This window comes from Bidens hawaiensis, unplaced genomic scaffold, assembly GCF_021521415.1.
Source record: "Bidens hawaiensis isolate Kalapana, Puna unplaced genomic scaffold, B.hawaiensis_p1.1 tig00020220_1, whole genome shotgun sequence".
Classification (NCBI taxonomy): domain Eukaryota; kingdom Viridiplantae; phylum Streptophyta; class Magnoliopsida; order Asterales; family Asteraceae; genus Bidens; species Bidens hawaiensis.
The window spans coordinates 232,926-292,297 of record NW_027493074.1 but is presented as its reverse complement, the minus strand read 5'-3'; the positions used below and the strand labels follow the sequence as shown (position 1 = coordinate 292,297).

General features: G+C 35.9%; 2 protein-coding genes and 2 pseudogenes across 3 annotated transcripts in view; 1 reads left to right on the top strand and 3 right to left on the bottom strand.

The window, feature by feature from the left end:
* LOC143560100 (26S proteasome non-ATPase regulatory subunit 14 homolog) overlaps window positions 1–2,241 on the bottom strand; it is a 2,915-nt gene extending 674 nt beyond the window's left edge. The window contains exons 1-4 of the mRNA XM_077048482.1: window positions 1,975–2,241; window positions 1,700–1,877; window positions 308–389; window positions 51–227 (exon numbers count right to left, since the gene is read on the bottom strand). Of these exons, the coding sequence (XP_076904597.1) occupies window positions 51–227; window positions 308–389; window positions 1,700–1,877; window positions 1,975–2,116 (579 nt within the window). The 5' untranslated portion in view covers window positions 2,117–2,241. The remainder of the gene's footprint in view (window positions 1–50; window positions 228–307; window positions 390–1,699; window positions 1,878–1,974) is intronic.
* A 21,446-nt stretch (window positions 2,242–23,687) lies between these two features.
* On the bottom strand, window positions 23,688–27,853 carry LOC143560089 (uncharacterized; annotated as a pseudogene).
* Window positions 27,854–36,657: 8,804 nt separating this feature from the next.
* On the bottom strand, window positions 36,658–41,354 carry LOC143560088 (uncharacterized; annotated as a pseudogene). Its single transcript, XR_013140052.1, has 13 exons — window positions 41,100–41,354; window positions 40,776–41,001; window positions 39,936–40,178; window positions 39,773–39,861; window positions 39,598–39,696; window positions 39,348–39,435; window positions 38,719–38,948; window positions 38,454–38,638; window positions 37,901–38,404; window positions 37,700–37,830; window positions 37,343–37,640; window positions 36,907–37,055; window positions 36,658–36,834 (listed from the first exon to the last, which is right to left on the bottom strand). The product of XR_013140052.1 is annotated as an uncharacterized LOC143560088 (transcript).
* A 5,856-nt stretch (window positions 41,355–47,210) lies between these two features.
* Window positions 47,211–50,451, top strand: LOC143560099 (polyadenylate-binding protein RBP47C'-like). The gene is made up of 5 exons (XM_077048481.1): window positions 47,211–47,698; window positions 48,463–48,954; window positions 49,041–49,171; window positions 49,908–50,004; window positions 50,094–50,451. Exons 1-5 carry the CDS (start codon window positions 47,444–47,446, stop codon window positions 50,262–50,264), a joined length of 1,146 nt encoding a protein of 381 aa, XP_076904596.1. The 5' UTR covers window positions 47,211–47,443; the 3' UTR covers window positions 50,265–50,451.
* The last annotated feature ends 8,921 nt before the right edge of the window (window positions 50,452–59,372 follow it).

Here is a 59,372-nt window from a genome sequence, read left to right as displayed (position 1 = left end):
TAATAATAATAATAATAATCCCAATGATTTGAGATATGGCAATGACTTACTTGAATTGATGGTTTATTAAGATGGCCAAGATTTGATGTTGTTTGGCGTGGCTCTTGACCCAGCATCATGGTTTGCGGGTTAATAAGGCGGAACGCATCAATCACAACCTTCCCTTTAACACTCTGAATAGGATCAACCACCACTGCAACAGCTCTTTGATTCAGAGCTTCAAAACTCTGCAATATGGTTCAACAATAAAGTCACATTTTTAACTTCCAACAAGAGTTTAATAAATGACAGGAAGCTTATGACGTACCTGTTGTGTGTTGATGTCGACTCCAGATAACCAACAACCAAATCCAGGATGTGAATGGTACCAGCCGACCACCATCTCTGGTCTGTGGCGACAAACAAAGGTAACAGTCAACCAGTGGAAATAATTAACACTGTGAAATACAGCATAAACTAGTAGAAACAAAACTGCAATGTGCAACTAATGCTTTCTAGTAGAGTGCTAACAGCCTGTGCAGCTGACAAAATGTTTACAACGGGAAGGTTTAACCACAGTTTAAAACTTTCTGTACTGAAACATTCATAAAGTGCAGACACGTGGTAAGTGCATACATGCCTACACGTTGACGATTATAAAAGTTATAAACGCGCAAGGAAAGTGCTACCAAAAAATGATCATGTTAACATGTAAATAACTCTTCTGGTTTTGTCAAAATAAACTATACCAACTCATATGCACTCAAGAAAGTTTCAGAATAATGGTAAATGAAATGTGTCAATATAATAAAATGATCACTCTAGAATCTAAAGCTAATTAATATAAGCACACATCTGTTGCAATCCATCCTGATGGATCGTAAAACAACTCAAATTTCATAAATGTAAACACCCATATCCAAAAGCCATAGAGACACTGACAAAGATCAATATTCCTCCACAGTTGCAAAATTTCAAATCTTCATAAAAGACTAAAAACAACTCTTAGCAACAAACTAAAATGCCAAAGAAACAAGACATTACCAAATTTGCAGAGAACAGAAGCATCTTTATAGTTCATAGCATTTACACAAGTTTCCTGTTATAATCAAGCATAGTTATCAAATGCGCTAGACGCATAGGCCTCGTCTAGGGCCTAGGAACAAGGCGCAAAAAAAACGAGGGCCTAAAGAAAAAAAGGCGCACTTAAATAAAAAATTTAAAATATATTATATACATGAAAAATAATACTATTCTTCAAATAAAATATAATCTAATCACTTAAATCAGTACCAAAAGTTCTAAAATAGTCAAGATTCAAATGCAATTCCATAACTTGAATAACAAAATGTATCAATATAATGCCTTTGACCTCTCCTAGATCTAAGTTTTAATAGCACTCCTCGCATTTCTTTTGCTCGGATTTTATCTTCTGATGTTCTTGGCATAGACAATGTTGTAGCGCTCACCTAGAAGCTAGAAGCGCATATATTGAGCCTCGCCTGAAAAATAGGCCTAGGCGCAAAAGGCTAGGGCTTTTAATTACTATCTAATCAAGAGCAGTCTATGTAAGGATCCCCATTCATATATCTTGCGTTATCCCAAAAAATGTTCCAGCTTTCAATTATAAAACAAAACCAATAGTTCAATCTAACGAGATTATACGATTAAAAGCCTACTTACACAAACAATCAAATGCAAAAAGAGTTCACAAACCTACCTCCCAGTTTGCTTAAGCATATCAAGCATATTAGTCTGGAAAACATGATCAACAGCCTCAACACTAACACCAGTACCACTCTGCGGCATAGCGAAAACATCGACCACGCGGACGGTATACTCATCGACAAACTCCCCGAGCATCAATCCCATAACTTCCATAGGCACTCCCGCTCTCCCTAAACAATAATAATAATCAATCAATTATTCAACAAACCCTAACTAATTCTAATTAGGTAAATAAACAAACAATTGGCTAAGTAAGTAATTAATTACCGTGTTTAAGCATCTTGAGAAGAGCTAGAGAAGAGATGTAGACTTGTTCGGATGTGTCGAGTGTCGGTGAGTCCACCGGCGGGTGGCCTAACGCGCCACCGGCTCCGCCGAACATCCGCTGTAGCCGTTCCATACCTGACATTACCTTCCGATAGATAGATCAACAGGTGGTTTGAATTTCTTTGGTAACAAGAAACAAGATCTCCCCAAAAAGGAACAAGGGGGTGTTTAATGTAAAAGAAAGAGAAGAGGGGTGTAAACACGACATTCGGCTCGTTAAAAGCTTGAACTGAACTATAACTTAAATGAGTTTAGATGTACTCGTGTCCGAACTAAAGCCTTAAAGTAAGTTTATTTAATAAACAAGATCGGGCTTTATAAGTCGAGCTCAAGCTACCTATTATTTATATACATGTTATTTAACTCATGAAGTATATTTATAAAATATAAAATAATATTTATTAGATATAAAATTATGATGAATATATTAAATAACATATATTAAGTTACAAATAAGTTTGAAATTATAAAGATATAAGGCGAGCTCAAGCTTGAAAAAAATGACTAATGAAGTCACAAGTTGAGCTCTAATGCTCGTGAGTCAAAACGAGTTGTGATTGAGTTCAACTCACTTCATTTGTGCCCCTAATAATACATACCGAAACTATGACCAATAACGCTTCAAACTTTCATATTTATTGCTTAGGATAATTACACTCACATAATTATCACATATTTACACTTTATTTCTACTTGATTTTGTTGGTGATTTTAGTGCCATTAAGGTCACTATAAGCAATTGAAATTTGTTTAATACCAAATGAGAAGTTGGAATATACATTGACTTGAGTTTGGAGGTGTGAATTACGCAGTCAACCAAGACTATTCTAACTACTGTATTGTTAAGTTTATTAAGAGGGTGCAGGGCCGGCTCAACGAATGTGGATGCCTAAATCAAAACAAGATTTTGGGGCCTTTGCATAACAATTGTTAAGAAATAAAATTGATTATTACAAGTTTTGAACTCATAACTTATACTTATAGTAACAACCAAGCATACCACCGTACCAATAGATTTCTTTGAGTTTACTATACCCATTATAATATATCTATATATAAATTTATTTTTTTTTGGATTTGAAGGCCTTAACTAAGTGTGGGTCTAAAGCCCTAACTTGTTTTCGTTGTCGTCCAACGGGCAAAATCGATGGTTGGGGTTAAAATATATTGTTAGCTTAAAAAGTTGTTTAAAATTTATTGAATTTGATCTTTAGAATTAAGTATATTTTTTTAACCAAAAGTGGTCTTGATAATAGATTTGGTATTCAGAACCATAACTGATCACAAAATTAACTTTGGTCTCTCAAAACCAAAGTTGGTGACCATAACTAACTTTTTTTATTTAGTACTAACTTCGGTCTTTAAAACCAAATACGTTCATCATAATCAACTCTGTTCTTCAGTACTATAGATGTTGTAGTTGCAATGGTGTTTCGGTCAAAAATTGACAAAGCAACTTTGTGATCAAATTAGTGCGTGAGGTGAAGTGCTTATCGATAATAAGGTTGAACATAAAGATATGATTACGAGGAAAAAACCCTTGATTATGATAATCTTCCTTTCGGTCAAGAGTTTACAACTTAATCTTTAGTCGAATACCTTCGGTTAAAGATTATGAGCTTAACTTTTGGTCGAATTACGCTTGATTATTATGATCTCCGGCACAAAAAACCCCCCGGACGGTGAAAATTATCACCGTCGAGTTTATTAATATCGAAAACAAGTGATTACAAAGGTTGGAGCTAATATAATATCGAAAGCTAAGTGTTACAGTGATTGCTAGTAAGCTAGATCGTGAAAATGTGTGTGACCTATTGATATTATCAGCTCAATATATAATAAGAAGATTACAATTGTTATTCCGATTATTCTGGAAACCCTAGACTACTTCTTCAACAAATCGTTACTGCCCACGTTGTTATAAGTTGACGAAGTTCAAATAGCATTCCGTTGTACTCCACGTTCTTATAAACATATTTAACACGTGATCTTATCTGCAAAACAGTTAGATAATATAGGAAAATTGAATTAGTCAACGTACCTTCCTCAGAATAACCGCTTGAGTCAACATCCTTAAGTTAAGCTCAATTCCGAGGATAAAAATCCACACCCAACAATTGCCCCTAATTTTTACTGCGTGACAGCTGTAAAATTTTTAATTTCAAAAGCAATAATATCTCTGATATGTGAAATGACGTGCGCGGGAATCGAGGAGACTCTACAACCGTCCCTCTAGGTTATAATTAAAGCATTTTCCTTCTTCTACACCACAATCCTCTTCCACCGATTCACAACCAGGTTAGTTCTCATCTTTCATCTTCTTAATTTCTTGAAGTTTTTCTTTCGATCCATACTGAAGATGAGGAAAAGAACCCCTCGTGCACACAATCCTTTCTGTTTCGCAACCTCAGACGATTTCGTTGACCAAGGTCTCATTCCGGCGACCGATGAAGATCAATGCCTTTTCAAATATTTAGATTTTAAGTTTCTGAAAGAATCGGGTTTATTACTTGCCGAAACCGTCATTAGGCCATACGATCCCAAAGTCAAGGCCGACTTTTCTTCTAAAACCTGGACCTGCTTCTTTTATTATCCCTTTTCGATTGGCCTTTCATATCCGTTTCCCCCGCTTATACAAGAGTTCTTTGACGTGACCGGATTCTCGTACTCACAAGTTATGCCAATGGTGTGGAGGGTTTTGGCAACAGTAGACCGTCTGAACAAAATTCATGGACTATCCATTGGTGTGCCTAAGATCGCCGCAACTTATAACCTTCGAACCCACGGATCCTTTCACTATTGCTTTCAATGTAAGTCCAGTCGTCTTTACATGATTCCCAAGGTGTCTGGTAGCGACCCTGATTGAAAAAAACACTTCTTTTTCATTCGTCGGGATTCTATTCTTGATAGGATGAGCTTGCCTACTAAATGGGTTCATAAGGGTAGGAGATTTGTAGGATAAAGTATCTTTTTGCAAACGATTCATTTTGATATGGTTTGTTTTTTGACAGTTGTGTTTGAGGATTTGATAAAGCTTAGGAAGGATACGAAGAAAAGGCTCAAGGCATTGTTCAAGATTCCAGCAGAAGAAAGGGAGTTTTGGTTAGAGGAAGAAACGGGAGAGACAAGTGTGATTACCGCAAAACCTGCTGAAAGCATGAATTCCGTTAAGTGTTTTGGGGATTTTAGGTTTTCTAGGAATTTTGTTATCTTGAAAATAACTTGATGAATCATTGTGTAGGGATGCCGAAGCCAAAGTCTTTTAGCTTGGTGGATTTGGATGATCTTATTGAGGATAGACCAGTGGTGAAACAAGAACATTCGAAGACACTTTCCCCTTCGGTGAAAATTCCAACGACCCACCAGAAAAGTGCTGCACAGAAGAAGAGGAAAGCTACTACTTCAGCTGAGACCGAGCCTTTTGCTGATATGACCACTACTGATGCTGTGGAGAAGCTTCAAGGTCTTGCTAACTTTATCAGAACAGTAAATACTTTTTTGCTTATCCTGAAAATAATAATCTGCAGAAAAACTAATATTAATTTGGGAATAACAGAAAACCGAAAGTTACCGTCAGATATCCCAAGATGATGAATTGTCCAAGAAGGAGGCCGAAGCCAAGCTCGCCGATCTTCTACAGGCTGTTAACATCAAGGACAAGCTGCTCAAAAAGAAGGATAAAGAGATTTCGGATCTCAAAGCCTCATTTGAGTCAGAGAAGATTGAGTTTCTTGAGGATGCTAAGAAGTGTGCAGCCGCCAGCATTCTGGAGTCGATGATCAATATGTCCGAGGAAGTACAAGCAAAGGGTCATGTGATGGAGTCTTGGAATTCTGGAGCTTGGAAGAAAAAGCTCAAGGTGCTAAGGGGGAGAAGATTGAAGAGGGTGAGACGGCTGGGACTTCCGAGGTGATCAAGGATGTTGGAGCTGGTGAGGATGTGAAGGAGACTAAGGCTGGGGAGATGACAGATTTGGAGAAGAAGGAAGGTGATGATGCTGAGGGTGGAAAGGTCTAAACCTAGTTTCCAGGTGGTTTTTATGTGTTTTGAATGGTTGTTTTAAACAATTTCTATTTTGGTTATGTATGGATAATGTAGTATGCTTAGGATAATGGTTTGGGTGGAGGGATCCTGGTTCAGGACGAAGCCCAAACTGTCTTTTACTTTCTGCACTTAGAACAATTATGATAGTTCGGGTGGATGGGCTCCGTTTTGAGTGAAACCCGGACTATCTTTTTCTGCATTATAATATTTGCACAACTTTTTATGACTTATATTGGCATGCTTTCACTTTTTCTGCTTTTAGAAAAATCTAAATTTCATGAAAAATCTTTTAGTAAAAAGTTTAAGTTTTACCAATAAACCAATACCAAGTCATCAATTTTATATAATATGAAAGATAAAATACTTGCAAATAGTAAATCATACCAGAACCGTGTATCAATTAACCTGGAAATTGTCCAGACCGTCTTATCCTTGTAATAAGAGCATTGTTTAGAATATTCCTCTAATCCTGGGAATATAGAATCATGACATTAGCATTAACCTGAAAATATTTTTAGAATTCTGACGACAAGGCCTTTTAGAAGAGATGAAAAATCTCTTAAACCATTAGAAACGAACTTGCGACTAGGCCTTTTAGAAGAGATGTAAATCTCTTAACCCTTAAGAATGGACTGGCGACAAGGCCCTTTAGAAGAGATGTAAATCTCTTTAACCTTAGATTATGGTACGTCTACCATAAACTTATGATTCAAACCAATAGCCGAGGATAACGAGGTAACAAGTCACTATATTTCATGTGCTGGCCCCACCTCTCAAACTAAGGCCGAATAAATCATGCGCTACAAGCGTCTTAAGAAGAGATGAAGATCCCTTAAACCTCAAGATCCACACCATTATCCGGGGATAACGAGGTAACAAGTCACTATATTTCATGTGTTGGCCCCGCCTCTCAAACTAAGGCTGAATAATCGTGCTCTACAGGCGACTTAAGAAGAGATGAAGATCCCTTAAACCTTAGAAGATGTGAAAACCCCTTATACCTTAAGGATAAGCTGGCGACAAAGCCCTTAGAAACTGGCGACGAAGGCCCAAGTTGACTATATTTCCTCATATCTACAAAACAGTTAACTCTAAGTGAGGGGTGGGTGTTAGCATTGCTAACACCCCTCCGATGCTTAAGTCAGTACCTTGTTTGAAGAATAATAATAATGAAAATGAATAAAAGTTTAAGTTTGAATACATACCTTGACTGTTTAGTATAATAGTTATCCTCGGGATAGAAGTCTTACATGATTTATATTTTGAGATGTATAGCATTCCAAGCCCTTGGTAGTAAGTCACCATCCAAAGTATATAATTTGTATGCCCCCTTTCCTGCTTCCGAGTCAATCAGGTAAGGACCTTCCCACTTTGGTGCGAGCTTCCCATCCGTAGGATTGGTAGTATTTTGAAAAGCTTTTCGGAGAACTAAATCCCCTTCTTGAAACCTTCGAACTCTAATATTCTTGTTGTAGGACTTTGCTATCTTCTGTTGATAAGAAGCCATTCTGATCTTTGCCAAATCCCGGAGTTCTTCTACCTCATCTAGATCTTCAAGTAGGCTTCGAGTGTTATCTTTGGGATTTTGATGAGTGACTCTGGCTATTGGGATAACCATCTCTGTGGGGATAACTGCTTCAGCTCCAAACACTAATGAGAAAGGAGTCTGACCAGTAGCATTCTTCGAAGTGGTTCTATCTGCCCAAAGAACGAAAGGAAGTTCCTCGGCCCATTTTCCTTTTTAGACCCCAACTTTTTCTTCAGGTTATTGATGATGATTTTGTTGCTTGATTCAGCCTGTCCATTAGCCTGAGGGTGGACAGGTGTTGATGTGATCATCTTGATTCCCCAGCTGGCATAAAAGTTGGTTGTTCTCTTGCCGATGAATTGTGAGCCATTGTCACACACTATCTCTGCTGGAATCCCAAATTTGGTCAGGATATTGCGCTTGATGAATGAGATGACTTCTTTTTCTCTGACTTGAACAAAGGCTTCCGCTTCGATCCACTTCCAGAAATAATCTTTCATAGCCAGCATAAAGACTTTTCCTCCTGGAGCTCTTGGTAGTTTCCCCACGATATCTATTCCCTACTTCATGAAAGGCCAAGGGGATATAATGTGATATAATGGTTCTGCTGGCTGGTGTAGAATGTTGCTATGTCTCTGGCATGCATCACATTTCTGAGAATAATTCATAGCATCCCTCTTCATCGTTGGCCAGAAATACCCCGTCCTCAGGATTTTGGAGAATAGAGCTCTGCCTCAATTGTGGTTTCCACAATCTCCATCATGGATATCTTGAAGAACTTCTTGAGCTTCTGCCTTCTCCAAGCACCTAAGATATGGTCCTGCAAGAGATTTTCTGTATAATATATCATTCATTATAGTGTATGGGATTACCTTTGTGCGAAAAGCTCTTGGGTTTTCATCTTTGGGGATAACCCCATCCTTAATATATTCTTTGATTGGGATAATCCAGGAGTTTTCACTATTCTCAGGATTCTTGGCTCCCATATCTTCGCCATCTTTTGATATTTCATTGACACCTTGCTCTTCTATTGCTGGGCTCAGGATATGTACGATAGGGATCTTGACACCTTCTGGTATCCTGAAGGATGAAGCTAAATATGCTAGGGCGTCTGCTTCAACATTCTCTTCCCTAGGTACCTGCGAAATATCAAACATTTCGAAACACTTTGCTAGTTTTTTAACTAGCTCTAGATATTTCATTAGTCTTTCTCCTCTAACAGCGTAAGAACCATTAAAATTATTAGTTAATAATAATGAATCAACATGTACTTGAATAAACCTGATTTTCATGTCGATTGCTAGTTGTAATCCTGCTATCAAAGCTTCGTATTCTGCCTCATTATTTGTGGCATGAAATCCGCAGGATATGGATTGAGGTATAATGTTCCCCTGTGGCGATTTCAGCAGAATCCCGAGACCTGTTCCTCTAACATTTGAAGCAGCATTAGTGTACAGAGTCCACTTATCTTTGATTTCTTCAAGTTGTTGGACTTCAAAGTCTGCCTTTTCTTTAAGTTCACTGGTGAAATCAGCCACAAAGTCTGCTAATGCTTGGGATTTGATAGCAGTCATAGGTTCATATGTTATATCATATGCACTTAGCTTTACTGCCCATTTTGCCATCCTACCTGACATTTCTGGTTTTCTCAAAACAGACTTAATAGGATAGTTAGTTATAACACATATAGGGTGAATTTCAAAATAATGTCTAAGTTTAGTAGACGCCATAATAAGTGCTAAAATTAATTTATCAGGATAAGAATACCTGGTCTCAGCATCCAAAAGGATTTTACTTACATAATATATAGGATGTTGTTGTCCTTCGAGATCCTTAGCCAAGACTGCACTTATAGCATTATTTGATACAACAAAATATAGAGATAAAGATTCACCTTCCTCGGGTTTTACCAGTAGAGGAGCAGAAGAAAGATAAGCTTTTAAGGATGCTAAAGCTTCCTCATGCTTACTGGTCCATTCGAACCTTTTGTTTTTCTTCAGGATATCGTAAAATTCTTTGCACTTTTCTGAGGATTTGGATATGAATCTGTTGAGCGCCGCTATCCTGCCGGTTAGCCTTTGAACATCTTTGAATGACTCTGGGGATTTCAGATTTAGGATAGCTTGTATCTGCTCTGGACTCGCCTCTATCCCCCTTTTGGTGACCATATATCCCAAAAATTTGCCAGCCTTTACTCCGAAATGGCATTTCGAAGGATTCAGCTTCATGTTGTATTTGTCGAGGATATCAAACGCTGTCTTGAGATCTTGAAGGTGATCTTCGGCTTTCTTGGACTTCACCGCCATATCATCAATATAGACCTCCATTGTGTCCCCCAATTGCTCTTTAAACATCATGTTAACTAACCTCTGATAGGTTGCACCTGCATTTCTAAGTCCAAAGGGCATAGAAATATAACAATAAATACATGTGGGAGTCATGAAGGCCGTATCTTCTTGATCTGAGGGATCCATCTGGATTTGCTGAAATCCTGAGGGTGCGTCCATAAATGTCAGCATCTCGTGGCCGGCTGTAGCATCCACCATTGAATCGATGTGTGGTAAAAGGAATGGATCTTTAGGACAAGCCTTATTCAAGTCTGTGAAATCTACACAAACTCTCCATTTGCCATTCTTCTTCTGTACAACCACCACATTTGCTAACCATCGGGGATATTGGACTTCCCTAATCATTTTTGCCTTCAAGAGTCTTTCTACTTCTTCTTGAATAATTATGTTTCTTTCAGGTGCAAATTTTCTTCTTTTTTGATGGATTGGCCTGAAAGAATTATCAATTCCAATTTTATGTGTTATAATATCTTTGGAAATACCTGTCATATCTTCATGTTTCCATGCAAAGGTTGACAGCCTTGATTTGAGGAAATCGAGCAATTTTGACTCAATATCCTCAGGAATGCTAGTTCCTATCAGCACTTTGACTTCAGGATCCTCGAGATAAAGAGGTACTTCTTTAATTTCTTTTTCCCTGGCTTCCATTATGCCTCGTGCTGGCTTCTGTAATTGCTACGCCTGCTGGGGTTTGGCAGTACACTTCATGGAAGAGGTGTAGCAATTCTTTGCGTCTTGTCGGTCACTGATGATTTTGATAACTCCCCACGGACTTGGGAGTTTCACACATTGGTGATAAGTGGAGGGAACTGCTTTCATCTCGTGTATCCAGGGCCTACGTAATATAATATTGCAACAAGATAAACAGTCAATAACACAAAATTTTTGCATTTTATTACCCCTTCGACATATATTGGGAGCTTAATTTCCCAAATAGTGTTCTTAGTTTCTCCACTGAATCCAACCAATACTGAGGAACTGGGGACGATCTCATCCTCAGGAATATTCATCTTTTTCAGCACATCTAATTGAATAATATTGACAGAGCTTCCGCCATCTATGAGGATCCTGCGAACATAATGGTTAGCCACATATAAAGTTATTACCAAACTATCATGATGAGTATCCTGAAAGTCGATCCTATCACTTTCATCGAAGGATATAATCCTTTCTTTAGTGAGAATAGATGTCTTTGTTGGCCTGTCAGCCACTTCTAACTTTCTTTGGTCAGCATTTCTTTTTGCAGCAGAATAAGAGGTTCCACAGATGTCGGATCCTCCCGATATGAACATGATTGTTCTTGCATCTGTTGGTGGAGGAGTCGGCTTTTCAGGAATTTTCTCGGGATCCTGCTCTCTTCCCTTCTTCTTGCCAAGTAGCTCTTTCAAGTGGCCCTTGCTGAGAAGATAGCTGATCTCCCTTCTAAGTGCAATGCAATCATCGGTCAAGTGCCCAAAGTCTTCGTGGAAAGTGCACCATTTTGATTTGTCTTTCCAGGCTCCTGGTCTCTCCGTTTTCCTTGGCCACCTGGCTTTCTCACCTAAATCCTGCATGGCACACATTAATCCACCAATATCAACAGAAAAACAATATTCAGAGATCTTAGGATATTCTTCATCATTTTCCTCATCTACTACATTAATCCTGGGGTTATCAGGCTTGTACTAAGGCTTCGCTCGATACGATTTTCCCGGGGACTCGGATTTCATGTTCGTCTGGTTGTACTTCGGGATATCGACTTTGGAGTTTTTCTTGTCGTCTTCTAGTCTGATAAAACTCAGAGCTCTGCTTCTTGCTTCGTCTAATGACCTGCATGGAGTCATAACGAGATCATCATAGAAAGAGGAGCCCTTTTCTAATCCCAACTGGAGAGCTTCCACTGCTGAAGCTGGGTTTAGATTCGGGATTTCCAGCGACTCCTTACTAAACCTGGTAATAAAATCTCTCAAGATTCCCCAGGATTCTGGGTAACCCTATAAAGATCACCTGTCATCTTCTCAAAAGTTCTACTGCAAGAAAACTGGTTATTAAACAGGTTAACTAAATGAGAAAAAGAATTGATAGTGTTAGGAGGAATACTCAGTAGCCATTTCATGGCTGCTCCGGTCAAGGTAGATCCGAACCCTTTGTAAGGACATGTCTCTTTGATTTCCATAGGGATGGGATTGATCTCCATACGTTCTCTGTATTGTGCGACGTGTTCCTCAGGATCCGTTGAGCCATCATACAGCTTCATATTTGGAGTTTGAAACCGTTTTGGGATCTGTACGTCGCTAACCGATGGCACAAACCGGGATCTGTACATTTTGGGATCAAGTCTATAGTGTATTTGTACTTTTGTACTTTTTGTGATCATGTTTATAGACTTATAAGGATTTGCTCTTTGGCTTTATTTTAAATATCCACAACCCCACTTAGGAATTGTGAATACCCAGATGAATAGATTACATACAGACCCATGGTCTCCGGACCCGAAGCATCCCATCAATACATGATTTAAGGTTATAAAACCATACGCCAATAAGGTGTAAAACACTAAACTAGCAGTTTAAGATTTATATCACAGGCTACACGGCATACTCTAACGTTATACCTACCCAAGCATCATATGATAACGTATTTAAATGTTTTTAAAACTCATGATATTTCCACTTTTTCATACCAAAATTTGAGGCTTGAGTATGGCCCGACCTTTCATTGCTTATTTTCCACGGACAAAACGCTTTACCCACAAAAGATTTCCGTTTAACCGTTTTATCAAATTTGCCCTTTCATTTTCAAGGCTGAGCCTACCGACACATCCCAAGTTAAGTGTGTTTTCTTTTATTTATCTCATATTATTAGTAGTTTGAAAAACCTATTTTCGATAAATATCATCATCTCCCACTTTAATGCAAAAGAAACTAAAAACAAGGGACATTTTTTTTAAACACAAACAACTTACGAAAACGAAAAACAAGTGAAAACTTCTTATTATTTTTTTTATTTTTTTTTCTACAACTAAGTAAAATAAATTCCCATCCCACACTTAGAACGAAATCGTCCTCGATGAGAACAAGGAAAATAAATAAAATAAAATTAAAACTGAAAAATAAAATTAAAACTTAAAGCAAAAAAGTAAAACAGAGAACGGGTTACTCCCCTGGTTTAGATGCAGATTCTTCATCAGCTGTGTATGAATCGAACGACCGTATAGCATTTCATTCGCGGCCGCAACCTCGGGTGAACCAGTTCAAAAATGCCATCAAAGCTACCATGCGCATAATAATACCTACAATAACTCAAACTCGCTCGCATGTAGCGGCGTACAAAACAGAAAACAAAAACATAAGAAATAAACATATTTTTGTGTTTTTGTATTTTTTTAATTTTTTTTTATTTTGATTTTTATGATTTTTAAAATTTTTTAATTAACAAAAATAAAAGAAACAAAACTCTAAATCTCGGGCTGCCTCCAGAGAGCGCTTAGTTTAACGGGTCCTTAGCCTGACCCCAAATCTCAATTTCAATCAGGTGGCTTCTTCTTTATCCGTTTCCCACTCGACCCGTTTCGTTTTATTCGTTAACTATTAGTTGGGAAAAACTTACCAGAAAAATTTAAAGAGATATTGAAAAACTGAAACGGGTCGGACCACCAAGACATATACTTACCCGGACCAAACTTTATACGAGTCGTGTAATGAAGGAGGATGTCATATTTGTTGTGTGTCAACTTTTTATGTTGTTTCGTATGTCTAATCCTCACCTTCAAGTTCGTTTGATCCAAGTATACACGTTCCCTTTTCTGTGGTGTCTCTCTGAGAATTAATCTTTCTATTCCTTCAATGTCACCACCCGGGTCAAATTGCACATCATCTACTTCCATAGAGGTACCCTCCACAAGCTCTTCATGACAACCCCCAATATCCAAGACAACCACATTCGCCTCTTTAATCAGTTCAGACTTTTGGTGTTCTCCTTCTAAATCCTCAATCATATCATTCTCACAAGACAGGTGTGATGCATCAAGTGGGTCTGTTTCATGGCCGGGTGGATTCTCACCTTCTTCATCACATGAATACAAATGCTCCTCCTCTATCTCTTCCCCTACTCTTGAATCCTCAATATCATTTAGGGGTTCGATAAGTGTTTGACTCGGAGGTGGAACATATGCCGAGTCATTCACAATAGCATGCAGTACATCGTTCATTATTGCCTCCAATTCCGGGGTGGGCTCTAATATATTTCCCAATGAATCTCTATACCCTAATAAGTTCCCCATCAGATCATATGCGAAACGGTATGGAGGTTCCACCCAAAGTGATTAGAAGTCAGCCTTTTGTGCCTCGGTTTCTATCCTCCTTCGCTCATAAGCATCATGTACCCAGTGATCTCCGCCACACACTTTGCACCATGGCGTTCCAACATTTCGTCCGAACATATTTCCTTTAAAGAACACTCAAAAGAAAAGGGATCACGAGCACCAGATAAAAATAGAATAAAATACTTAAAATAAAATTAAACTAAAACTAAACTAATTAAAATAACTAATCTAATCTAAATATACGAAAATACAATAGGAAAATCCTAACTCGGGTCGTTCTCAATACGCCTCAAACCGTGTCCCCGACAACGGCCCCAAAAACTTGGTGTGTGTTTAACGATGCTCTCACAACTAAGCTTTAAATTTATTAAACGAAAATCCTAACGAATCCACACACAACCGGCAAGTGTACCGATCACTAATAATATAGCACTAAGGAAATCCAAGTGTCGAACACAAGGACACGTGAACACGTATCTAATACTTAACCCTAAATAAGACTCACCTAATATATTTTAAATGATTTTTATATTATTAAATGTTTAACCTAACTTACTTTAACTTAAAAGACTTAATTTAAGAAGACTAAACGAAACTGTGAAAATACGCTTTATCAATGGGAAAAACATCTACCTAGGTAAGAATCCTATTGAAGGTATAGTAAGCTATTAGGTTGTAGAATCTCAAGACACCGGCTCTTAAGGAATGACACAACTAAGGTTCACTCAGGAAGCTAGATTACCTCTCGGTCTCACTAACAAGCCCTAACCTACACTTAGTTGATTTTAAGAACAAACCGGGTGACGAATTGTTAACGTGCTCTAATGCCGACTCTCCTCTCGGTCTCACCGACACACTACCCTAATGGAGACGAATACTACGCAACCAAGGATAGATGAACAATTCAGTTTAACTTAAACTAGGTCAACTAATCGCTCACAAACCCAAACCCGACAAGAACCGAACCCGCTCTCGCGCGATCCTAATCCTAACAAGTAAAAGCTATGAGACGAGTTTACTTCCTATCACCTCTTGGTCTCAAGGAAGGTGTCTACCCGCTGATTTTAACTAATTAATATACCCAAACTTACCCTACGGTTGTACACCCCGCAAACAATCTCTAAACACAAAGTAAAGAGTTCAAACAAGCTAAAATCAACTAAAACCGATTCAATCAATCAAAGCAAGAGGTAATTGAGTATTATTAATCAAAACACAGCCACTAAACACAACCTAATTCAATGTTAAACCAAACTTTACATTAACAAATCAAGTCATGATCATCAACAATCCAAACTACTTACTAAAACCTAACAACAATCATCTAACCTAGGTAGAACTAACTAGTTTAGCCTAACATTGATTTTTGACAGCAGCATATAGTTAAGATAAACATCAAATAACTCAACCAAAACATAATAAGACTCATTCAATGATCAAGAACAATCAAACACAAGTCAAACTTTAAATTACTTGCAAAACAATCCAACAAAAAGCTTAAACTTAACAAGTTAGGGTTCTTGAACAAAGGACAAAGTTTATGGATGATTACTTAGGGTTATATGGCTGAGATAATGAATGTATATGACCCGTAGCTGCTGTCCACAACTGTCCTTAGCCCCCTTCTTCTTCCCTTGGCTCAAGAATTGCAAAAAACGAATTTTTCCTCTTGAATGGGAGCTTTTAGGGTTATTTTTTTTACTAGTTGGGGGCTGATTTCGGGATTGATGGGTTGTTAGGGTTCTTTTTTCTTTTGTTTAATTAATATATTATGCATGTAAGGCTTCTAACTTGTGGGCTTGGGTCAGGCCTTGAGTTGTAGTCTTCAAAGTTGCTCAAATAAGCCCTTAGAGTCTTCAAACTTGCCACTTTTATTCATTAAAACTCATAACCTACAAGTAAACATCAATCTTTGTAAAATTAAGCAAAAACAAGCTAAACCTCTTAATAATTAAACTAAAAAGCAATTAAATCATGATAAAACGATAAGGAAAGTAAGTATGTTTTACAACACATCAACAGGTATCCTTGAGATCCGGATAAGTGCAATCCCACAGACCCCAAATGCTGGAAAGATGGGGGTCCAGAGTTGTACGCCGTGGTTGGCTCTGGATGCACCAATCCTGAGGATCCTGGAGGAGTGAAGTCCAGAGATCTCGGGATTAGTGGTGTGAATTCTTCCGCCGGCTTCTTGGCTTTCTTGAAATCTTCTAGTTCCCTCACGAGCATCTGGTTGGTCTTGTTCTGGCGATCCATCTGTTCCTGTAGCCGTCTGTACAGAGACAGAAGGTCGTTGTTGGACACCATGATGAGATCCTGGGAAGATGGTTTGGATCCCGAGAACACAGGAGTAGCAGTCTTCTTTTGGACGTTATCAGGCTTCTTCGGGATACCACCAGCAGGAGGAGGCATGGGCGGCCTCGCTGAGGATTCTGAGGCTGCGGCAGAAGATGAAACAATCTTGGGTTGTGAAGACATGTTGTGGATATTGAGAGTAGGGTTTCATTTGAGAATGAATAACTATCAAAGCACGGTGGGCGCCAAATTATTTCGGTCAAAAATTGACAAAGCAACTTTTGATCAAATTAGTGCGTGAGGTGAAGTGCTTATCGATAATAAGGTTGAACACAAAGATATGATTACGAGGGAAAAAACCCTTGATTATGATAATCTTGGTTTCGGTCAAGAGTTTACAACTTAATCTTTAGTCGAATACCTTCGGTTAAAGATTATGAGCTTAACTTTTGGTCGAATTACGCTTGATTATTATGATCTCCGGCACAAAAAACCCCCCAGACGGTGAAAACTATCACCGTCGAGTTTATTAATATCGAAAGCAAGTGATTACAAAGGTTGGAGTTGATAGAATATCGAAAGCTAAGTGTTACAGTGATTGCTAGTAAGCTAGATCGTGAATATGTGTGTGACCTATTGATATTATCAGCTCAATATATAATAAGAAGATTACAACTGTTATTCTGATTATTCCGGAAACCCTAGACTACTTCTTCAACAAGCCGTTACTGCCCACGTTGTTAGTTGACGAAGTTCAAATAGCATTCCGTTGTACTCCACGTTCTTATAAACATATTTAACACGTGATCTTATCTGCAAAACAATTAGATAATATATGACAATTGAATTAGTGAACGTACCTTCCTCAGAATAACCGCTTGAGTCAACATCCTTAAGTTAAGCTCAATTCCGAGGATAAAAATCCACACCCAACAAATGGTTATCAGGTTATGGCAGTCATAAGTCATAAGTCATAACTTCTAATTGCCATGAGGTTTAATGAACGATTGTAATGGTTCATTGCTCCTATTAAAAATTCTCGTTCCAAAATCGAATTTACACATTTGAATGTAATCATTAAAAACTCTCGTTGAACTTTCTGTCTTATCCGATAAGAGATATCATATAGGATAATACTTTAATCTGTAGACGAACAACACATGATTCAGAAAGATATACAGTCAGACGAAATATAAAAACACAAAATATTTTGCTCTTGACTAGAATGATTATTAGTGAATCAGGGAAACTACATTCCATGTGAGTGAAATGAAAAAAATACAACTACAAATCCAATGTAAATCTTAGATGATTATGTAATTAGGATTGTCCTTAACTATGAAAATAAAAGTTAATATTATACTTACTGTTAGTTTTTTTTACCAGCAAATTGTTTACTATTCAATGATTTGGTTTTAGTTCGGTTTTGTATCAAGTACAAAAATCTCTTGAAGCTACATACATGCAACTTTATGATCTATGCAACCATTCAATCTCATTCGACCGTCGTTGCTTTTATTCGCAATTCAAAAACAAACCTGAAACATTACACGATGAATCAATAAATCTTAACAAGTCTAGTGGATTTACGCCACTTCCAAGATTCAGAAGGTGATTTGGGAAGAGGTGGAACAAGAAGAGCCTTCCTACACAAACCAAAAGGCCACCCCTCACAATGACAAAGCTCGAGGAACATAGACCGCCGTCTTCTCCTAAACATTGGAAACTCGAAACTACTGATATCGCTTGAACACCGAGAAAGATTTGTTTTTACTGACATGAATGCTTCTGCGGTTGTTGCACTTGAACTCCGAGATAGATGAGTGCAAGGGGAGTAGAATATTGCATCCTTGTGATCTTCAACATCAGTTGCGTACGGATGTTGTATTTCCTTTCTAGGTGAATCGGTTGGAGAGAAACCGAAGAACTCGAACTCCCATATGAAGCTATCGATTGTAAGTCCAACCTTTCTCTTCGACTTTGACTCCTTGTATTTACTTAGCACTGCTGAAACAAAAATCTGAAGAAAAGAAGCATACTATAAACATATATAATTGTAACTTATAATTATTGATCTATAGTCTCTACTATTACTTCTGAACCATCTTTATCATTTTAAGACTTAATTATAATAGCAACTAAGATTATTCTTTTTAAACAATTCAAACCATTCAAACCGAAACGTTTTGGCCACTCCAACCAACCCAACCCGTCTGGTTTGCCGTTTTTGAAAATTTTAGTTACTGGTTCGATCAGAAATTTCATCAAAACCAGCTAAACCAGACCTTAACCCGCTATAGGTGTGAAAGTGTGAAACAAGTGTCTTGAATTTGTCTTTTGCAAACATTTTTTGTTCATTTTTAAAAAATATATATATACATTGTTAATATGCAAATTATGATTGCTACATAATATAATACTAATAATAGTTATATCTTTGAATAAATCAATTTAAAGGTTGTATGCATAAAATTTGGTGACTTTGACACATTTAAGATAAATAAAACCTAAATTCAATGATTTAAATGAGACATATATATATAAACTAAGGAAAGAAGAAATGAAATAGAAAACATCATTCAAAGTTCAAACATGGAGAGGTTGGTTACTTCTTGTTCATCATCGTAATCGCTAACATCGTCGTCATCATGGTCTTGTTTCTCTAAGCTTTGAGAATAAATCTTTCTGCAAAAAGTTTGACATGTTGCAAGAGCATCCTTAAGGAACTTACATCTCTTGGAGGGATTTGACGGTTCTTGATTATGAAACAAGCTCATGATCATGACTGAAAGAAAGAGAGAATTAAAACATGGGGTTGAATAGGTAAGATTTACATAATAACATGTATTTATACTGCATTTAGTATACAAATTTGAAGGGTTTGTTTCTCATACTTTGGGTTGAAGACAAAGTAAAGAGATTTTTATTAAAAGTTAAAAACGATTATCCCATAATTCATGATCATATGATATATTCTTTGAAAACAATACGATGCCAAATTGATAGCAACATGTAGTGTCTGAAATGTGATTTATGTGCTTCTACTATGCCTAGTGCTTTGTAGTAGTTTAAGTTTTATCTTCATCCTTAAGTGATGGTAAAGGAGACTAGATACCAAACGTTGATCACTACTAATAGTAAAAAAAAACATAAATAAATAATAAATAACAAAAGCATTTTGTTTTATATGTTGTAGTTTAATTATTATTTAACCTTTTGAATTTATCACTTTAGATGCTTTGTGTGTGTGTGTGGTGGTGGTGTGTGTGGGTGGGGTGGGGGGGCCGGGGGGGTTCTTTTAAACATTGGTCACTTTTAATACGATCATCTCGCTCTTTCGACTACCTATGCTTGTAACGTATCTTTTATAATTTACAAGACAAAATAATTATACCATAAATATATAACATTTATAAAGTTTAAATAAGATAAGGGATGCCCTTTTAATCTATTTAATGGAATGGGAATAAATTGAAAAGCTAAAGTGAACATAATTTCATCTATCCCAGTATCCCACCATATATAGCTTGTTCCATATTCCTTTTCCTTTAATAAAACAAGATTCTTATAAAGTTTGTTATCCCGCCCTTTTGCTATTTAGTAATAACAAAGTGTCCATATTATATTACTAGTTTGAGGCCCGTGTATTACACGGGTAATTGATGAAAAGTTTGTACTTTAACCATCAAATGAAATATAGTAAACAAAACGATCATATATTTTATACAGTTACAATTTACATTAAAATAACAAAAGTTGCATAACTAAGATTACAAAACTATGTTATAAATTAGTAAAACAGTCATTGTACACTACACATGTAATTGTATTGGTTGTTATACATTGTTTATCACAAATCAAAATCTTTACTTCGTGTCTGCTTATAACTCTTGATAAGGTAACATATAGGTATGCTTATAACTTTTGATATAGCCACGTATAATTATCATGATCAATAAATAAGATTCTTCAAGACATACAACCATAGATGAATGAGAATATATCAATGAAACTAACAAATAAAAATATACATACACATAAAATATCATACTTTTGAATCAATTAATATATATAATGTCATTTGAGATCATGTGGTCATTTTTATCCCAAAAACATGATTATCCAAAAAACCAGATTACCTGAACTTTGATGATATAGTCATCCTTATAATTTTTTGAATTTGAAATTGATTGATCATGATATATTTGGTGTCATTAATATTCTGTGTATGACAAATTATTAATTGATATTATATTTTACAATTAACAATTGTATAATCAAGCAACATATAAAACCGAAAATTAAAATATAACAAAATGATTTTTTTTCATTTCATATTAATGGAAAACGACAAAGACATAGTAACCTTAAAGCCATGTTCAAATAAAAGTGATTATTCTGAGTTAACATAATAATAGAAGATTTAAGGTTACGTAAAGTGAATGCAGTGATTGTTAATTATTATAGTCGAAATGATTGAATATGGAATGCTTAAATTTTGAATAATAATCCCCTGTTATTAGTTAATATTATGAGAGTTGTCGGACTATTAAATTAATCGATATATATATTTTAAAAACTTATAGAAAAAAAAAAGCAAAGATTTCGGATTTGTTGGAAGCATGGTAAATGACTTTTAACCGGATGAACTATTTTTTAAAAAAAATTAATGTGAAAATATATGTTCTGAAACATTTTGGTCTAAATTGTAAAAGAAAATATTGAAAACTAAATATTAATTTTCTTATTACCAAAACCATTTATACTACACAAAAAATCATATAAATAAATGACACATACTTCATATAGTTAATCGGTATACATATAGATTATAATTATAATGTTCAACTTCAATAATTTAATGCTAAGCACCAAGATATATATAATAGATATTCTCTATGTTTGCAATATTTATACAAAACGCTTGGAGAAAATTATGGAAATACGCATTTTTCCGAGTTCAAATGCATATGAGAAGATTTTAAATCTAATTTTGAAACCAATCTTATATAAAAATTTATGCACTGTTGCATGAATCCCAGTTTAAAAAAACAATTTGTAGTTTACCATACAAATCCAAATTCTTCGACAATGATGCACCTTTATTTGTTTTAATTTGCAATTACCTGTGACTTTAAAACTATATTCTAACAAACATACAACGTCAATTTTAATATTCCTTATTTTCTTATTTCACCATTAATGTTAATGATTGAATCTATTAGGATTTACATATAATAAAAACAAACTTGAATTCATATATTGACATGACTTAAAAGATAAAGACCATATATTGAAATAAGTGAAAAATGTGAGGAGGGCTATGAGAGTGACAAGTGGCAAAAATAGGTAGTCTTTTATTAGAAAAGATAGATTTAAATATGTTAAATAAAAAAAAGAAATATTCAAAAACAATATAATTCATATTACACAGGTTAATAATAAAAAGAAATATTCAAGTTATAAAAAAATGTTTTCTAAACAAAGTTAACTTAGAAAATAAGTTTTATCAAAAATTATAGAAATCCTCATTATTATGTTATAAGGATGCGGGAACAAAATTATAAAAGGCCAAACGACATGTATTGAAAGAAAATTGTTCATCTTGTGTTATTGCTTTTATTCTTTAGGAAATTGAGTCACTTATTTCTATACAGTTTATTTGTAGATAAATAAAAACCAATTTTCTTAGAGTGATATTTTATCAAATATATAAATTTTACGAAAACAGAGAAGAAGAAGATAAACCTTTAATATATCTATCTATACTATATATAATTAGGGAAAGATGGGCAAATTAAGACGGTGGTTTTTTATGAGATTTACAAACTTTCAAGCACATGGTACAACCTAAAATGAGAACAAATTGGTCATTATAACATTAAATCTCACGTTTGTTTCATTATTCTCCAAAATAGTTACAAGAATGCCCCTTTAACTTTAATTATATTTTGCAAATTTAAGAAATAGTTATAACTTTGGTCATTTATCTTTTAACTATTAATTCTTCATAATTTCATTTTTAACTCAAATACCCCAACGATTTTTAAACGGTTATAACTTTTTCACACGTTAATATTATTTTTTTAAAAATTGCACCATAAAAACAAGCATTTAATTCTCTTTAATTTGAGTATGATATTGTCATAGTTTCTTTTCAGTTAAATTTTGTTTGACATATAGTCGGTTGTCGTCCGGTTTAAATGGTCTTATATTAAACTATGAGCCAAGCCATTATTAACGGCTTTTGGTCGCCAAATCTGAAACTAAACCGTTGCAAATTACCCAACAAAATCCATTCACAATGGTTAGGTTCCGTTTCGTTTGTACTTCGATATTAAAATAAGTTTAAAATAAGAACTATGAATCTACATATACCAATAAATGGTTTCATAGTTACAAACGAAACGACAAACACCCATAAATCTATAATGTAATTACCAATGTCCGTATTCCCCGCTGCATCGCGCGGGCACCCGTCTAGTATTTTTTATATGAGAAACATAAGACTAGCTTTCTAATATTATAAAGTAGTATTTATTTATTTGGGCTTTTGTTTAAAGGAATCCGAAGTTGTTCTTGGGCCGAGTATGGGTCTGATTCTGGAGTCGGAAGTTACAAAATTACCGAGCGATCGAAGAAAGGTTCTTTGTGTTTCCAGTTAGAGGATTAATGTGTTTATTGTATGTGTGATTTTAAGATGCATGTTTGTTTGTTAAATTCTGAAGTAATGTTTTTCAATAGATATAGATATTAAAGAAGGTCACAGCCATTTTTTACAAAACAGTTACCAACATAAATAAATTTCAACATTATACATTAACTGTTTCAAATGAGTGAATTCAGTCATCATTCAACAGTTGAAAAAACATAACCTTAAAAATACTAATGAATGCACAGCTGCTGTTGGATTCAAATGAATACTTCCAAGTTCAAACAACAACAACATATATCAGCAATCACACGATATAGTTATTCTTTAACTGGCGAATCTCACTTGTACAAATATTTTGTAGGCTGAGAAAATTGTACCAATTCCATACAAACAAATGATAAACACAAACATTTACTGTGGTAGACACAATGAACAAGTGCTACAAACCTTTTTGAGCCAAATTGCTAAGCAGATGCCAAACTAGTGATGACTCTCTGCTACAGGTTCATTTTCTACAGATTCATTCTTTTTAACAACAAAACTATCGACAATATGAACCGTATTAATCGGGTCCTGATGAATAGGGTTAGCACTCCATTTACTTGGATATTGTCTCTGGTGACTCAACTGGTGCTTTTGTTGTTCTGACTCTTTCTTAAAATTTGAATCCAACTTCCATTCCTTCGGAACCTACAAATCGAATTCCCCAAACATTATTCCAGAAAAGAAAATGAAAAGGGAAAAATATGATATTAAAAAATCCTCACTTGATCAACTGCAAGAGTGAAAACTTCAAGATTTCCATCCTCCAATATGTGAAATCGTGTGAACCCTTTGTAATCAGCGATTCTTAGCGACGAAAAAGCTTCATCAAAATGCAAATGAAGCCAGTTTATACATATATACAAATAGCTTCCAAATACAAGTGACCCCACAGTAGTTGACAACACGCAGAAGTACATAAAAACAGAGGTATAATATATAATTGCGCTCCCTCGAGAAAGTGAATCCATTCCATTTTTGCATATACCAGTCCTCATTACAGCCATTGTCTGATAAATCAATATATATATATGTATATATATATATTTAAAAGAATATAAGTAACACCATTTCGAATAAGAAAAGTACCGAAAATTCAAAATAATTTGAACCTCAGGAACGTCAAAAGCGGACATAAGATATTTAACACATGTGGGATAAAGGCCAAAAGTCCATTGCTCTATACCCGCCCTTGGACCCATGGGGTCTGAAAACTGTTCACTGTCCCCGGTTCCATAACCTGAAACAAAATTTACACATGTATATATGTGATTATATTAAGTTATTACAAAATAAAAAGAATAAATCTTACCAGATGTTGCCAAAAGGTTATTCCTGACGCAGATTTGAACAACAAGTTCCATTAACAACATGAGAACTAAAGCTAACACTAGGTGGACTGAAACATGTACAACTCCAATTATTACTTTCTTTTTCTTTGAAACTTTTGAAGGAACAAATAATATTGCAGCCGCCAAGAGTATCAAAGCACCAACAAAAGATACATATGATTCATCAACCATGTACATAAAAGCATCCCAAACCGCCCTCAAAAAGCTTTCTGTGTGACCAAAAGTTGTATCGTCTTCTAGGATATGATCTAGATTGCACTGTGAATAAAGAAAATAACAATCAGTGTTTTCTTTGGAAAAATAAAAGGATTATTTAAAAGGTACATACCCGTGGAAACATTGAAAAGGTTAAGATAAAGTATATGATCCCGCCAATAAAATCGAACTGCCAATTTTCTTGTCGAAACTCCAGTATATTACCCAAAGCAATCTGCATACCACATTTTAAATATGAATTAAAAAAAAGCATACTAATTGGTGACAAATAAATTTAAACTTCGGGATCAACCCAATCAGACCCAACCCGTTTAGACCCACACATAAATTCATCCACTTTGCCACCTATGTGATACAAACCGTAGATAGTTGGATGTTACTACGTACATACCCTACTTAAGTCTTCAACGGATGGATAAGTGGCTTCGTTCTTATAAGTAATTGCACCATATGCTTTATTGACGTTACTGAAAACATGTGCCGGGTGCAAAAATGCCCCACCACACCCATTAACAAGTAAATGTTGCACCATTGCAGGTTTTTCTGACCCAACATATGAATGTCGCATATAATGATGTAAATCCCCAGCAATTATAAGTTTACACCTTCCTTTTAAATGATCACGTATAAGGTCTGATACATTCTTTCCAGTCTCATCATCGTCGCAATTGAAAATCCAGTCTGGTGCGTGTGTCATAACGATCACAGAATCATTTTCTTTTACCTTTTCTCGTACGAGCTCAGAGAAAAAGTTGAACTGATAGCTATCGATATCGCTATGAAGAGCTAGATCAAGACCAAACAACCACCATCCTTTTGGTAGCTGCAAAGCAAAATAGCTTTTCCTTTGGGGCATTAACCATCCACCTAACCAACTCTTGTGACAAATGCACCTCATAAAAGTTTGAAGCCCATCAAACCAATCTGAAAAACGAACAAAAAACTATGAATTTGAACTTAGAGAAATCAAATTGTAGACAAAGTAGCTACCATGGTTTCCAGGGATTATAAAACATTGTGGCCCATCATATTGTTTTAGATCAGTAACGCCATCGGGTAATTGGGGCTTGTTTACAGTTACGCTTTCTTTTTGATACTGTAAAGGTCGTGGAAGTGCATCCTCAAAAAGACGAATAAAACGCTTTTTATACGTGTATGCTGATGGATTAGGGTACCTAAATATGATACACCATTGCTTACATCAATGAAAAAGCAATTGCGAAAACCTTAAAAAAAGTGAAACTTACGCGAGATCGCCTCCAATAAGAAGAAGCTTCCCGCGAGTCAATTTGTTCAACAAGCCTTTATGCTCAATATGAAGTGAAGGTTGAGCAAGAAGCCGAGCAACAGAGTAAGAAGAGTTGCCACCATCGCCCGTGTCAGCCATAAAGTCAAACCAAAAGTCATTCTTTTCGCTAAAATGTTCATATAGAACATCTTCTGGTTTAGCCGGTTCATGATTACCACTCACTGCAGCCTACAAAATGAATAATAATTAGTAAGATATAAACAAGAAAAGAGAAAAAAAGAAGAAGAAATGTCTAAAACCTGCATCATGCGCATATCAAATCGCCCGAAGAAAATAGTTACGGATACAAGGAGGTCAAAAACAGTCTTAAATAGATCAGTTGATGTCCTACAATGGTACAATGCATCCATTCATTAGTATAAAGTATAAACACCACATACACACATATGTACGTGTGCATGACGGCTCAACCTTTTTGAAGTCCTAGAAAGCTTGAGTCATTTTCAAACAACTTAAGGGTCATTTTCATTATCTAGCACCGACAATGGCGGGACCAGAACTTCTTAGTTAGGGATTATCGTAAGGTTCTTGTGTCTACCCATGGGGTAAAACTTATTTATTTTATATAACAAAAAAAATAAATGTATCACATATAAAAAAGTAACAAGTTCAGATGACCAAGGGGTCATCAGATCGTCTCAACCCACCCCTAAGCATCGAATGTTTGTAAAGAGTGTAGATTATACCCAGAGTACCAAGGAACCATATCCAAGAAATGTTCAGGCTTTGTTTGTTCGTCCTCACTTTCTTCGACTGACAGAAGGCGTGTAAGAGCCCATCTGATTATCAAGACCAATAATTAGAAAAGAGGACTAACTAACAACACAACATATGAACCTGCTTACCTGGTTGATATTTCCACAACATAATTAGTGATATACAGAACAATACTCATTTCAAATAATGAATATATCGGAGAAATTTCATCCGAAGACTGAAAGAGAAATAGAATCCAAATATAGTTTAATCATAAGTTAAGCAAAAAGAAAAAGAACTGTAACAAATAAATTTGAATCATACACGGTTAGAAATAAGTGGATCATCACAAACCAACCCAGACCCAGATGGAGAGCAAGATATGGATAATGTCCATGCCACCTTTAACATTTGTAAGTTTGTAACAATGAGCAAAGAGGTACGTAGTTCCATTAATTAAACATGAAGCAATCCAACTTACAGCGCAATATTGAAGGGAAGTCAAGAGGCTGGTTCTCCTTCCAGCCTCATGAGAAACTAGACCGGCATACCAAAGGCCAAGGAATACTAAATGGAAAACAATGAGAACAAAAATCGAAGAAATGAAGATTGTCGAAAATAATGATGAATTCATCATCATATCTACTCCCATTGATTGAAAACTTGGAAGATGGTATAAAGCTGCCGCTAATATCCATGTTATATACCTGCTCGTACACCAGTGCCGCAAAAACTCTAGCTAATTAGTTACCATAAAATCCAAATATTATTCAAGGATCATGGTAAACTTACGTACGTACCATCTACTGAAATTTAAAGAGCTTGGCGTCCCCCAAATAGGGGATGAAAAGAAATAAAAAAATCCGAGTATACAGGCGTAGATTGACCACCATTTCATCTTGTTAGTGTCTGGCTTCTGAATGACTGTATGAATGTGTTCTGGGGAAATGAAAAACACGCTCAATGCAACCGCAATAATTGCATGGTAGGGGTATGTATATATGTGTTAGAACAGTCCGTACGGTCCTCATGTTGATGACAGACAAACCTGTTAAGACAAGTAGTGTTTTAGTTAAACCAATATTTCTAGACAAGAGTCAAGAAACACTTTAAGATGAGAACTTGGGAACCTTAAGAAGTGAAAAGTGAATATGTTTGTGTTGGTTTAAAGGTGATCAAAAGTGGCTTTTATAGGATGTCAGCGAAGAACTAATCAAGACTTATTATTCTTATAATTATTCTTTTCTCAACACACATAAACTATGCCACTCATTCTGCAGGTGTGATCTTAGACAGAAAAAGTCAGATCTGACTCAAATATTTATGAAAATTTGTCATGATTGGGATGGATGAGCCGAAGGTAATATTTTAAAAGTATTGCTTGTGATGATGAACTAATGACCAAATATAAAATATTGGCCGTTGGAAACCGTTTACATTTGAGCTTGATTTTATCAGACAATTTAATTGGAGGTGAAAGAATATATTGACAAACTTGCATCTTCTATTGGTTTCCCTTCCTTAAATAATTACAAGCAATCCCAATTCCCATATAATTTGGGATTGGATATTGATACAACAATTAATGAAAGCTTAGTTTAGTCCAGGCATCAAATTTCCACATAATATATTGTTTTGTCAACTAACGTTCCCTCCTTTCTACTTATCATCCTCTACCCGTAAATTAAAATCAAAACTTGTCATATTCCAGCCTTTAAAGTTTTTTTAAACGGTTTTGTTGTTAGGATAAAAAAATGTTCAAATATACTTTTTTTAGAAAAAATAAAAATACTTTATTAAACTAAATAACAAATAATTTTTAAATTATAAAGAAGAACTTAAAATGCTTTCATTAAAAAATTTATAAGTTGTTTTAATAATATATCTCTAGCTAGTAATTTTCATTATTCTATCAAATGTATCTAAAGAATAGTTATATATATACTACTCCGTAAGTTTTTGTAAATGTAAAGATGATTAAAGTTTTTTTGGTTAGATTTAAGTGTATAAAATTAATGTCACCTAAGATAAGAAAAAAATCAAACTTTTTGATCAACTGTATGTTACTTTATAATTTTTTTTATTAAAAAACAATACCGATTTAAAAAAATTGTAAACTATCAATAAAAAACGTCCTTAAAAAACTCTCCAAACAAATTAAAACATCTATAGAAAAAAAACACTTAAAAAACAGTGTTTCTTAATAATAATGATCATAAGCGTTTTTTTAATAAGAAAATGAGTGTTATTCGAACTGAACGCACGAACTAAAACAAGCACTTAAACAAACGAAATTCGTGTTTGTTCGTTAAGAAAATAGATGTGTTTGTGCTCGTTTGTTAAGAAATTAATAAAATGCTCATGTTTGTTTGTTAAGAAAATAATCGTGTTCGTTTGCTAAAAAATAAACAGTTTTCATGTTCGTTCGTTAAGAAAATAAACATGTCCTTCCATTAAGAAAATGAACGTGTTCATGTTTGTTCATTTAACTTTAACTGAACACTTAAACATAAGTATTTTGTTGTTCGTATTTATTTATTAAAAAAACTGAAACGTGTCCGTGTATATTTATTCGTTAATGATCACCATGATTATGTAACAAATTTGTTGTAGTCCCTATGCTTTAATTGTTTGATAAAACTTCATCTTAAAATTGTGAATTTATTTATTATGATTTGTAAATAGGTGACAATGACTCTATCACTCGCATCGCTCATCAGTTGTACTTGGATTTCACATGAACACAGCTCAGATATCAGAATTTACTTAAAACTTTCATAGAATAAAACTAACATTTACATAAAATGAAATAAGCAAACACTTTAGATACCAACACCATGTGAATAGCCATGCATGCACTCTAAGCTTTTTCACTTTCTTTAATCAACAACCTATGTGTATATTAAAAGTCAGGTAAGCTGAGTGAGTTTTAGTTTACGACTCCACTTGGTTAACTTGGCTCATACACTCGTACTTATTCTTTACAACATAAGCACACACACCCATCATAACTTCTACATCATGTGATACACATCAACTTAACATCACACTTACACTGTAAGTACGTAGAACGCTTGCCCCCCCCCCCCCAATACTTACGTCATACTACACGAAAGCACGTAGAAGGCTTAGTCCTCCTAGTACTTGTGTCACACAATTTATACACAAAAACACGTAGAGGCTTAGTCCTACCTAGTACTTACGACACACAACTTATACGCAAAAGCACCAATAGGCTTAGTCCTCCCTAATACTTACGTCGCACAACTTATACATGAAAGCATGCAGAGGCTTAATCATCCCTATAGCTTACGTCACGCATTATCTACATCCCACGAAAGTTAGAGGGATTTGTCATCCTAAATTACAAGGTAGTTAGAGGGATTCGTCATCCGAACTTAGTGAGACACATGTAAGACTTGTAGGCTGAATAGTTATGCTTGTAAACTACACACACTTTATTTCATGCACACTTGTAAAATATACGCACACTTCATTTCATATCGCTTGCATATATATAATTAAATATATACAATTATACACTAGCATACAACATAACGTCACAACTTTAAACAACAAATGTAAATCAACTTGGCACACAATAGTATGCGCATAACCTCAAAAACTTTAAAAGAAATGGGCTAGAAACTCACATGGATCCTTTTACGCTCTAAATGATTGATTGCTTCAACCGAGTACGGTTAACTGTTTATCATATAGGTATTAATCAACCAAGCTAACGAGACTAACTATTCTTAACTAGGTTAGCGGGTATCAAACTGGATGTAACATCTATGGATTTTGCTTGTTAATAAACGCCAGTTTTGTTTTCTCATTTAATAAAGTTATCGTATTCATTTCATCGTCTACAATTATTATTGTTGAATTGTATGTTATTTATTTACTTTGTATGCATAACTATATGATCCTATCTTCATTTCATCATAAACATGCTCAATCGTTAATATGACACGTTGAACCGGAATGCCTAGATTAATACTTTATAACATGTAACAAAATATTTTGTTATTATTAATAATATTATTTTTATCTTAAGTATTCAAATAAATCATGTAATTTAAAATGAAATATTCTTGAACCTTCTAACTTAACCTTATTCCTCAAGTTATTTTATCTTTTCATTTTATTTCAAATAATAATAGTATAATACTAATAAAAAAAAGGAAAAAAAAAGAAAAAAAAAATGTGCCGTGCACATTATATGGAAACATGTATATATTATTATTTTTTTATTATAGTATTATTATCATTATCATTTTTTAAATATCTAAACATATCACTTAATCTTTAAACAAGTTTTATCTCTATCTAAATCGATTTAAACCTCTTTATCTCTACTATAAATAGAGGCTCTCATTCTCATTATTTTTCACACCAAATCTCATTCTCTCTTTTCTCTCTAAGCATAAACAAATAAGTCTTTATAATTACTTTGTTTTTCATTGATGTTTTTACATTTTTGTTTTCTATTATGAATTTCTTTTTGTTTGTTCTTATGTTCTTGAGTTTTCCTATGAATCTTCATAGTTGTTCATATACTCTCACTATGATCATCATAAATTGTTAATAAAACCCTTACTTTTTGCTTTAAAGATTATAATGATTATGTTATTCCAAGAAATCATAATTATTTTCTCAAGATCTTGGATCAAAAGTATAATTTTTTCATGAACAACTATGAATATTTTTATGATCTTCAAAAACTCATAAAGTTATCATAAACATCATAAGTTATAATATTTACACTTTAAACCCTATACTTTCATAAATGTCAATAAACATCCTAAACTATAATATTTACACTTTGAACCCTATACTTTCCTAAATGATAATAAATACTCAAAACTATATGATATCACACTTTTAACCTCGTACTTTTTAATTTATCAAAATTATTCTAAAACATTTTGAGCTAGTATACAAATAGAGTATAAACCGAGTATGTATGTATCTGACGAGCAAACGGTTCTGCCTAAGGCAAGAGTGGCGTAAATAATCCCATTGGACCCGTGACTCTTACCTGGGAATCAACTTGCTGGAGGTCATGCTCTTGGTTTAGAACATTCTAGTATGCGACACTCTAACTAACTTAAAAATCGAAACTTAATCTAGGGCATCCCGTGACCGGTTCAACTAACTCTTGCTCGTGTTCGTGTTCATCCATCAAGCAAGGTGAGTTCATAGCCCCTTTTACATGTTTTTAAACGTTTTATACTTTGGGGTGGAAACATGCAACTTATTTATTCTATGTTTCATAAATGCTATTTGATTCAAGCTTTATTCATAATATTCATTGTGTATAATCATTATGAGTATATACTTAATCGCATGTATAACCATTAACTTGTTAAGCCCGTGGTAGTATGATGATAGATCTATTAGCCCGACCTGCCCACTCAGGCCTCAGGTAGAGGTCTGTGTGTTCAGAATCCGACGATCGTTAAACATTAAACATAATAGTCTAATCGTGGATTAGACGACTCGCTAATCGTATCAGAGGTTTGGTTGTAATCACTAAAGTATATAAAGTAATTTAACACATATGAAATGTTTTTCAACATAAAACATATTTTTCTATTATTGTAAATTTAAAACCTATGTTCTCACCAACTATTTTTAGTTGACACTCTCGCATGTTTTTCAGGTGAAGGAAATTAAGTTATGAAGATTCATGGAGTATCACTTAGGGGATGTGTCAGACCTAGAAGTCTAAATAAATAAAGTGTTATGTCTTGCTTCTTGTTTGAATTATGTTTGGTTTAAACATTGTGTTGGTTTATTTTAATAAGAGTTTTTACATTTAATACTATGTGCATGATTTCAATCTACGCACGCCTCGGCGTTTCCGCCTTCGGCCGGGGGGTGTGACACTGGATTAGCCTAACATGTTAGTTAAACTGACAGTTGGCTAACATGATCTAGTAGGTTGACACTTGGGCCTACTTGGATGGTTATGGGCTACATGCATGGGATAAACCTAACCTACCAACAACCATATTCGGTATGCCGGTGGGATTAGCTCGTTACTGGATTGCTACATGCTAAGCAACCAAAGTAACGATTTATTGCATTCCTACATGGTAACTAAACATCCAATGAATGGTAATGATCCATTTCATTTCTTGATCCTTTCCATTACCTTATTTCTAAGTTTAAAAAGTACGATGAAAGTAACAGAGTTAAAAAAGGAAACGCTAAAATTTATTCATATAGCTTTAGTATGATACACACTCTTATTTATTTACTAGTTTTAGAGCCCGTGTCACACACAAGATGATCCAAATTATAAAATTACAAGTAAGCAAATAATTATATAACGTATATGAAAAATGTATTACATCTATGCTTGTATCTATACTATATATGTGTACATAAATTGATTTTATTTATATCATAAAATAATTTTTTTAAATGAACTTAATAAAAAATACACGTGCAAAAACGTACCTGAGAACGCTTCTTATATCGGAAATTTCATTCTCAGTGTCATATATGTATAATTGAAAGAATCTTGGTTATGAATCAATTTTGGAAAGAAAACTTCTCATACAATAGTAGTTCTAACTACTCAGCTTAAATATAGAGGAAGTGTTACCTTTATTGATATATTTATCAATTTACCACTTATGAAATTGTAACGACGGATGCTTTTCAATAACTATGGTTTTTTAAGCTACACCATGAAAAAGATTTGATAAGTTTGATGGGGTTTCTCGACTTTTCCATAATGACAACATAAAAATAACATATATATTAACTCATTCACTATTGTGAATATTTTGCTTCATTTGAGCATAGTTTTGCATGGCATGCTTCCGATACAACGTTCTGATCACTATTGAAGAAAAAGTTAATTCTGACCCAAATATTTCAATTTTGATAAAAGTTAGAAACATTGATAAGCCTGAGGGTGGCATAATGGAAGTGAGGGTGGCATGTCGAAAATGTTCACAATCTTTTCTTAAATTTTAATAGTCGAAAGAAAAACAGTCAATTTGTCAAATCCGATAGTTTTTTATTATTTCCAAAATTGTCCTTGAAAATAAATTTGAAACCCGAATCAGGTTTAAAATTCTAACTTTCATTCATTTGTCATTTTCAAGTCAACACTTTGAACCCGTAACAAATTTGACGATAAATCTGTTTGCATTCTCAAACTTTTAAAAATACTCAGATTTCTCATTTTTGACCCGTAGTCAGTTTTGATCTAAATGTAGTTAACTTGTACCGAACAATCTATTTATCAACTTTTGACCATAAAAATCAAAATTAAATTCTATTAAACCCCTGAAACAATCCTAATAAAAAAAACTAAGAAATTAAGTATGATAAACTTTGTTATGTCTAAAAGCGATTAGTATATACTATCCTTACATTTTAACATATATATATAGTTCACTGAATTAACGGAAAAATTAAATGGATAGATTTAAAGCATATATATATATATATATATATATATATATATATATATATATATATATATATAATTTAAAATTTTATATGAAAATTTACAATAATAATAATAGATAAATGGATTGATTTTTTAAAAAAATGGATCGACTTTTAAGCATATATTTATAATTTAATAATTAAAAAATTATTTTGTGAAATGAAAGCAAATTTGAGTTATGTTTTTCTTTACAATCATCTAAAACATGCATGGTACAATATGTTAATGATAACATTTAAAATATATAATAAAATAACATGTTAACATTTATTTTTATAAAATATATAGATATAGTATAAATTGAGTGTAAAAAGAAAGTGAATAATTATTGTTATATTATATATATTAGGGTTAAGGTTAGGGTTAATTGTGAAAATTAACCAAAAGATGAAAGCTGTCCACATTTAATTTACTTTATTATTAGAATAGGGAGATTTATTTATTTATTTATTATTGGATTGTTTTCTGTACATTGAGGTTAGAAACAACTTTTATACTTGGTTTTATCATTTGTTGAATATTAATTGGGCTGAACTCAGTCAGGAGATTAAAAGGATCATTTACGTGGGCTATAGTTCAATATTTAGGTGGCCTAAGTAAACTTGTTGGCCTGTTGGCCCCCTTAATTATTAAGAGATTTGAAAATAATAAATGGAATTGCCAGGTTACTGGGTGAACTGTGAAGAACCTCGAAAAGTAATTTTGAGTTTAAAAATGAATTAACGAATATTCAAATTTCCGTGACCACAATCTGAATTAAGGTATGTTTACTTTGTTTAATTTTAAATCATAGTATACTTACATTCCACACTTGAATGATTCATGACGAGTTTGTATATTAGGCTATGTTTAGTGGAGGGACTACAAATTGGGCGTTTTGTGCCGTGTGCCGCCCAGTCAGCAAGGGGTGAGAATTTGTTTTTGGGGTGTAATGGTTTAGGTGCTACAATAGTAATATAATAATAATAATATATACATATATATACATATATCTCTCACACACATACAAAATATAATAATAATAAATGAAACAAAAAAACAAAGACAACAGAACATCGCCCCTCCCCTTTTCGCCCAAATTTCGCCCCTTTGTAGCCCCGGGGGGGCGGTGTTCTCGCCCCAAAACCTCCATTATCGCCCCATTTATTCGCCCACTACATATGGTCTTAGAAGTAAATTAGATAGGGTGTTTATTGTTCTAAGAAAAATTGCATATGTATTCTTCTGTAATTATTTAGTTATGTTATTTGTCAGGTTATATTGCATTATTCAATTTGGTTAATTTCACCATGGTTAGCTTAGTTTATGAAAAGAGAAATCGTAAGAATTTACATAGTACGCGCCCGAAGTTAGCCAATTAATTAATATATGTTATGCATAATTCAGCTTAACTGAGTGATAGCCTTGTTTGATAACATGAACATATGTTAATCATATGCATTTGGCTTTTACTTGTTCTTGTGTGATCCATTCATGTGTTGATTCTACACATGATTTATAGTACACCACACAATCCATGATCACACTTCACATGATTTATAGTTTACCCTAGTTAGTCAAGGATCAGACAATTGGTATCTTAGATAGTGGTCTGGATCAATGTTGCCCCTCATAAATAGAGAGATTATACATTACAAAATAAGCTATATTTGGCTTTTGCAGGAATTGAGCTCCATGCTTGTGAATAAAACCATTTCTTTGTTATGTTAAGCTCAAAAATATTTGTTAACACGATCTAATAATAGATAGATTCTTAGTTTTTTTTCTTCCCATTGTTTAGGTGTTCGGAAAATGCATAATCATCAAGATTAGTGAAAGTTAATGATAGTATTCCTTGTCTACACAAGGATGTTCTCAGTTTCTGTGAGGTGATACCATATGTTCAATCTCTTTCTTTAGATTTGACTTTTTTATGGTCTGTGTACATGCACATGTTGACTTCTAACTTTGACTCTTTTGGGACTTTTCTATGTGACTATCTGCATTTGAAACAATTGAATTTTGACATTTTATTTTATATATTATATGACATTAGGAATCTTATCTTGATATTCCTTAGTCCTTAACATGTGATCTAATCTTGTTTGTATCTAATTCTACACTTCCAATACAATCATTTGGAACAAACTTTACGACAATGTAAAATGACTAAATTGCCCCCTTCCTCATATGCGCCAATGACCAAACTATATGACTACTTTTTGTTGTCTGTGAATGTTAGAATCCCATACCTGTTACATTCATCGACACGGTCCATACGGGTATTGATTATATTCAAAGGCTGAGAAGAATGTAAACAGTTTCATTTATATATAAATGATATACACAAAGATTTACTCTGGTATGTACAATGAACAAGTGCTACAAACTTTTTTGAACAAGTGCTTCATTCCTTTGAATAACAAAACGATCGACAATTCGAACTGTATTAATCGGGTCCTGATAAGAAGAACTAGCACTCCATTTACTCGGATATTGTCTCTGATGACTCAACTGGTGCTCCTGATGTTCCGACTCTTTCTTCCAATTAGAATCCAGCTCCCAAAATAGTTAAAAAGAATGTAACAAAATTTAAATTATAAGGTATGGAAAATTCAAAATAGTTCACACCTCTGGAACGTCGAAAGCTGACATAAGATACTTAATACACGCAGGATAAAGATCGAATGTCCATTGCTCTATACGCGCCTTAAGACCATTGGGGTCCGGGAACTGTTCACTTTCCACTGATCTATACCACTCGTATAACGAGTGATAACCTAAACAAAATGTCACAAACGAATTATTAATTTATTTTATTTTTAAATTAATAATTAAAAATAAATTTTGGGTTTGACCACGAAAACTCATGTCATGTTTAGGTTCATGTATCTGACATAAATTTTGGGTTTGACCCGTTAACCCGCAAGCACGACCCATTTAACGTTGCGGCCTTCAAGGTGTTAAACCTTATACGTCTATTAAAAGGGAATCAAGCCCTTACTTTTTCTTGGATGTTTGTAAAACATTTAATTATACTAACAATTAAAATAAAAGAAAAACTTGCCTGATGTTGCCAAAAGGTTATGCCTGATGCAAGTTTCAACAACAAGTTCCATTAACAACATGAGAACTAAAGCTAAAACTAGGTGGGCTGAAACATGTACAACTCCAATTATTACTTTCTTTTTCTTGGAAACTTTTGAAGGAACAAATAATATTGCAGCCACCAACAGCATCAAAGCACCAACAAAAGATACATATGATTCATCAACCAAGTATATAAAAGCATCCCAAACCGCGCTAAACGAGTTCTTTATCTGACCAGAAAATGTATCGTCTTGTAGAATATGATCTAGCTTGCACTGTGAGAAAAAAAATTATTATCATATTTTTTCCATAAGAAAATACAAAAGGCGCATACCATTGGAAACATTGAAAACGCTAAGATGAAGTATATGAACCCGCCATTGAAATCAAACTGCCAATTTTTCTTTTGAAACTTCAATATATTACCCAGAGCAATCTGCACACCACGTTTTAAAACGATATATGTAACGGACCAATAGGTAAATTTAAAATATTACTACTTACTACATACCTTTCTTGAATCTTGAACGGATAACGGCTACGGTCTCATAAGTTGAATCATACGCTTCAATGAGGTTACCAAAAACATGCGTCGGATGCAAAAACGCCCCACCACATCCGTTAACAAGTAAATGTTGCACCATTGCAGGTTTTTCTGACTGAACATACGAATGTCGCATACAATGATGTAAATCTCCAGCTATTCTAAGTTTGCATCTTCCATTTAAATGATCGCATATAAGGTGTGACACATTTTTTCCAGTGGCATCATTCCAGTAGTAATCAAGAATCCAATTCGGTGCATGTGTCATAACGATCACATAATCATTTTCTTTAACCTTTTCGCTTATGACCTCCGAGAAGAACTTGAACTGATAACTATCCATATCGCTATGCAGAGCTAAATCAAGACCAAACAACCACCATCCTTTTGGTAGTTGCAAAGCAAAGTAGCTTTTCATTTGAGGCATTAACCATCCACCTAACCAACTTTTGTGACAAATGTACCTCATATAAGTTTGAAGCCCATCAAACCAATCTGCAAAAAAAAACATTAATAAAAATTTATTTTAGACTAAAGTACAGACCATGGTTTCCAGGGATAACAAAACATTGTGGCCCGTCGTATTGTTTTAGATCAGAAACACCATCGGGTAACTCGGGCTTGTTTACAGCTACATGTTCTTTTTTATACCATGAAGGTGGCCTAAGAGCCTCCTCAAAAGGATAAAAGAAACGGTTTTCGTAAGTGTATGCTGATGGATTCGGGTACCTAAATATGATACACCATTGTTTATATTAATGAAAAAGTGATTAAACATTTAAACAGAACTTTAAAAAGGTGAAGCTTACGCAAGATCGCCTCCAATAAGAAGAAGGTCCCCGCGAGGCAACTTGTTCAACAATCCCTTATGCCAAACCTGAAGTGAAGGTTGAGCAAGAAGCCGAGCAACAGAGTAAGAAGAGTTGCCACCGTCGCCCGTGTCAGCCATAAAGTCAAACCAAAAGTCATCCTTTTCACTAAAATGATCATAGAGAAAATCTTCTGGTTTGGTCCCTTGGTTACTACCACTCATTGTAGCCTACAAAATGAACCATAATTAATAATAGAGGCGTTGAACGTGTTGTGTTCATGAGTTGGCTGGTCGAATTTCATACGAACCCGTAAATCGTGTCAGACACGTGAACACAAACACGACACGAATATTCGCGGGTTGACACAAGAACAACCATAATTTTTTAAATTTTTACGTTTTACATATTATATAAAATAAATACAAATTAAACAAAAAAATATACAGCCCGTTGACTAAACATGTCAGTGGAGTTTGACCCTTAGAACGCGTTTAAATTGTAATACAAACCTGTTAGTTCATATCATGTCATAAACACACAACCCTGATTAATAACATCTAAAATGAAAAAAAAAGAAGTTATACTTAAAACAACAAAAAATTAAAACAGATAGAAAGATTTAAAACCTGCATCATGCGCATATCAAATCGCCCCATAAAAACAGTTACAGACACAAGGAGGTCAAAAACAGTCTTGAATAGATCAGCTGATGTCCTGCAACATAATATTTATGCATTCACTTAGAATTATAAACATCACATACACATATATGTTCAGGGTGCCTCAAAGAATTTGAGAGTCATTTTCATCATTTTAATGTTTTCGGTCTAAGCCCAATGGGCTGCACCTGAATGTGTGTAAAGAGAGTGAATATACCCTGAGTACCAAGGAACCATTTCCAAGAAAGTCGGCTTTGTTTGCCCGTCCTTCAACTTCTTGATTTCGTCGCCCGATAGAGGGTGGGTAAGAGCCCATCTGATGATAATAAAAACCAATAATTAGAAAACATGACTATTTAACAACACAGCATATAAACCTGCTAACTGCTCACCCTGTTGATTTTTCCACAACAAAATTAGCAATATATAGACCGATAAATGTTGCCCATAACGAAAATATTGGCGAAATTTCATCTGCAGACTAAAACAAAAACAGAAACCAAATAAAGCTGAATCATAGCCAGATCATGGAAATCAAGTAGAGCATAAAAGAACTTGTACCTCTGCGTATATAAACCACTTAGAATGAATTGGATAATCACGGGTCAACACTGGAGCAAACCAACCGCATCCTTCACCTTTCAATTCATACATTTTGAGAAATTTAGCCAGCAATTCACTTCGTCCTCCTGTTTGCCAAAGCGTAAACAAGCCCGTATCGTTTTATCCAAACGGGCTTTCATTCGGAGCATGATTTCCACAGTGGCTATAGAACACACAACATGCTACACTTAACACCTACAACGATAACAAGCCCATGAAAACAAAAACCAATCGCATAATCTTTCTTTTTTTTTTCAAGTTTCAAAAGTGAAGTCGCTGTCTGAGATTATGCTAAAAGACAGTAACAGCCAACTCCATAAAATATCCTAAAGAGTGAACTGCGGTTTTCGTCCTTGTGGTTTGTTTAAATCTGCGTTTTTAGTCTAATAGTTTCAAATTTTTGATTTTCGTCCCTGTGGTTTCATTTCACTTGCAATTAAACCTGAGTTCACTAACCTCGTTAAGTCTTGTCGTTAAGCCCATCAAGGTGCCCTTCACGTGAGGGGCAGTTTTATACTTTTTTATTCTTTTTTCCCAAATACACTCCAACCCCTCACGTGAGGGGTCTTGCAAATTAGGACTGAGGTTTATTTGAGGAGAAAAATGACAAAATTGCCCCTCACGTTGATGGTTTAACAGACAGACTTAACGGGGTTGATGAAAGTGAAATGAAACCACAGGGACGAAAACCGCAAACTTGAAAATATTGGACTAAAACTGTAGATTTGGACAAAACACAAGGACGAAAATCGCAGTTTACTCTATCCTAAAACGCGAGTTAGTTAAACTTACGGTACAATTTTGAAGAACCGTCAAGATCTCGGGTCTCCTTCCAGCCGCGTGAGAAACAAGCCGAATATACCAAAGGCCAAGGAACACCAAATGGAATACAGTGAGAACACAAATGGAAGAAATGAATATTGTCAAAAATAATGATAAATTAATCCTTAAATCAACTCCCATTGACTGAAAACTTGGAAGATGCATTAAAGCTGCCACTAATAACCATAATATATTCCTACACATAACACGTACACCCAAAAAAAAACTCCATTAATTACCTAAAAAATACAAAAATTTAAAATTATGTACTGAATTTAATCATATTAAACTTACCATTTACTAAAATTTGAATAACTTGGTCTAATTTTCCTCTCTAAAAAAGGAGATGAAAAGAAATAAAAAAAATCCAAATAAACATATATAGATTGACCACCACTTAATGTTCTTGTCTAGCTTCTGGATGAGTGTATGCATGTTGTCCCATGATATAAAAAACAAGGAACTCATAGCAACTGCAATAAATGCATGGCGGGAATGTTCATGCGGGTACGCGTATCTACCGGTCAGATTATTTGGTACTGTCTCCATGTTGATCCTGAAACAAAGTAGACAAAATTAAGGTTTTACGTTACAACATTAACATGCGACAAGAAACATAGTAAGAAACATATTAAGAACAAAAGATGAGAAGTTGTGTACCTTAATTAATAAGTGAAAAGGTGATCAAATAATTAACTGAAAAGGGGATTTATAAGAATTAATAATGTGAGAATGAATTTGGAATCAATTAAGATATAATGGTTTACATTATGCTTTTCTTAACATAGATAATATTAACTGTGTGCCTTGCTCTGCAAGATTTGATTCTTAGTGAAGAAAGTCAAAGTTTGACTAAAAGGATGGATAGCTTGTGGTGATGGACTAACGAGTAACGACCAAATGTTGGCGGTTGGATACCATTCACATTCCAGCTTTTGTTGAATACTTACTTTACTTGGAAGTTATGGTTTTATATTTTTTTTTACATACCATTAACTTTTCTTTTAACCAACAAGCCATTACTTTTTTATTTTACTTACTTTTAAAAGGCATGAAACTGGTTAAATATATATTATTACTCCGTATTATGGAGTACTATATAGTACTAGTTTTTATTTTCCGTATTATGGTGTTGTTTTATTTATTTATAATATTTATATATTTTTTTATTATATTTTAAAAAATTTAAAAACATACCTAGGATTTGATGATAAATGAATTTCACAAATAAATGAGATGTATGTTATAACCCGGTTTAAAAGTTATATGGGTTTGGAGACCCATGATCTGCTTATGTTTTTACTATAAGATTGTTTCTTAATTATAAATAATGACTTTTAAAAAAAATCAAATATTAATTTTTAATAAATCCCTATTTTGTAGGATTTACATATCAAATATTTGATGAGATTAATTTTTAACTTAATGAGATATTATAACCCGTTTAAGAGTTATCTGGGTAATTTGGTAAGACCCATACCCGTGAATTTGAGTCAAATGTATAAGAAGCCACCATTTACAAATAAATCAATCTGTTGGCTTGAGAGAATGTAGAGATCAACCAGAAAGCTTTAAAAGGTTCGTTTATATTTATTTAAGATTAAGATTATGAAATGTTGGTGTCGCAAAGCCCCCGTTGAATCAATTGACAGATCATCATTGGTCCACGTCAAATTTTTTATTGTTTTAGTTACGGTATTGTAATTAACGAAAGTAACTAAAAATATTAACACATAAGACAGAGAAAATCAATCTGCTTATTGTGGATCTTTTTCTTCCCATTCGCGTGGAGATGAAAGGAGTTGTATTTCACACCACTAAAATAGGTGAAGATGTCCACATTGGTCGATTTAAATACAATCCTATTGACAATAATAATGGCACATTAAAAGTGTAGATAGATGAAACACAAATTAGAAAAAAAAAACTAAAAAAAAAACTCAGCATATGTTACAGCCACATTTACAATGCTTGCCTTGCCTGTCTATCAAATTCAATTCCTTGACACAAAATGGACACGTTTATTTATGTTCATAGCTCATGGTCAGTTAAACAATGAAACACACTAGTAAGACCATCTGTAGTGGAAGGAGAAGAGAGGGAGATTGGGGAGGACCCCCCCCCCCCTCTTGAGAAGTGAACGAAATTGAGGATGGACGAGAAATATTTCTCGGCCAAAGGGCTAAGACTAACATCTTGGATCTACATACGTACATACATACATATGCGTACACACACAAGGAAGTGTAAGGGAGTGGGTTTGTTCTTGACAAAGGGGTAAGACTAACTTCTTGGATCTCATTTGCTTGATGTACGTGCAACATTGTTAGAGAAACTTCAAGATAGAAGTTTTGTTCATCCTTATTCATCATTGATTGTTAAGGTTAGATCTAAACTTATCTATGGTTGTATTTAATTTTAAGATTTCATACATATGGATCCTTGGTTTTTGTGCTTTATAGTTGCAAAACAACATGCAAAATGCTTCCGTTTCTTAAAATTATTGTTTAAGGCATACTGAAAACCCAACAAAACACATGTACAACGGACTCACGAATTCAAAAGTACCTTATAAAAGTACCTTATAAATAACAATTCACCCTAAAAACCTTTTGAACTGGGTAAAACAAGCATATCTCCTAAAGTAAAATGGTCAACTGTATCAAAGAACACAAGGATGCTCACACATTCATAGTACTAACTTGATATCACGTCACCAATGCGACAATGCCCCCAGTTCTAAGAACTGGTAGTAAAATCCAAATGTGGTTTAGAACAAGTGTTGCTAGTGACAAATCCCAAACTCTATTAAAGATAATCCTCGTTAACAGTTAACATTAACAATAAAAAGTTCAAAACTTCTCAATAAATTCTTCCAATCCCTAGCCGAAAAGCCACACCATATAGCATTAACCATTACGCTTTTTTCTTTCCAAGCAGTGGTGAAGGATGGTTGAGGCCATGGTGGCCCAGACCCCCTCCGTTTTTTACGCAGTAGTGTAAATTTACCCGGTTTTCGTCAGACATTTTATACGTAATGTAAATTTACCCGTTTCAACCAAAATTTTGATCCCGGCTACCTCCGTTTACGGTTTTCTCAGTGTGTATTTTCGCCCGCCCACTCAACATCTTCATCCAAGATTTGTCACTATTTTTAAAAATAACATATTTTATTAAAAAGAACTAACCAGATGCTACAACCTAGACATCATACATCACAAAGAAAACACACTAGAAGCTTTTTTTTAATTATTATTTTATTCTTCCATCCTACCCTTTTAATTTAATTAACTCATTCAATTAACTTATATTAAAACTTTCTAAGGCTGAGGGGTGTGGAGCGCGAGAGGGGGTGCGTGAGCCCATCCGCTCGCGCCCCGGGGCGCGAGCACCACACCACCGAGGCGCGAGAGGGGCGCGAGCACGGCTTTCAAAGCAGGTGCAAGGGGTCTCGCGGCAGGGAATGCGCGTGAGGGAGCCTGGGAATGCGTAAATAGAGCCGTTGGGCTCTTTGTTTATTAAAAAAAAAAAATTTTTTTCTCTATAAAACCAATATCACATACCACCCAAAACCAATATCACATACCAATATCACATACCACACCCAAAACCCAAAATCACCCCATCTTCCAAACCTTTTTTTAAAAACATGGCTGGAAATTGGTACCCAAACCTAGATTCAGATTACAGTTACGACGATTTATGGTCGGCACCGGACCAACCGATGTTTTATTCGGGGTCGCAACAATCATCCGGCTTTCAACCATCCAACATACAACCGTCTCCTAACTTTGTTGTTCCGGAGACACAAGAACCAGAAGGTGAAGCTGCGGGACAAAGAAGACGCGTCCACCGGAAAAAGCAAGTTGCAACGGACGGGTCGGGTTCGGCTTCGACTGGAAGGACGAAACGGAAAACCACTCCGTGGTCATCGGATGAGAAGGAAGCCCTGTGTCGGGCTTGGATAGTCATTTCTGAGGATCGGCGTTGCGGTAATTGTTTTAACGTTTTTAAAAATGATTTTTAATAAAAAAGTTAAATGACTTACAAATTTATTTATGCATTTTGCAGCGGACTACCAAAAGAGCAAGGTCTTTTGGACAAAGGTTAGGGAGACGTTCTATTCGCTCGTTGGGAGTACAGAGCGGAACGCCGATATGATTTCGGGTCGGTGGACCGAAATCAGAAAATTTGTCGGCTTGTTTACTAATCTGTTCAACAGGAACGCCGGTCGTATGAGACCAAGTGGCAGTGACGATTTGGCGGTTTATAATTTCACTGTCGAAGAGTGGAAGCAGGAGTGCCTGCGGAGGTATGGGACGGTGAAGACGTGGGACGATGTAAAGGTGTGGGAGAGGTTGAGAAGGTGTTCTAAGTGGGTTGAGCTGGTGGCGCCGGACCTTGATGCGGAAGTAGGGCCGAAACGGACTAAAACTAGTTCGTCTAGAGCGTATAGCACTTCCGCCGGGTCGGATTGCCGGGTTGGATTCGACCTAAACGTTGCGGGGGAGGAAACGTCTTCACCGCCGAGGAGGCGGCCATTGGGAAGGGACGCCAGGGGGAAAAAACCGGCTGAGGGGGAAGCCGTAAACATCACCGATCTTGTTGAATCCCTCAATAAATTCAACAAAACCATGGAGGTGGTCTCTAATGACAAAAAGGAAAAAAAAAAAGAATGAGAGATTTGGACTTCCTTACAAGAGACTTCAGTAACCTACATCCGGTCGACCAAATGCTGATGGAAAAACAAAAGGAACGTATCCGGAAGAGGTTGATCGAAGAAGACCAAGCCGAAGAATAAGAATAATGTTTTTTTTAGTACTTTAATTTTTTTTTTAGATATTAATGTGTTTTTTTAATTAATGTGTGTTTTTTTAAATAATTTATGAGTTTTTTTAATATTACGTTTTTTTAATACATTTATAAAAAAATAAAAAAAAAACCGCTCGCGCCCCCTCTAGCGCCCCTCCACACCAGGGCCCGGGGCGCGAGCACCACAACCAACACCCATCTTATCAAGTTTCTCTCTCTGCCACACGTCACAATATTATTGGCTGGAGCCCCCACTCGCGCCCCCTCTCGCGCCCCCCACACCCCTCAGCCTAATGGTGGTCGGCATGTTAAAAGCCGTTCACTGAAACCCACGTGTTTCCTGATTTTGCAGCTTTCCCAACTCCTGTAAGGATTCCCCAACCTTAAAATGGTAAAATAAATAATAATAATAATAATAATAATAATAATAATAATAATAATGCAAATTAAAAATAAATAATCACAACTTTTGTGTATTAATTGATAATAATCTTAACTTTAAAAAACACTATCCTAGTCCAAACTTTCAACTATTTTGTCTCAATGGACCTCTGTTAAAAAACATTTAACGTCGTTAAGTTTTTTTCCGAGTTTCAAACCGATATTTTAGGGCTTTTGATCGAAAGATCGATACGATTCGACCGAGTTAAACATTGTTTCGTCGCTTGGACCACCGTTTCAAGAAAAGTTTTACATCAGTTGAATCGTATCATTCTTCCGATAAAAAACCCTAAAACATCGGTTTAAAACTCGGGAAAAATCATAACGACACTATGTGTTTTTAAACGGAGGTCCATTGAGACAAAAATAATTGAAAATTGAGACTCCTGGTAGTGATTTTTAAAGTTGAAATTATTATCGGCCAATACAAAAAGTTGAGATTATTTATTTCCAATTTACCTAAAAAAATATATAATCCAACCTAAAACATTTTTTTTACTGTTTTTTAACCATAAACAAACACAACTTGTTTCAGAAATACACAGGAAAAAAATATATAATCCAACCTAAAACATTTTTTTTAATGTTTCTTAACCATAAACAAACACAACTTGTTTTAGAAATACACAGGTAAAAAATATATAATCCAACCTAAAACATTTTTTTACTGTTTTTTAACCATAAACAAACACAACTTGTTTTAGAAATACACAGGTAAAAAATATATAATCCAACCTAAAACATTTTTTTTACTGTTTTTTAACCATAAACAAACACAACTTGTTTCAGAAATACACAGGAAAAAAATATATAATCCAACCTAAAACATTTTTTTTACTGTTTTTTAACCATAAACAAACACAACTTGTTTCAGAAATACACAGGTAAAAAATATATAATCCAACCTAAAACATTTTTTTTACTGTTTTTTAACCATAAACAAACACAACTTGTTTCAGAAATACACAGAAAAAAAATATATAATCCAACCTAAAACATTTTTTTTACTGTTTTTTAACCATAAACAAACACAACTTGTTTCAGAAATACACAGGTAAAAAATATATAATCCAACCTAAAACATTTTTTTACTGTTTTTTAACCATAAACAAACACAACTTGTTTCAGAAATATCTGTGTAGACCGGTTCTCGTGTGGTGGCCGACCATAACTCCATAACCATAAAACACAAGTACACACAACCCATGTAAAACCAAGGGTCCAGATCACACGGCCACCATCTAATCCAACGACTCCCACTTCACTACCTCAATCCCATATATCCCCTATCACTGTATCCAACTATCCATCTATACGTACAAACCTTATAATCATATTACATTTACATCAAACACTCTGCGTCTTGTTGTGTGAAGAAGAACAAGATGCAACCTTCTAACGGCGGCGCGTGTGACTCCGACCAGCAGCAGCAAAAGCAGTCGCCGCCGCAGCAATGGGTGGCGATGCAGTACCCAATGATGGCGCCGCCACACTACATGCCGTACAGCCGCCATCATCAGCCGGTGCCGGTGAGTCAACGGGGAGGAGGAGAGAATAATAATAAAGCGATATGGGTTGGTGACTTGCATAATTGGATGGATGAAGATTACCTTCGTAGTTGTTTTGCTTCCACCGGCGAGGTTATTATTATTATTATTATTATTTATTACTTAGATTATATACAAACTAATTTTAGTAACCCTTGTATGCAGTTATTGTATATGTTGGATTTAATTTTTGATATTAATTACTGTGATTGATTATTGAATAGGCTTTAAATTTGGGTTTATGTTGAAGGGTTATGCATCTAGATCCGTATATCATTTTTACACAAATACTAAAAAAACTTTAAAAAAATTGTTTGAAATTTGATGTATTTTAAGTAGGTTTATAACATTTAGTGATTAGGGTTATCTATTAAGGGAAATTATCAGACTAGGTGTCTGGCCCATCTTTTAGCCGCTTGGAAAATATACATATTCGAAACCAACCAGTCAGGCAACGCCAAATAAGCACTGCCGACTTAAGTAGGCTAGTTTTCAGCCGGCACAACAAACCTTGTAAAGTACTACAGGATCCACGAAAACAACCAATCAAATCAACACACATGTAAAAGTCAGCTATATTTTAGCCGATGGCTAAAATATTTACACATGTGTATTAATTTAATTAATTGTTGTTGTGGACCCTGTGGTACTTTACAAGGTTTTTTGTGCTCCCTGAAAACTAGTATCCTTAATTAGTTGGCTGTGCTTATTTGGCGTTATCTGATTAGATGGTTTTGAATTTATTTTCGAGTTGGCTAAAAGTCAATGTTTATTTTTGAAAAAAAAAGGTTAAAATTTCTATATTCGTGATTTTCTCTTATCTAAAGCATGTATTTTGTCCTTCTTGTATATCATAGGTTGCCTCAATTAAGGTTATTCGAAACAAACATACCGGTTTCCCAGAGGGATACGGGTTTGTTGAATTTAACTCACATTCCGCAGCAGAAAAGGTGTTGCAGACTTATGGTTCAGTTATTATGCCAAATACTGACCAACCATTTCGTTTGAACTGGGCTACATTTAGCACGGGAGACAGACAGTCAAACAACAATGCGTATGATCTTTCCATATTTGTTGGAGATTTAGCTGCAGATGTAACCGACACGTTATTGCATGAAACTTTTGCTGACAAGTATCCGTCTGTTAAAGCTGCTAAAGTTGTCATAGATATTAGTAAGGGCCGGTCTAAAGGCTATGGTTTTGTAAGGTTTGGAGATGATAACGAAAGAACTCAAGCCATGAGTGAAATGAATGGAGCGTATTGTTCAAGTAGACCCATGCGCATTGGTCTCGCAACCCCTAAAAAACCTCCAACTTACCAATCCGATGGGGATTCAAATAATACAACAGTCAGTGCACAAACTATTTCATTTGTTTGTCTCGGTTTATTGATAAATAGCTTTTAATGTTTTTTATAACACGTTATTTGTTTTAGATTTTTGTCGGTGGGCTTGATTCTAGTGTTAGTGATGAAGATCTTAAGCAGCCATTTATTCAATATGGTGAAATTCTTTCGGTAAAAATACCCGTCGGTAAAGGGTGCGGATTTGTACAATTTGATAATAGGTTAGATTTCTTTCTGTTACGATTTTCAATATTTTTTTCTTATAAAAAATTAAGGGATTACTCTACAGAATAGTAACAAAGTTTTGAAACTATTCCAATCAGGTCACTAATAGAAGTTTTGTTCCAATCAGATCACTAAAGTTTTTTTTTGTTCTAATCATAGATATTTTACCTTGATAGTAGGTTTTGTAGGTTTTTTTTATTTCTAAATAGTTTGATATTACAAAATATTTTTTTAAAAATTGAGAAAAATCATTTTTAAATTGCAAAAAAAAATTCTGAAAAATTACAAAAAAAAAATCTGAAAAATTACAAAAAAAATTCAGATTTTTTCTTTATTGCAATATTTCAGTTTTCTTTTCTCCAGTTTTTTTTTTCAATTTAATAATTATTTTTCTCAATTTTTAAAAAGTATTCTAAAAAATTTAAAAAGTTAGTAAAAATGAGAAAAAAAAAATTAATTGCGAAAAATTAAAAAACAATCTGAAAAATTGCAAAAAAAAAATCAGTTTTTTTTTTTTTTTTGCAATATTTCAGTTTTCTTTACTCTAGTTTTTTTTTTTTTTTTGCATTATCAAACTATTTAGAAATAAAAAAAACTAGCAAAACCTGCTATCCAGGTAAAATATCTAGGATTTGAACAAAAAAGAAACTTTAGTTATTATTTTATAGAGTAATCCCAAAAATTAAATAATAAGTTTGTTTATATTATGTCTTGTTTATCATGTGTCGATAGAGCTAGCGCTGAAGAGGCATTGCAAAAGCTAAACGGGACAACAATAGGGAAACAAAGCGTGCGACTTTCATGGGGTCGAAACCTAGCAAATAAGCAGGTACATTTTATTTTTGTTTCATTTAGAGGTTCGTTATATTATTATAGTTGATATAAGTATGTATTTAATCCGCTATATGAAATTTGTAGTTGAGACATGATATAGGGAACCAATGGCCAGCTCCATACTATGTAGGTCAATTCTATGGTGGATATGGGTATGCTATGGCAGCTATGCAACCACCAAGCATGTATGGTGCAGGTGCAGGTGCAGGTGCAGCATATGGAGGCTATGGTGCACCCCAGCAACAAGTGAATTGAATGGGTTGTATGAGTTAAAATCATTAAAAGATTTTTTTATGGATAAGGATGAGCATGAATATGGATAGTATAAATGGATTATAATATGTGCAATGTATGAACCCATTTTGTGGGGTCTAAATTTTGGGTCTTGGTCTCTTGGATTCCATTAGTTAGTTGATATAGAGTTTTTGGTGAAAAACAACTTTTAATTAGTCATAATAATCATCTTTCAAAATAAATTGTTGAACTTTATTAAAATATAGAAATGCAGTTAAATCATGACAGGGTAGGGTGTGAAGTGTAAACTAGACGAGGCGCTCGGGAGCTGCTTTAGTGTAGCTCGCTAAAATCTCAAAACGAGGCCGGACTCGAGCCTAGGTCAAAGTTCATATAAGCAATGAGCTTGAGTCCGAGCTTCATATACCGAGTCTGACTAGGCTCATCTAAACAAATATTTTATTACATAGATCTAATAGTTTTATTTTGTATAATAAATATGTTTTTACAAAATAGTTACTTTATGATAAAGTAATAAATTACTAATAAAGTTATGAATTGAACCCAAGTTGAGCTTGAGCTTGAAAAAATTGTCAACAAGATGAGCTCGAGCTTAATTTATGTTACAAGTCAAACAGAAGAACTCAACCCAAAAGACTAGTCTGATAGGTGAGGGACAAGTCCCATACCTTGCAATGGTTTCAGTCCGTAACAATTTATATAGAACTAGAAACTAATCAACCTCCTTAAACATATTTTGACAAACAATTTTTTTCTTTTTAACAAATTTATGATTGTCAATCCCATGAGGTCTTAGGAACAAACATGTGCCCCGTATTAAATTGAAAATTAACAACGTTGTTTGGAAAAATGGATATGAAGCATACACTTTCATCTCACACAGGGATGTGTATGAATCGTTTTTGGGTGTAACTAAACCAAAATCAAACCTTTTGTTTTTCGTTTTGAAAACTTGGTTGATTTAGGTTTGTTGATTTTATGTATGGTTTGGATAAACTATGGCTGGTTTTCGCTTTTTCGAAAAATTTGAGCTAAACTAATGAATTTGAACCTAAAACTCCTAAAATGTTGTTACCCGCCTATTAATGAATTTAGTCGTGAAATTTTTGCTCAAAATAATAATTTTGGGACATAAATTCAACAATAAGCATTAAAACAAGTTTGGTGCGGTCTAGTTTTATAGTTTGGTTCGATGCAATTTGGTTTTGGAGTGAGGCATAAAAGAAACCAACCAGTGATTTTCGTGTTACAAATAAAATAAAACGGTATCGACAATTCATACACATCCGCAAAGAAAAATAAATAATCACAACTTTTGTATTACCTTGTGTTGGTTAACTCAGTTCGGTTTTATTGTTTTATCAGTTTTGCTTTGCTTAATCAGTTTGTTTTATCACTCCTGTCCCACATTGTTAAGGTAAGAATATCAATTGGGTAGAAGACCGCAAAGTCTCAGGTTCAAATCCGATTCCACCTTGTTTTACAACAGTAAGCCTTTGGGTGATGAGTTTTCATCGTAACGGGAGATGGTGAGCTTGAACTACACAACGTTGTCTACTATCATGGGCGTATGAGGTGCCTTTTATTAACGTTTTGATTTTATTATAAACCACTAATTGTTTAATTACAGTGAGATATATAAATACAATACAATGAATAATATTTAGGGATACTATTAAATACAAATTATATGCAAGGTACTTGTGTGAAGACAATTATTCCAAGATATTGACAAAGCATGATTTGCTTTTTCATAATCAATTGATTTGATCACATTCCTTGATGCCTCTTACCATTAGATTATCCCGGGTAACCGGACTTTATTTGTTGGTCGTTCAAAAAAATTAGGGCTTGAGAATGAAGAATCGATTGTGGCTTGTCCGAACAAATCAAGCTCCGTATAATGGAATTGAATAAATGTTGTATTTCTAAGGGGGTGTCTGGGATTCCTTATTTTCATCAATTTATAACTTATATACTTTTTGAAAAGTTAATAAGGTGTATAAGGTGTTTAGCAAACCATAAGGTCTTATGGATTATAACTATGGAGAAGACAAAATAAAGGGGTTTTGAAAAGTTAGGAATGTATAACTTATTAAATTAATGAGTTTAATTTACCTATTACACCCCTCTAACCCTCAAAACCCATTAAACTCCTTTTTAAAAAAGAGTGTCAAATTTAGTCATTTTAATTTTCCCGAACACATAAGCTAATCCAAACATGATTTTTTAAAAACTTCTTTTAAAAATTTATAAGTTAATAAGTCATTTTACGTAAAAGTTTTTTTCTCTTAAATAAGCAATCCAAAACACTCCCTAAATAGTAGACATACATACGGTGGTTGGCTTTTATAGCCAAGGATCACATAAAGAAATAACTAAACTAGAGCTAATCAACAGAATATACTTATCATCATTAGTATGAATATTATACTCACTTAACTTTTGTATGTTCTTGACAAAATCCATGTCTAAAGCTCGAGCTTAGTTCATGAACAGTTTACAAGTTTGTTGAGTTTAACTCACGATTGATTTTGTCTAATGAAGCGGTCACATTATGATAGATCATTGACGACATATGTCGTTACACCAACTCACCGTTGTTACATGAATCACTTAACCATATTCGACTATTTAAAGCAACATTAACGCCATCCAAGACGAATGCAAACTAATAATATTTCACAAGCCTCTTGGCTTTAGGAAAACACAATCTATATAACTAGTTTATGACCAAAAAAAAAAAGAAAAAATAAACACTTTATATAACTAGTTGTAAAAAATATATATCTATATAAAATATGTACCAAACTTGTTCCACAATGGGGCGCACATCTAACGATGACACCAAGTTTCAGTACATAGTACATATTAATCTATTGCACATGCAATCCCATCGCTAGATCACGCTAGAGAAAAGATCTTGTAATTAACAAACAGTAAGGTTAAATTAAGGTTGTTGCCTCGTCTTTTCGTATTTTTCTTTAAATAGTAAAGGAGAACAATTATTACACTGAGTGTAACGATGACTATACAACTTTGGTGTCTGGAGTTTGCAAATATTCTTTAATAAGTCCCTCATCTTTTAAATTTCATCTCTATGACACAAAAGTTAAGCAAAAAATGTATTTTATCAATTAGTTGCAACTTGCAACACTTAATTTGTATACTGAAGAAACACTAAATGGCCCTGGCAGATTAAGGATAATCTTAGGGTTAAGTAGATGTTTCCCACGAGGGTTAGGTCCTGCAAAGATGGTTATTCTTCTCGACCTGCAAAACAGACACCGTGAGCTCGTCACTGGGAAGGGGGGGTTCCTCCTTGTGACCACCCTCCGGCGTGAGAATCAGACTAGATTGCTCTGAATATAAATGTATATTGAGAGAAATAGCTAGAGAGAAGATAAGATGATATGAGATGATAATACCGTTCCAAGGTGTTGGAGTATTTATAGCCGAAGGTGGGTTTCCAAGCAGGTACGGCCAGCTGTATAATATTCCTTTTCCACCAACTACGGGCTATGTTCGTGCCACGATGGGAGTTGGTGGGTAGGCAGCGGCTGATGGCGACGTTTTGTACTGGAGCGTGCTCCTCCTCGTACTATTGTCGGTGAGCTGTCACCCTGTGATTGGTTCATGGGTCGCTTTTACCAGATCTTGTTTATTTGTCCATACCTTGGTAGGTATAGTACAAAAGATCTTCTGGAAGCGTACGGACTGGCTCTTTTGGGCGGGAATATTCCCGCCCTGCTCATTCCTTCAGGTGACATTGCTGAAGTATAAGAGTTAGTGCCTTATGCGTGTAGCTTTACTGTTAGTGCGGGTAGCCTTCCTTCTTGGTCTGTACCTACAGCTGCGGGAACAGGCAGGGTACTGTACCAAGGGAGGCTTTCCTGCGGGAACAGCTGGCTTACTGCGTGTAAGGTCTTCATCTCTCTGAGCATAGTGGGTCCTGCGGATCCAGTTGGTCTTTGCGCAGACGTACCTCTTTAAGGTGAGTCTTGCGGGTCCAACTGGGCTTGGCTGGGACCTACCTCTTCAAGTCCCCCCAGTCCATTGTTCTTCTCATGAATTTTTAATAAGTGAGGTGAACTTTTGGATTTTAAGCAAGGGGTTTTGAAAAGGGGGTTTTCGTTTTTTAAGGTTCTCCGTGGGGATTCTTCCCGCAGTTTTCCTAATGTCACTTGCAGAAAACTCCTGACTTTTTCTGCCTGATCTTTGGGTATGATGTGGGTAGGTGCGTAACTTCTCCGCAAGTCGGGAGCGTCGAGTTTCACTTGTGTAGATTCTCCGCGGGGTATTGGTAGTTTTAGACAGAGTGATCAGTTATGTTAAACAACCAATTCCACCTTGACGCTTCAAACAATCTAGTTCTCAACGTTCCCGCCATGCGGGGGTGTTATTTCCCTTTCCGCAAGCATGACCCGTAAAATCCATCTTGGGTTCAATTCCCTGCAAGTGCTGAGTATGTGAAGGGTTTCGCCTTGACACTGTACCCGCACTTGTCTTACGGTTCCTTGTTTTCCAAGGTATTTTCTTGGCTTCAATTCCCTGCAAGTGTGAAGCATGTGAAGGGTTTCGCCTTGACACTGTACCCGCACTTGTTTTATGGTTTCTTGATTTCCAAGGTAAGGGGGTATATTCCCTCTTATTTTTGAATCTTTTTGAATCTTTCTGAAATTCGAAGAGTTGGTGAAAGGATAAGGACAATCCAAACGGCTGAAGGGACGTTGGCGTCTTCTGACGGTTTCAGGACGTGCAGGGAGTTATGACGACGTGATAGTATGTGGTCAATCAGGACGCTTTTTCAGGCGCGTGGGCGCGAGTTTCATGTCACGCGCTATTTTGACACCTGTTGCCAGCTTGCTTTATCCACGTGTCGCCCTTTCATTGCACCTGCGCACTCTCTATCCTCCGCATTAAATTCATCGCATTCGTTGCGATGAGTATATAAGGGGGGAGAGGGTGCATCTCATTCCATACCTTCACTTCACTCTTTTCCTCTTTTAAGCGATTTCCGGCGAATACTCATCTTTTCCGGCGAGCATTCTTCTGAAACCGCTTTCTTTTTTCTTAAAAAAATGTCTTCTTCCACTCACGATCCTGAGGTTAACGTCGAGGAGTCTGACGTTTACCTCGAGAACCCGACGTCTACGTCCGATAAGGACGATAAGAGTACTGCTGGTGAGTGCCAGTGTACTCTTTCTGTCGATGTGTATCATTACATCTTCAAGAAGTTCATGCTGGAGCCGTACGAGCCAGAGTTTCCGGAGCCCCACCAGACGGTGTACGATGCCCCAAAGGGCAAGATAGGGGTGTACGCCTCGTTCTTCATATATGGGAATCTAAGATTCCCATTAACGAAGTTCGTATACTGTGTTTTGGAGAAACACGGTGTGCTTTTGACGGAGGTGCACCCAATGGCGATCGCTAAAGTTCGCCATTCCGAATGGGTGTGCCGTATCTTGGGCATGGAGCCCCGCGTCGACCGTCTGATGACCTTCTACACCTGGAGGTGCATCCAGGGTTGGTATACCCTTGTTACCCGGATCAAGGGGTTGAAGATCTGCGCTACCGAGCGTAGTCTTCGTTCTTGGAAGCGGGAGTTTTTCTTCATCTCCGCTCGCGTCGTCCCCATCGCGATGACGTTCAAGAATGGGTGGGCGCTCCCCAACCTTCACGCCTCCAATTACCAGGAGACGGAATAGTTCGCCAAGATCTCCCAGATCCAGACTCTGGTTTATCGCTTCGCGGAGTCTGGGATGGTGATGCTCGGTATGAGCCGCGTGTGGAAGGATGCTGGGTCTGGGACGCCGCAAATACTCATCGTCCTTGAATACGGTTTGAACTATTTCCCTTACGGTATGCTCTGTCTTTTGTGTTGGTTTAGGGTTTTTCTTCTAACATTATCTTTTTTATTTCAGAGGGGAACGACTTACAGTCGCTCTTGCATCCGCTGGAGACTGGTGGTCCCGCACGGTTGGGTACTCGTGATCTCGATGAGAACGAGTTGCCCATTCTGGAGCAAACGGCGGATAGATTCGTAGAGGTCTATCCGCCAGGCCACGAGATTTTGAGCGCCACTCGGCCAGGTAAGGAGTTCTTTAACCCTCGTCCTCTTCACGCTCAAACTTCTGCTGGAATTCCTCTGATTTTGTCATCTTCTGATGAGGGATCCGCAGATGGGCCTTTCTTTGTGAGGAAGAAAAAGGCTGCTGGCGGGAAGGGCAAGGCGAAGGTTGCTTCCGTCGTCGACCTGGGGAATCAGTCTGATTCTGAGACTGAGAGTGAGGAGGCGGCGGGGAACCTTGGTGGTGATGAGACCATTGTCTCGGAGGTTGAGACGGCTGTCACCTCCGAGCAACCAAGCGTTGCGACGGTGACTGGCGTGAAGAGGCCAGTTCCATCGGGTTCGTCTCCGCCTGTCAGGTCTTTCAAGATTAAGAAAACCCGTAAGTATATTTTTTGTGTACCTGTTCCGCATTTCTTTCCGCCATTGTTTTTAATATTTTGTTCTTTATGCAGGAGTGGACGTATCCGCTTTCCAGAGCGGTGCGGGAGGAAGCAGTTCAGGACCCACGACGATAGGTTTGGTCAACCTATCCGAGGCGATGACCCAGGCGGCTGCGCCTGTTTCCGATGCTGGTTCAGTTGCTCATACTGTTGAAGCAACTGTTCCAGTTATGACGTCATCTCCGCCGGCCGTCAGTGCCATCTTTACCACATCCTTCACTGGGCCGGCGGTGACTTTTTCTGCGAGCTCAGCTGCGGTAGCTACCACGGTTGTGAGTTCATCTCAAATGAGTTCACCCCCGATGGTCTCTACCTCAATGGCTTCTGCATTGCCGCGTTCGGCGCCAGCGACTACCTCTGTTGGGGCCAGTTCTTCAGGTATGTTTAGAGTTGGAACCTCTAGACTTACCTCTGTTGATGAGGGAGTCCGACCTTTGCCTCCTTCCCATCTCCTTGACCTTTGGATGGATATCCTTTAGGTTCAGGTGATGGGTTTAGCGGCTATCGGCCTGTTCCCGACCCTACAGGTGCGTGGGTTACTCTGGCCTATTATCCATTCTTATCATTTTTTCCTAACCGTTTTTTGTTTTTTGCAGTTTCGGATTCCAATGAGGTGTATGCTCCAAGGTGGAATATCCGCCGGGGAACAACTCTAAGGACGGCTGCGGACTGTGTCGACTGGGCGCGCCATGCCGCTCCAAGCGGTGCGTTGGGGGAGGCAATGGCTAGCTACCAGGAGGGTAGGCTATCCAATGAGTTACGAATCCTTCTTGCCCAGATGCAACCGCGCGTCGAGTTACTTTGTCGTGAAAACGACAAGTTAAAGACTGCGCGTGGCCTGGAGGTGGCTCAGGCGCGAGCGCTGCGGGAGGAAAACAAGAGGCTTGCCGCCGTCGCTGCGGAGAAAGAGAAGGCCTTCAAGGACCTTGAGGCCGAGATCCAATCCAGACATGAGGCCCGTTCCAAGGCTACCCAAGCTGTTAACGAACAGCTTAGGTTGGCTAAGGAAACTGCGCGTAATGCCACCGAAAGGGCCACCAAAGCTGAAGTCGTTGCTGAGCCTCTGCGCGCTGAGAATGAAGAGCTTAAAGCCAAACTAGAGGAGCTCCAGCGGGCTCATGATGCTTTGGCTTTAGAAGATGCCAAGAAGCTACAAGAGCTCTTGGATCAGAAGGGTATGCTTGATCGCACTGAGTGCAAGCTTAAGGGAGTTGAAGAGGCTGCTGCCAAGGATGTGTTGCTTGCCAACCTCAATAAGAATGAAGCCGAACGCGCCCGCGATCAAGCTGAAGCTACCATTCAAGAAGCTCTGGCCAATAAGGGATGGCTTCTACGAGAAGCGTTGCCGCAGGTACGCATAGTTCCTTAATTTCTTTGCTTTACGCTTCTTTATACTTAGAAAAGTTTTTTATATATATATATTTGTAGGTTGTGCATCAGATTTTCGCGAACACATCTTATGACGATGCCATGAGTGCAGCCCTCAACGCTTCTCATGAGGATGGGGAGAAAGCTGGTTTCCTGCTTGGTCTAGGATTTGCAGAGAAGGGTATCCCGCCTTCCAACTTTCCTTTACACGATGTTGACACTGAAGCTGCCTACGACCAAGCTGTGAACCAGTATGCTGCCTTCCCGCATCCAGTTGTGGAGAAGGTGAATGAAATTGCTGCTGATGATGACGGGCTAGCTGTTCTCAAAGCTTTCCTTGAACCGCCGCAGCCAACTGATGGTGCGGTTCAAGTGGGTTCGGAGGGAATGGTCCCGAAGCTTGAACCTTGAGATCCCTTCCAACCGTTAGGGTATATTTGTATTTTTGTAGGCGGGTAAATACCTAGCCGTTTTGTAATGTTTGAATTTTTGTTGTGAATATAAATGTTTTGTTAACGCCTTGCCTTGTAAACATTATATGATTTGCTCATGCATATTTTAATTTAACTTAGCAATTTTCTAAGTGTTTTGAATAAGTTAACATTTCAATGCGTATCAGATGGTAGGTTAATGTTCTGTTTCCTCTATCATGATTGTGCGGGTAGGACCGTCACTTTCACTTAGTAGGATGACCAAACTTTACCTATATCTGACTTGCGTGAAGGTTTTCCTCATCTTTCCCTTAGAAATATTTACTGTTTTTGTGTTTATGCGGATTGTGCCGCTTTCTACACGCAACGACTTACTTCCTCCCTCACTTATTTATGCGGTGAATACCGGCATATTAGTGTGGTCAGTTCATAAGTATAAAGGTAAGGCTATCAACACAATGTGATAAGGAGAATCATTTCCATTAGAAGTGGCTCTAGGCCTTTTCTTTACAAGTTTGGAATTGATCTACATGTAACATCTGCGTAATTGAGCTCCGTTCCATGTTCTCGGGATGGGGGTGCCATCGAGCCTTTCGAGCCGGTATGCGCCCTTTCCCAAAACTTCTTTAATAATGTATGGCCCCTCCCAGACCGGGGCCAGCTTTCCTGGGCGCTCTTGGTTCGAAGCCTCGTTGTTACGCAGTATGTAGTCTCCGACACTGAAGTTGCAGAGTTTTACCCGCGTGTTGTAGTACTTTCGCATTTGTCGATTGTAGTTCTCTTCACGCGCTGTGGC

Excerpts from the sequence above, each read along its gene's own strand:
- LOC143560099 (XM_077048481.1), top strand. The coding sequence starts at position 47,444 with ATGCAACCTTCTAACGGCGGCGCGTGTGACTCCGACCAGCAGCAGCAA. Across the intron at positions 47,699-48,462 it reads GTTTTGCTTCCACCGGCGAG|GTTGCCTCAATTAAGGTTAT; the intron begins GTTATTATTATT and ends TGTATATCATAG. Across the intron at positions 50,005-50,093 it reads GAAACCTAGCAAATAAGCAG|TTGAGACATGATATAGGGAA; the intron begins GTACATTTTATT and ends TGAAATTTGTAG.